Here is a 60948-nt window from a genome sequence, read left to right on the forward strand (position 1 = left end):
GTGCTCAGAGCGGGATGGACGAGGCGGGCCCTCAAACCGCCCGGAGGTTTCGAGATCAAGTGCATCGGTAAGACTGTACTCAATCAATCCTATAGGCTATCTGTGATTATCATCATAATGCCATCCAGGCAGGTTGTTGTCACTTGTTTGTTTTGTTTATTGAGTAGCCTAAAGTACGTTTCAGGTCATCTGGACACTGTGGTGGTCCACTCTGCACAATAGGATGGTGTGCCTCAACTTTAATGAATAACAGTAGGCCTTTCCCACTGGGCACACACTGGTTGAATCAACGTTGTTTTCACGTAATGTCAATGTACACATTGAACCAACGTAGAATAGGCGTCGAATTGACATCTGTGCGCATTGGGTTGTGATCAAATGGAATGTGTGAGACTCATGGCGCCCAAGAGGAGTAATGGGAGAACCCTGAGGCCAGCAGAAGAGTAAAAATACATGTTAATTTATAGCCCTACCTGTGGTTTCCTTAATTCCCACTTTCCTCACCATTGTTCTGCTAGTAAGGGAAATATGTGTGGGACTTTGGAGTTTCTCTTGAAATTAGTGGGATCTGTTTGTATTTCAGGTAAACAATCAGAGCAGTAGAGATGCATGTGTGGCTAGAGCGAGTGGTGTGTATGTGTGTGTGTGTACCACGAAGTTTGGGGACATGTGAAGATGAACTGAGGTGGTTGTCTAGTCCGGAAAACTTCAGTGTCGGTCACTCATAAATGCTTTGAAAGTCTGAACAAAATCTGCTTTTAGGGAGAGTAGGCTATTTGTGTTTTTTTTAAATGTACTGTAAGCAAGAAATCAAATACCTATTGAGAAACACCATTGCTTTGTGAAGAGACCAAGTTCAGGACCATGTAAACATCTCTCTCTCTTTCTGCCACATCAACAATTTCAAAAGGATGGGAAAGTTGCAAAACAGTCAAATATTGATTGAGAAAAAGTTTCAAACAAGGGGAGATTCTGTGCTTATTTGTCCATGAAGGGGGGTACCATGCCCTCCCTGACCCTACCACCAAAGCAGCCAGCACTGATAAGCTTTGGAATGTTTCCCTGATCGCTAATAAATAACCACAGATGAATACAGTCTCTAATCTAATGAAGGCTCTATATTAATGCTCATGCAAGCTGCTAGTGCTACTTGTCTTGCTTGGCCAGCGCAGTGCTGAACATACTACAGATGTGGAAAACTCTGTCTGCTGACCCATCTTTCATCTGACAAAACACAGTCATAGTGTATCAGGTTCATGTCTTACTGAGTGCTGGAAGTTGAATTCATATTCACAACAGTTAATAATCACATGCACATTGACTTGACTTAAAAGGTGAGGAAATAGAGCTTTTGAAATTGAAAACAATGGTTGGCTCTGGATAGCAAAGTTCAGAGTCACAAGTTGGTCTAACCTAATAAGTTTATTTGGTTGGAGTTAGCTGGTCTGCTACTCCTATGTCTAGAGAAACTAAGGTGGGGCTTAGAATCACTGGCAGATTCCAGAATTGTCCACATATTTCTAATTCCAATGTTAGGCCATTCTATTCTGTATGTGGCTCTGTTGGACATTTTCTGGTAGTGTTGTGTGGGTGGGCTGTACTTCAGCCCGCAATCCGTATCACAGTCCGTACTTTCTTCTGCATAAACCTCTCCCATAGATGTGTGGGATGGCCATGGTTACTTAGACTAGCTAGAAGTCTAGGAAAGTTGTTTCTGTTTACTTGGGATACATGTATATCTAAGGTCTGCTTGTTCCTTTTCATTCTGAACACACACAGCATGCTAGTAGATACCCACAGACTTCCAGTCACTGCGCTAACGCTAGTTAGCATTGGCTCGCAAAACTACCTCTAACTTCCTTCATACTGGACACAGAGATTTAAAAATGGTATCCACAAGATTATTGGGAAGTAGATCATTTTTATCATTGCCAAAATCCTGAAATATCCCTTTAACGAGGGTTTTCTCACTTGCCAGAGTCTGTTTTTGTTTTTGTCAGTTTTTGTTAGGTGCAATTGTGAACAATAGTCATGTCAGACATCAAATAAATCTAATAGGCCATTAATAATTCACTGCAAATCAAGGATAAATTGTCCTACCGGCGATGTGGCTAGATGTTCATGCACTCGACATTTGAAGGTCTGAAGACCAAAGGGCTTAGGTTGATCAAGCCATGTGGGGTGGGCTTTGCCATTTGTAGAAGATAGAAAATCACATAAATTATTGTTTTTACATTTTGGCTTTAACCAGACAAAACTTTAAATGTATATTTGATGCCAATTGTCAATTGTGTTTGTCATATGGTATTTGGCTGATTATAAATTGCTGTAGGGTTGGGATGTCTTCAGTCCTGAACAATGTCTTGAATTGAATTGGTAAGCTACTGATTACTGAACAACTAAATACCACCCAAGGGGATGTTGTGTTTCTTTGAATATCAAAGCTCTTGCATGTAATCTGATTTGTGAATTGCAGCATCCAGCAGCAAATGTTTTTTTTTTGCTATTAAATGTGTGCATCCGTTGACAGTAGCCCCTGCTTCCCCATCATGTCATTGTGGTAGTCACTGAGTAACAAGGGGGGTAGTGGAGGCAGCTGCTCCATGTGCATACCCACTGGGCACAGATGTCAATTCCACGTTGGTTCAACGTTATTTTATTGAAACGACTTGGAAACCACGTTGATTCAACCAGTGTGTGCCCAGTGGGTAGGTACCCTTCATTCACTGACTATTTATCTGGCCCAATTTGACAGAGGTAGTGGAAGAATGTTGTCCTTGGTTTTCTCAAGGTTAAAACCCACACACACCCTTGAATTGAGGAAGGAAAGGCACTTCCCACCTCAGCAGGAAAGCCCATAGCAGCTGTGACTGTGGGGTCTATTCGATTAAACTCTAACCGGTTAAGTCAAAAAACAACATCCAAAACAAAATGTGCATTCCTGTACTCAACAAAACAATGTTTTCGCATTGAAGCCAAAATAAAACTATTGCAATTGGATTGAAACATGCTTTTTCTCGCTGTGCTGAAAAGCCTTTTTTCTTTACTTGTCCCAGAAACCTGGTTACAAGTTTAATTGAATGAAAGCCCTTTGTTTCCATTTGCGGACTTCTAACAAAGGGGCTACTAGAAGTGTCCCATGCAGGAAGGAAAGTAGAGGGTCTGTTCAGGAAAGGAACCATGCTAAACACTGAAGCACTCTCCCCGATGGAAGGAAGAGGAGGGGCCTGGAAGAGTGAATTGGGGGAAACGATAGACGTCACAGAAATTATTCTGGCAGTATATCCCAGGTGGTAACAGGAATGACTCTGGCAGTATTTCCAAAAGGGTGAAAGGAATAACTCTGACAGTGTTTCCCAAGTGGTGGGTCGGGGCCCCACTGATGCGTTGAGAGTAATTCCTCTCTAGGGTTGCAACTTAAGACTGGGTATCGGCCAGAAACATGTTTAATTACTTGGCGGTCGTGATGGAGGAAAAAACTTTTGAAATATATATTTGAAGTAGGATACTTTATTTAGCACTGTCGTTTTCTACATATTTGTGTTTACTTGGTGGGTCACAATAATATAACAAAACCTTTGGATGGGTCACACAATGCCAAGCTTTTTGTCGCCTGCTGCTCATTACTCTATCATTTGTATTCATATTTATTAGGGATCCCCATTAGGTGCTGCGAACACATTAAAGCACTTACATTACATATAAAAAAAGAGATAAAACAGTAACATTATTACACCACTACATACATATCTACAGTACAAAATGTATAATACCACCATACAACAATATTACAATGTATGCGTGTGTCTTTACCTTTGTGTGTGTCTCTTCACAGTTCCCGCTGTTCCATATAAGGTCTTTTTTTCAGTGGTGGAAAAAGTAAGCAATTGTCATATTTGAGTAAAAATAAAGTTACCTTAATAGAAAAGGACTCAAGTAAAAGTGAAAGTCACCCAGTAAAATACTTCTTGAGTAAAAGTCTACAAGTATTTGGTTTTAATTATACTTAAGTATCAAAAGTAAATGTAATTGCTAAAATATACTTAAGTATCAAAAGTAAAAGTAAATGTTCAAGTCACTTCAAATTCCTTATATTAAGCAAACCAGATGGCACCATTTTCTTGTTTTTTATTTATTTATGGAAAGCCAGTGGCACACTCCAACTCTCAGACATAATTTACAAATTAAGCATTTGTGTTTAGTGTGTCCTCCAGATCAGAGGCACTAGAGATGACCAGGGATGTTCTCTTGATAATTGTGTGAATTGGACCCTTTTCCTGTCCTGCTAAACATTCAAAATGTAATGAGTACTTTTGGGCGTCAGGGAAAATGTATGGAATGTAGTGAAGTAAAAGTAGTCAAAAATATAAATAGTAAAGTACACATACCCCCAAAAACTACTTAAGTAGACTTTAAAGTATTTTTACTTAAGTACTTTACACCACTGGTATTTCTATCTGATTCTACTACTTGCATCAGTTACCTGATGTGGAATAGAGTTCAATGTAGTCATGGCTCTATGTAGTACTGTGCACCTCCCATAGTCTGTTCTGGACTTGGGGATTGTGAAGAGACCTCCGGTGGCATGTCTTGTGGAGTATGCATCATGGCTTTCATGGTGGTAAATACAGTAGACATCACTCCCAGGTCCCTTAGTTACCTCACAAGGGCAGCACTCATAACCACATAACTTAATTTGAAGTTACTTTGAAATTATTTGTGCATGGAATTTCTTTAAATAATATCAACAAATTGTGTTTTAAAACAGGCATTTAAAGTCAATTGAACAGTTGGGTTGATAATGGCTTTCTAATGGATCTGGAGAAAGTACTCAACAAAAAAGACAGCGATGAATACATTTTTCTCAGCTTTAATCCATTGTTATGATGAGCAGGTTCCAGGTGACTGACATTTCGATGTCAAGCTGATGTCCTCAGAGTGACCCAACACTTGCACTCAACTCCTATTTAGAGCCTAGTGCCCTATTGAGACACAACAACGTGAAAATAAACACAAGGTTTGGAGAAAGTGTGGGCAATCTTACCCTGTGAGGGGCCGATGTGGGGGCAGGCTTTTGCTCCAGCCAAGCAATAGCACCTGATTCTACTAATCTAAGTTTTAATGGAAGACGATGAGCCTTCATGGAATTCAGTGATTCATTGGATGATTCGTAGAATCAGGTGTGTTACTGCAGGGTAGACCAAAAAACTGCACCCACAGAATTGCCCACACCAAATCTATAGCGATCTATACAGTAGTGATGTGTGACATCTTGGAGCAGGCTTAGTTTCTCAGAGATGTAGTACCTTATGCTTCAAGACATGTCGGCTAGCCCCCTGAGGCCAATGTGGAAACTGTGAGAATTAGTTTTTAAATAAAGGTGTTGGAATTATGCTTTTAATTCGTAAGGCTTTCTCAATCCCCTAACCTGTTTCAACTTGAACATTCACTAGATTTTACATACAAAATTACAGACCTGTAAATAATAGTCCACATCCTGGATGTCTCTGATGTGTGATGGAAAGTGTTCTGTATTTACCCTCATTAGAACACTTCCTTCACTATGATTATGCCAGCAAATGGGGATACTCGGAAAACTAAAAGTCCTGCATTTGGAAATGTTTTTTAGTACATGTCTAAAGCGTTTTTTTTTGTGTGGATGTTTGTTTGGAATATAAACTTTGGCAAAAGTTTCTGCACTTTTCGTGGCACCAAAATGTGTTGAATTGTAATTGTTGCCTGCCCAGGCAGCCTACATTGACAAAGCCATAGAGGGAAGTTGACACTGCAGCTGCACTGACCTCATTGGCCGATATCAAGTAGCAGTAGCTCTGCAGATGTGGTTGCACATTGAATTAAGCATAATAAATAGTATTTTGTTTTCTCTCACACACGTACTTACTCTTTTCAATTTCGGCCCAAACGGGAAGTTGGTCCCTAGCCTAATGCTGACCATATTTTGACCTATAGTGCATGTTTCCTCTACACCGGTTCCATAGAAATTCTAGAATTTAGAAATTCTCCTTTGAACATGCTTCTTAGTCCAGGACAAGGCTTAATCTGTGTCTCGTCAACTGGACAGATTAAGTTTAGTCCAGAACTAAAAAGCATTCTGAATGGAGAATCTCTGTCTGGGAAACCGCATAGGCTTTTCATTTAGCTTTTCATTTAGCAGGGTGAGATTGCTAGTATTGCATTTTGTCGCTGCAGTCACCTTGCTTAAAACCTGAAGATGATTATTGATGAATTACCCCAGCCGAATGGCGAGTTTACTTGTCTTGTTACTATTTATTATACATAATTGGTTTAGCAGTATTAGGAACTGATTTGTAATTAGGCATATAATATAATTATTCATGCATGTATCTTTAACCGTCTGTCCACTTGGTTTATTAACCAAGGAGAATCATGTCTCGTTAGTGAATTTTTAGATTTTATTTTTAATTAACATGCCTCTTGCTGTGGGCTTTTGGTCTCCATTGCTGTAGAGAAAGAAAGGCGAGGAATAAAGGCCCAGTGCACAATGTTTCTTCTAAGACCTCTTCTAACACTGTACTTCTTGTTCGCCAGCTAAGCGGATGACTCATCTAAGGGGATAGCAGCCACCAGGGGGCACAACACCTGGTTGCATATGACCAGTGGCCCATCTTTTGAGTTCTGCATGACCAGAGGCACATTTAAGAGCAAATACTAAAGGCACACCTTGTAAGGTGGACCAACTATTAAAGAGTGGGCCTTTACCACCAATCAAAATATAAACATTGCAAATGCGTCACACTACATTTTCACTTGCAAATAGTGCCTGATCTGTGCTCAATTAAAGATATTAGTTTTTTTTTTAACCAGGCAAGTCAGTTAAGAACAAATTCTTATTTTACAATGACGGCCAAACCTGGACCAACTGTGCACTGCCCTATGGGACTCCCAATCACAGCCGTTTGTGATACAGCCCATGAACAAACCAGGGTCTGTAGTGACGCCTCTTGCACTGAGATGCAGTGCCTTAGACTGCTGCACCACTCAAGCCCCAGACAGTTCATAGAAATATAACTTTTTGTTGTAATTTTATAGTCATCATCTGTTTACAAACTGTCCAAGTGCCATAAGACAACAAAAACAACTTATCACCAGGTAAGAGAGCTGTACTAATTTATTAAGTCATATTCTTTAAACAACCCTAGAGGTTTACATTGTTTCCTCAATTGAAATTACTGGACATTTTACAGACTATGGCTTTAACACACACACACACACACACACACACACACACACACACACACACACACACACACACACACACACACACACACACACACACACACACACACACACACACACACATAAAAGAAATCCCAAATGCTTGCAAACTATGTATTTCATGTATTTAATAGTGTTTGAAAGTACATTCCAAATACTCAACAAATGCTGTTTCAAATGAGTAATTCAAATACAGCAGATATGTATTTGACCCATATCTGGCTCACTGGTGTGGAACTGAATTGATCTGAACTTGTCCCGGACCTGCTGTTTTCGACTCGTTCTCTCTACCACACCTGCTGTCTCTAACGCTGAATGATCGGCTATGAAAAGCCAACGGACATTTACTCCTGAGGTGCTGACCTGTTGCACCCTCTACAACCACTGTGATTATTATTATTTGACCCTGCTGGTCATTTATGAACATTTGAACATCTTGGCCATGTACTGTTATAATCTCCACCCGGCACAGCCAGAAGAGGACTGTCCACCCCTCAGAGCCTGGTTCCTCTCTAGGTTTCTTCCTAGGTTCCTGCCTTTCTAGGGAGTTTTTCCTAGCCACCGTGCTTTGACATCTGCATTGCTTGCTGTTTGGGGTTTTAGGCTGGGTTTCTGTACAGCACTCTGTGACATCGGCTGATGGAAAAGTGGCTTTATAAATACATTTGAACATTGTTGTACTCTACAATGCCTATTTCTCATACAGCAGCTTCAAAATGTCAGTCTTTTGTATTGCTTTTCCTTGCGTCTGCTGTCTGCCTGTGCCTGGCTCTGTCTGTTTGTCGGTAGTCTGTTCTGTGTCTATAGCTCCAACAACAACTCTTGGCTCTTTTAAGGGATGGCACTCAGGAGCAGCTATGAGATCATCGGACTGGGTTGTCATGGCTACGAGCGCTGTTAAAGCGCGATTGAGAAATAAGATGGCTGGTGTGTTGCGTCTCCCTCCTCCTCTCTTCCTCTCTTATTTTCTCTTTGGTATGAATGAACTTCAACAAATTTGACACTGTCCCCTCCATCCCCCTCCCTCCCTCATCTCCTCTTTCATCCCTCCCTCATTTCTCCCTCCATCTATACTTATGAGTCAGCAGGCTCTGCAGCGAGCAATGGCCGCCACGCTAGAGAGACAATGACTGGGGGCTCCATTGTGAGCTGGGGGCTGTGTTCACACTCAAAAGAGCCCTTTGAGGGTCTTCAACAAAAACAAATGTGCTTTAATTAAGGAAGGCTCAGTTTCTGGAGTGGTTGGCCAAGTTCTTTCTGGCCAATGCACAGTCGCAGTGTCAGTCTGTGGAAACTTATTGTTGCGGGCCGTACATATGTAGTATTTTACTTTGAGACTGTTTGCTACAGCAGGAAAATAATCCTGAAGCAACAGGAAATGTGAATTATTGTGTGGATTATTGTAGGGTCATTGTTCTTTATGGCAAATCAAGTCTGGAATGTCACAAAGTGGAAATTAAAAACTTTAAAAGCCTTTTAAAAACTAAAATATACTACAAGTTTGCATTTCCTACAAGAACTGGGTGTGAATAAGTATACAGTACCAGTCAAAGGTTTGGACACACCTACTCATTCAAGGGTTTTTCTTTATATATTTTTTTACTATATTCTACATTGTAGAATAATAGTGAAGACATCAAAACTATGAAATAACACATATGGAATCATGTAGTAACAAAAAAGTGTTAAACTGCCTTAATGACAGTTATGCACACTCTTGGCATTCCCTCAACCAGCTTCATGAGGTAGTCTGTAATGCAATGCACCTGTAATGCATTTCAATAACAGGGGTGCCTTGTTAAAAGTTCATTTGTCGAATTTCCTTCCTTCTTAATGTGTTTGAGCCGATCAGTTGGGTTGTGACAAGGTAGGGGTGGTATATAGAAGATAGCAGACCTATTTGGTAAAAGACCAAGTCCATATTATGGCAAGAACAAAATAAGCAAAGAGAAACAACAGTCCACCATTACTTTAAGACATAAAGGTCACTCAATCTGGAAAGTTTCTTGAAGTGCAGTCACAAAAACCATCAAGCGCTATGATGAAACTGGCTCTCATGAGGACCGCCACAGGAAAGGAAGACCTGCTGCAGAGGATAAGTTCATTAGAGTTTACCATCCTCAGAAATTGCAGCCCAAATAAATGCTTCACAGAGTTCAAGTAACAGACACATCTCAACATCAACTGTTCAGAGGAGACTGCGTGAATCAGGCCTTCATGGTCAAGTTGCTTCAAAGAAACCACTACTAAAGGACACCAATAAGAAGAAGAGACTTGCTTGGTCCAATAAACACGAGCAATGGATATTAGACCGGTGGAAATCTGTCCTTTGGTTTGATGAGTCCAAATTTGAGATTTTTGGTTCAAAAAGCAGTGTCTTTGTGAGACCCAGAGTAGGATGATGGATGATCTTTGCATGTGCGGTTCCCACCGTGAAGCATGGAGGTGTGATGGTGTAGGGGTGCTTTGCTGGTGACATGGTCTGTGATTTATTTTGAATTGAAGGCACATTTAACCACCATGGCTACCGCAGCATTCTGCAGCGATATGCAATCCCATCTGGTTTGCGCATAGTGGGACTATCATTTGTTTTTCAACAGGCACACCTCCAGGCTGGGCTATTTGACCAAGAAGGAGAGTGATGGGCTCCCGAGTGGCGCAGCAGTCTAAGGCACTGCATCTCAGTGCAAGAGGCTTCACTATAGTACCTGGTTTGAATCCAGGCTGTATCATGTCTGGCCGTGATTGGGAGTCCCATAGGGCGGCGTACAATTGGCCCAGCGTTGTCGGGGTTTGCCAGAGTAGGCTGTCAATGTAAATAAGAATTTGTTCTTAATTGACTTGCCTAGTAAAATAAAAGTTTTTAAAAAAGTGATGCATCAGATGACCTGGCCTCCACAATCACCCGACCTGAACCCAATTGAGATGGTTTGTGATGAGTTAGACCGCAGAGTGAAGGAAAAGCAGTCAACAATAACTCCTTCAAGACTGTTGGAAAAGCATTCTTGGTGAAGCTGGTGGAGAAAATTCCAAGAGTGTGCAAAGCTGTCATCAAGGCAAAGGGTGGCTGCTTTGAAGAATCTAAAATATATTTTGATTTAACACTTTTTTGGTTACTGCATGATTCCATGTGTGTTATTTAATAGTTTGATGTCTTCACTATTATTCTACAATGTAGAAATTAGTAAAAATAAAGAAGAATCCTTGAATGAGTAGGTGCGTCCAAACTTTTGATTGGTACTGTAGGTGGAAGGCTAAGCTGTGACTGATCAATTTGTCTAATCCAAAACACAATTGAAAGTGTGACAAAAGTGTCAATAGCTGTGCCTTTTAGGCATACTGTACAGTCAGTCATAGGTTTTTTTGTTGTTGACATCTGCTGTGATGGCAGGAACCACGTAAGGTCATGTACTACCATTAGATGGCAAAGTAGGGTACATTAAGCTACTGAGAGGAGGCAAAAAATAATGTAATGGAGGGCAAGGGAGTCTCGAGGTTTTGCTCACCTGAGGTACAGTATCTCATTATAAGCTGTAGACCACACTATCTACCTAGTGAGTTTTCATATGTATTTTTCTTAGCTGTCTTACAATACCACCACAGACTGATGCTGGCACTAAGACCACACTCTGTGAGCTGTATACCGCCATAAGAAAACAGGAAAAGGCTCATCCAGAGGCAACGCTCCTAGTGGCCGGGGACTTTAATGCAGTGAAACTTAAATCCGTTTTACCTCATTTCTATCAGCATGTTAAATGTGCAACCAGAGGAAAAAAACTTGCGACCACCATTACTCCACACACTGAGATGCGTACAATGCTCTCCCTCACCCTCCATTTGGCAAATCTAACCATAATTATATCCTCCTGATTCCTGCTTAAAAGCAAAAACTAAAGCAGGAAGCACCAGTGACTCGGTCAATAAAGAACTGGTCAGATGAAGCAGATGCTAAGCTACATGACTGTTTTGCTAGCACAGACTGGAATATGTTCTGATGGCATTGAGCAGTACACCACATCAGTCACTGGCTTCATCAATAAGTGCATTGATGACATCGTCCCCATAGTGACTGTACGTACATACCCCAAACAGAAGCCATGGATTACAGGCAATATCTGCACTGAGCTAAAGGGGAGAGCTGCCACTTTCAAGGAGCGGGACTCTAACCCGGAAGCTTATGAGAAATCCCGCTATGCCCTCCGACGAAACATCAAATGGGCAAAGTGTCAATACAGGACTAAGATCGAATCGTACTACACCGGTTCCGACACTCGTCGGATGTGGCAGGGCTTGCAAACTAATACAGACTACAAAGGGAAGCACAGCCACGAGCTGCCAGATGAGCTAAATTACTTCTATGCTCGCTTCGAGGCAGGTAACACTGAAACATGCATGTGAGAGCACCAGCTGTTCTGGATGACTGTGTGATCACGCTCTCCGCAGCCGATGTGAGTAAGACCTTTAAACGGGTCAACATTCTCAAGGCCGCAGGATGGATTATCAGGACGTGTACTCCGAGCATGCGCTGACCAACTGGAAAGTGTCTTCACTGACATTTTCAACCTGTCCCTGACTGAGTCTGTAATACCAACAGATCCACAGATGATGCAATCTCTATTGCACTCCACACTGCCCTTTCCCACCTGGACAAAATGAACACCTATGTGAGAATGCTATTCATTGACTACAGCTCAGTTTTCAACATCATAGTGCGCTCAAAGCTCATCACTAACACCTCCCGCTGCAATTGTGCTCAGTCCCCTCCTGTACTCCCTGCTCACTCATGACTGCACGGCCAGGCACAACTCTAACACCCTCATAAAGTTTGCCGATGACACAACACTGGTAGGTCTGATCACCGACAATGACAAGACAGCCTATAGGGAGGAAGTCAAAGACCTGGCTGTGTGGTGCAAGGACAACAACCTCTCCCTCAACGTGATCAAGACAAAGGAGATGATTGTGGACTACAGGAAAAAGAGGGCCGAGTACACCCCCATTCTCATCGACGGGGCTGTAGTGGAGCAGATTGAGAGCTTCAAGTTCCTTGGCGTCCGCATCACCAACAAACCAACATGGTCCAAGCACACCAAGACAGTCATGAAGAGGGCACGACAACGCCTATTCCCTCTCAGGAGACTAAAAAGATTTGGCATGGGTCCTCAGATCCTCAAAGTTATACAGCTGCACCATCGAGAGCATCCTGATGGGTTGCTTCACTGCCTGGTATGGCAACTGCTCGGCCTCCGACCACAAGGCACTACAGAGGGTTGTGTGTACTGCCCAGTACATCACTGGGGCCAAGTTTCCTGCCATCCAGGACCTCTATACCAGGCGGTGTCAGAGGACCCAAATACGAGGAGCCAAATACGGAAAGCTTGGCAGATACGGTTACTGTTGATATCTGTTTCGGACAGATATGGTCTTGTTATTTATAATAATAACAATATATTTTGGTTAAGGGACAGATACAATTAAAACATTAACACATTGAATCATTAACATTCAGAAGCATTGCACCATCATGCTTTAACGTGCACTAATTTAAGTCCCATCGGTCCCTAGATGGGATTTAACATAGTAGAAAGGAAAAGATAAATCATCTTGCTGAATCTACATTAAAGGCCCAATGCAGTCAAAATTCAGATTTCCTGAAACTAACACTGCACAAGTGTGGAACATTACCAGGCGGCGTACGTTAATAGACCAACAACAAAAAGATTTCCAAATCTATCTGCCAATAACAGCTAGTTTTCAGGTTACATGTCCCTTCAATTTGGCCCCTCCAATTAGGTCACTCACTATAAGGACCACTCCCAGACAGTACCAAGCTAAATTCTTGCTTGAGAAATTGTGTTTTTTTGTTTCTTTTTTACCATTTTAATGGAAAAATATTACTGTAAGGAACTTAATTGTTACCCAGAAATGATTTGATATTGAGATAAAAACGTCTGAATGCCTTATGTGCCCCTGACATTTAGACAGTTACAACCAAATTCATGCATGTAATTGAGTATGTTAATTTTTTTGTTTGTTGCATAAATAACATAATATTGTTTTTTCAAATGTGATTAAATGTACTCCATGGTGCAGAAGTAGTCAAGAATAGCCAAGAGTTCACATGTCACGCCCTGACCATAGAGAGTCTTTTTATTCTCTATGTTGGGTCGGGGTGTGACTAGGGTGGGTAATCTAGGTTGTTTTTTCTATGTTGGCCTGGTATGTTTCCCAATCGGAGGCAGCTGTTTATCGTTGTCTCTGATTGGGGGATCATATTTAGGCAGCCAGAAAAGGATTAAACACCTTTGGCTCTGTACATACTCAAGTTGTACAACTGATGTACAACACATCTGGCACAACTGTTGTGATACAAGAGTTTGTCTGCATAAAACTTATTAAACAAGTGTTATGGAGACACTGCACAATTGTTGTGTAAACATTTTGTGTGCAGACAAACTCTCCATTGTATCACAACAATATCAGTTGTATCAAAACCTTTGCATCAAGTAAGTTGTACATCAGTTGTTCAACCTGAGTGTGTATGGGGTCTGTGGGTTGGGTGAAGCTGCATATCATCATGCCTCTAATCCCTCTCATCTTCCCTGAAATTGTATTACATCTGGAAAACTCATGTAGACTTCAGGGGGACTCCTGACTTTAAGTAACACTTTAAATCCTTGCCTTTTGGTCTATGATGATTTCATCTACAGTAGAATCTCAAAGATACAAACCTCAGAGCTAAGGACTGACTGGTCTACCAAACATTGTTGTTGAAATACAACATTTATTAAATACAAAAATTGGCTTCTGTAGGCTACATAAATGTAGATGGGGTCTTACTCTATGATCGTGATGGGACACCTTTAAGTTGTCTTTAGTGGTATCACTCACAAGTGGGAAATAAGTCCGAAGCATGACATTTCAAGGAAGAATCCCTGTTTAAAATATATTTTTATTTAACTAGGAAAGTCAGTTAAGAACAAATTATTATTTACAATAATGGCTTACCCCAACGACGCTGGGCCAATTGTGCACCGCCCTATGGGACTCCCAATCACAGCCAGATGTGATGTAGCCTGGATTTGAACCAGGCACTGCAGTGACTCCTCTTGCATTGAGATGCTGTGTCTTAGACCACTGCACCACTCAGGAGCCCATTTAAAAATTGTAAGCCAAGTAAAACTATATGCGGTTTTGAATAGAAATAAGAAATGTGAAATCAATTTAAGTAGGGACTCCTGAGTGGCGCAGTGGTCTAAGGCACTGCATCTCAGTGATAGGCATCACTATAGACCCTGGTTCGATTCCAGGCTGTATCACAACCAGCTGTGATTGAGAGTCCCATATGGTGGTGTACAATTGGCCCAGCGTAGTCTGGGATTGGCTGGGGTAGACTGTCATTGTAAAATAAGAATTTGTTCTTAACTGACTTGCCTAGTTAAATGAAAATAATATTGATGAAGCAAATCCTTGGTGTTTCTGTTGTATTATTTAATACCATTCATTGTTATACAGTGGTTATATAGAGGGGCTAATCATTTTAACAATTTATCTAACAGCAGAGCTTTCATAGGCTGGGCCAGAAGCTGGGGGCGGAGCCAAGCTTTGGGGGTTGTTCAGTTGCATGAAATGCAGGACAGTTCCTCAATTAGCATGGGACATGTCTCAAGAGGGTGGCGAGGGAGATGGTCTCATGCTTATCCTGCCTCCTTTCCTGCAGTGGCACTGCACAGCTGAGAGAGGGAGAGTTTAGAGAGGGATGGAGAGCAAGAGTGAGGGGGGTGGTTAAAAAAAACACTCAGCCAGAGGCTCTCATCATTAGTACCTTAATAAATTGCTTGCAGGACACATGTGGCTGCTGCATTTTTGTGTGTGTGGATGTTATTTTCTTTCTTCTCCACTATACTTGTGTCCTCGGTCTCTCTCTCTCTCGCTCCCCCTCCCCTTGTCTCAGTCACCCAGACACAGACACACGCATGCTCACGCAGAATCTCGCACAGTGGGCAGGCACGCACACACACACCCTTTCTTGAGGTTCTGGGAGCAGTGGCAGCTGCGGTGGTTACCGTTGAAAGACATTGGCCGTTGACTGGAGTTAGCTGTAGCCCTGTCGGTTGAATGAATGGATGCTCCAACGAGCCTCTTAGGATTGGATTCTCGTATTGGATTTTCACGAGAGAGGAGGAGGATATCTATTCTGGGATTTGTTTTATTTCTATGCGCTCCATCTTTTTTTTCTCCCCACCCTTTCTCGGTGTGGTGTCGTCGAGGACGAGCGGGTCTTGCGCGGTGGATTTGGCCTCCGCTACACTCTGCAATCTATAGAGTTTTTCTGTGGAGGTCGGGGTAAAGGGCGCTATTCTTTCTCCTTTTTTCCTCAAAGGGGGGGCTCTTTTGTTTTCCGGGGCTCGGCCGAGCGAGCCCTATAGTTCCCATGGTGAATTGAGCTATTGTGGAGAAGAGCCTCGACAGCTAAACTGCCGATTCTCTACCCCTCTCTTCCCCCTCCTCCACAAAAAAAACTCCATTCACCTGAATCAACCCCCTCCAACCTTCCTTTCCCACACCTCCATCTCTCCTCGCCATCCTCTCTCCTTGCCTCCCATGCCCCATTTCCTTCATCCTTACCCCTGCCACCCCTCCCCTCCCGCAGCATAGCGGCTACGTAATGTGCCTCCCGACGCATGCGAACAGGGATGCTACAAATGGTGGTTTGGACTGATCGCTGACATAAAAAAAGGGTGATGCCTCGCGCAACCAGCACCGCCTCCGCCGCAATGGATCAGCCTGGGAAAACGCAGCAGATGCCAATCCACCGCAGTCTGGATTGAGGGGCGGCTGTAGTAGTTTGCCTGTGAATGAGAACGTGCGCGTGTGTGTATGCAAGCGTTCACGCTGGTCCTCCGTCATGTCTCTCGCCTGAACCCTTGCACCGGGCATCCCTGATGATTTTTTAAATTTATTTTTAATTTAAGGTTTATTTAACTCGGCAAGTCCGTTAAGAACAAATTCTTATTTACAATGACGGCCTACCCCGGCCTAATCCGGGCGACGCTGGGCCAATTGTGCGTCGCCCTATGGGACTCCCAATCACGGCCGGATGTGATGCAGCCTGGTGTGGGGGAGGCACTAAGCCTCTGGTCGGCCTCCCCCCGAACACAGTAGTAGCCCCGTGGCAAGCCGCTTGCCCCAGGGGTCACTATGAAAAAGACCCGCAGCACTAATTTGCGGCGGGCCTGGCCCAGTTCGGACCTGTCCGAGCGGCTGCCGGAGCGCACCCGCTCCCGGAGCGAGAAGGACTTCCGTCTCCAGCAGAAACACCACCACACTCCCCCTCCTCCACCCCACATCTCACCAGGTCCCCCCCGGGGCTACCAAATGCCAGGTGAGTCTGACAGCACCCCCCCACCACGACCACTACCATCCCTAATTCACCATCTTGTCAGATGTTGGCAAGCATGTGTAAAGTTGTACGTGAGGGTTAGTAAGGTCTTGGTTTCTTCCAAGATCATTTTTTCCAAGGCTACTATTGGGTTTCTATGGATATGGAACATGTGATGACAAAGGGTTGAGTTTGTGAGTGTCTGTTCTGTAATGCTTGTGAAATAAAAAATAAAAAAGTTTAAGTGACATAGTAAAAGGGTAAAGACAATATTGGAATTGAATGGTCCCAGGCAAGGATATTGCGTCACGGTGGTTTGGTTATTTATTAATTAAAACGATAATATTAGGATTTTAGTACAACCAAGGGCTAAAATGGTAAGAAATGGGATGTTGTTGGAGCTACAGCTTTGAAACCCTCCCATCACAGATTTTTCTTTCCCCTTGAATCATGGGTTGAGGTGTGAGTGATCTGCATATTCATATAGCATGCACATATCTGTGAGATGCTTGTCCATCTGGTATTGTTGTGTGAAGTGTCAGACCATAAAATACATTATTGATTATACCCCATTTCACAGTCCTATGTTTTTAATGACACCATGGTACGTTTTAAAGGGATATTTCACATTGGCTGTTTTTAAACAAAAACAAAACATTTTCGGATGAAAATAATCTCTCCCGTTTAGCATATTTTCAATTTAATGTAGAAGTCATCTCACAATAATTTAAAACCAAATCATTGTTGTGCAATACAATTCATTATATAGATGTTTTTGGCATGAAATATAAAAACATTCTAACCTTGGAGTTTGACTTTCATTGGCGTGACTTGTTTAAATTGTGATGTTTCATCAGACTAACTAGCTACATGATCTCCCTGCTTGACTGCTTGACAAGCTAGCTCATTTATTAGCCAACATCAGCGACCTGTACTGAACAAAAATATAAACGCAACATGTAAAGTGTTGCTCCCATGTTTCATGAGCTGAAGTAAAAGATCACAGAAATGTTCCAAAAAGCTTATTTCTTTCATATGTTGAGCACACATTTGTTTACATCCCTGTTAGTGACCATTTCTCCTTTGCCAAGATAATCCATCCAACTGACAGGTGTGGAATATCAAGAAGCTGATTAAACAGCATGATCGTTACACAGGTGAACCTTGTGCTGGGGACAATAAATGTGCAGTTTTGTCACACAACACAATGCCACAGATGTTTCAAGTTTTGAGGAAGCATGCTGAGTGCATGAATGTCCACCAGAGCTTTTGCCAGAGAACTGAATGCTAATTTCTCTACCATAAGTTGAATCCAAGGTTGTTTAAGAGAAGTTGGCCGTATGTCCAACCAGCCCCACAACCGCAGACCACATGTAACCATGCCAGCCCAAGAACTCCACAATCCGGCTTCTTCATCTGCCGGATTGTCTGAGACCAGCCACCTGGACAACTGATGAAACTGTGGGTTTGCACAACCAAATAATTTCTGCAGGGAAGCTCATCTGCATGCTCATCATCCTCACCAGGGTCTTGACCTGACTGCAGTTTGGCGTTGTAATCGACTTCAGTGGGAAAATGCTCACCTTCGATGGCCATTGGCATGCTGGAGAAGTATGTTCTTCATGGACGAATCCCGGTTTCAACTGTACTGGGGAGATGGCAGACAGCATGTATGGCATCGTGTGGGCGAGAAGTTCGCTGATGTCAGCGTTGCGAACAGAGTGCCCTGTGTTGCTGTGGGATTATGGTATGGGCAGGCATAAACTATAAACAATGAATACAATAGCATTTTATCGATGTCAAGTTGAATGCACAGAGATACCGTAACGAGATCATGAAGCCCATTGTCGTGCCATTCATCCACCGCCATCACCTCATGTTTCAGCATGATAATTTACGGCAACATGTTGCAAGGATCTGTACACAATTCCTGGAAGCTGAAAATGTCCCACTTCTTCCATGGTCTGTACAGTATACTCACCAGACATGTCACCCATTGAGCACATTTGGGATGCTCTGGATCGATTACAACTGTACCCTATATGAATACTTCGTTCTTACCTTCCTTGAAGTAATCACAGACGTGAATTGGTTGGATCTGTGAAAGTAATAGGATGGTACCTTGCCTACAGCTACATGTGTGTGTACCTCCAGAAAACAAGGAAGGGAGGATGCATTTCTAAAGTATTGAAAGAAGTTCCTGGTGGTTCCTGTCCACTAAGCAAAATATAGTTGACAATACAATAAAAAGGCATCTTTGTCTGACATTTAAGCCACGTTCATTTTCAGTTCTATGTGAAATAGTTTAAAATACAGTTGAAGTCGGAAGTTTACATACACCTTAGCTAAATTCATTTAAACTCAGTTTTTCCACAATTCCTGACATTTCCTGACATAGCATCACCACTTTTATTTTAAGAATGTGAAATATCAGAATGATAGTAGAGAAGGATTTATTTTATATTTTATTTCTTTCATCACATTCCCAGTTGGTCAGATGTTTACATACACTCATTTAGTATTTGGTAGCATTGTCTTTAGATTGTTTAACTTGGGTCAAACATTTCAGGTAGACTTCCACAAGATTCACACAATAAGTTGGGTGAATTTTGGCCCATTCCTCCTGACAGAGCTGGTGTAACTTGAGTCAGGTTTGTAGGTCTCCTTGCTCACACACACTGTTTCTGTTCTGCCCACAAATTTTCTATAGGATTGAGGTCAGGGCTTTCTGATGGCCACTCTAATACCTCGACGTTGTTGTCCTTAAACCATTTTGCCACAACTTTGGAAGTATGCTTGGGGTCATTGTCCCATTTGGAAGACCCATTTGTGACCAAGCTTTAACTTCGTGACTGATGTCTTGAGATGTTGCTTCAATATATTCACATAATTTTCATCCTCATGATGGCATCTGTTTTGTGAAGTGCACCAGTCCCTCCTGCAGCAAAGCACCCCATAACATGATGCTGCCACCCCCGTGCTTCACGGTTGGGATGGTGTTCTTCAGCTTGCAAGCATCTCCCTTTTGCCTCCAAACATAACAATGGTCATTATGGCCAAATAGTTCTATTTTTGTTTCATCAGACCAGAGGACATTTCTCCAAAAAGTACGATCTTTGTCCCCATGCGTGGTCCCATGGTGTTTATACTATTGTTTGTACAGATGAATGTGGTACCTTCAGGCGTTTGGAAATTGCTCCCAAGGATGAACCAAACTTGTGAAGGTCTACCATTTTCTTCTGAGGTCTTGGCTGGTTTCTTTTGATTTTCCCATGATGTCAAGCGTAGAGGCACTGAGTTTGATGGTAGGCCTTGAAATACATTCAACTTTAGATAGAATAACGTATGGAAAATGTATTATTGCACTTCTGTTAGCATTTTAAAAGCTTCTGAACTGGCAGTAATCATGTTCAATGGGTCAAATCAAGGCCAGTCCATTTGGGACTAAGTGGACCAAGCATTGATAACTATTTTTGGTCCAAATCAAGGCCAGCCCAAAAATCAACGGCCCAATAAAGGCCAGGGTGGACCAACTTAATTTCAACCATTTTATCAATTTACATGGACGTCCTGCGTCAGTCTGTACTCACTTGATGGGCGTAGATGGGTGATCTGTAGAAAAAGACAGCCAAACCAGCAATTAGGTTGGTGAAAATAAGTCATTTTTAGGGATCAACTTTGAATCTCATTGGATAGTACTTGAATAATTAATGACATGTAACAGGATGAATTTGAATAAGTGACATATGATAATCAGCCTTTACTCACAGAAATTCACTTACATTTTTAGAGAATCATAACTTTGAGAGGGTTTCTCCACCCGTCAACTGATTGTTAGCTGATTCAGAATTTGAAAAGTACACAAAATCATAGAGGAAATAAGAACTTTACTAGTCCCATTTTCTATGGGATCAAAGTGATTTACATTTGTAGAAAGTGATTTATTATTTGGATTGGTGATTCACATTTGCGAATACATTTGGCTTGATATTGATCCCATAATTTTCACCCACTCTATTAGTCTTATGTACAAGATGCGCATGTTATACACCGTCCAACGAAATGCTTACTAGCAGGTTCTTTCTCGTCAATGCAAAAACAATAATAAAAGATAAGAATACAAACATAAAGTAAATGGCTCAGTAGAATGGAAAACATTTTAGCAGAAGTATAGTACAGGAAGGCACAATTTATAGCACAATATTTACACGGGTTTTGGGGATTGGGGGACAAGTGCTAAAAGTTTGCAGTATTTAGCAATAATAATACGAGTCTGGTAGCAGCAGTTGTGATGTGTGTGTGTGTGTGTGTGTGTATAACATGAATGTGTCTGTGTGGGTGGGTGGGTGAGTGCGTGTGTGCTAAGGTGTGGCGAGTTAGTGCAGGTGGTCAGTCCAGTTCAAGTGTTCAGCAGTCCGATGGCTTGTAGATAGAAACTGTCTCTGAGCTTGTTGGTGTCAGACCTCATGCTCCGATACCGTTTACCCGACGGTAAGGGAGTGAACAGCTCATAGCTCGAGTGTGTGGGTTCCTTCATGCTGCAGGACTTTCTCAGGCACCGCTTCGAGTAGATGTCCTGGATGGGTGGAAGCACGGTCCCACTGATGTACTTGGACGTCTTAACCACCTGCTGGAGGGCCTTGCAGTCATAGACAAAGCAATTCCCGTACCAGAACATGATCCAACCGTTCAGGATGCTCTCGATGGTGCAGTGGTAGTATTTGGAGAGAACTGGGAGTGGCATGCCAAATTTATTCAGCCCCCTTAGGAAGTAGAGGCGCTGTTGCGCCCTCTTGACAAGAGTGGTGGTGGTGTTGGTCCATGTCAAGTCCTCTGTGATGTGGACACAGAGGAACTTAAAACTGATGACTCTATCTACTGCAGTCTCGTTGATGGGGATCGGCCCATGGTCCCTGCTTCCTGAGGTCAACAATCAACTCCTTTTTTTATGATGTTGAGGGAGAGGTTGTTGTCCTGGCACCACAATGCCAGTTCACTTACCACTTCCTTATAGGCTGACTTGTGGTTGTTGGTTATCAGGCCTCCAACCGTGGTGTCATCAGCAAACTTGATGGAGTTGGTGTCGTGCAAAGCCATGCAGTTGTGGATGAACAGGGAGTACAGCAGAGGGCTGAGGACACTCCCCTGGGGGGGCCCTGTGTCAACATGTCACACATTAAGTTGCATGAACTTACTCTGTGTGCAATAATAGTGTTTGACAAGATTTTTTTTGAATGACTACCTCATATCTGTACCCCACACATACAATTATATGTAAGGTCCCTCAGTCAACCAGTGAATTTCAAACACAGATTCAACCACAAAGACCATGAAGCTTTTCCAATGCCTCACAAAGAAGGGTACTTGTTGGTTGGTAGATGGGTAAAAAAACACATTGAATATCCCTTTGAGCACAGTGAAGTTATTAATTACACTTTGGATGGTGTATCAATATACACCCAGTCACTCAGTTGCCAGAGAGGAAGGAAACCATTCAGGGATTTCACAATGAGGCTAATGGTGACTTTAGAACAGTTAGAGTTTAATGGAGAGAACTGAGGATGGATCAACAACATTGTAGTTACTCCACAATACTAACCTAAATGACAGAGTGAAAAGAACATGCATTGTGTTTGCAATAAGGAATTAAAGTTAAACGGCTAAAACAATTGCTAAGAAAGGAACTTTAAGTTCTGAATACAAAGCGTTATGTTTGGGGCAAATCTAACACATCACTGAGTATCACTTCATTTTTCAAGCATGGTGGTGGCTGCATCATGTTATGGGTATGCTTGTCATTGGAAGGGATTCTTTAGGATAAAAAATAAATGTAATAGAGCTAAGAACAGGCAAAATCCTAAAGGAAAACCTGGTTCATTCTGCTTTCCAAAACACACTGGAAGAACAAATTCACCTTTCAGCAGGACAATAACCTAAAACACAAGGCCAAATATACACTGTAGTTGCTTACCAAGACGACATTGAATGCTCCTGAGTGGCCTAGTTACAGTTTTGACTTAAATGGTAAGGCTTGAAAATGGCTGTCTAGCAATGATCAATAACCAATTTAACACATCTTGTAAATTATAATCTGCAAATATTGTACAATCCAGGTGTGCAAAGCTCTTAGACTCACAGCTGTAATTGCTGTCAAAGGTGAATCTAACATGTATTGGATCTAACATGTAAATGAGATTATTCTGTATACATTTTTTCATACATATGCAAACATTTCTAAAGTGTATTTAAACAATTTTGAATTCAGGCTGTAACACAATTAATACATTTTGACTAAGTCAAGGGGTATGCATATTTTCTGAATGCACTGCAGAAGCAGATGTGCTTGAAATCTAGCAAACAGATTCTAAAATTTGTTTGTCTTTGTGAGGTAGAGCTGGGCCTGGTTTCCCAAAAGCATCTGAAGGCTAAATGTTATTTCTGGCTCAATTCTTGGCTAGGACCATGTGGACCTGAGCCCCAGCTGCAGTTGAGGCGTGGGTAGAGAAATCAGGCCACGGTAGTGCTGCGGTGTTAGCCAGCCCTCTATGTAGTAATACGTATAGAGGAGAGGGAGGAGGCTGCGCATGAGTAAGCCCTTGTTCCCTGCCTCCAGTCAGCTGTTTGAGTTGTAGAAAATCAGTCAGCCACTAAGATGACGCCTCTTAAGCCTCTGGAACTGGTACTGTATATCTCTTTTTCTCTCTCTCTCTCTCTCTCTCTCTCTCTCTCTCTCTCTCTCTCCGTGTCTCTCTCTGTGTGTGTGTGTGTGTTACTCACTTCGGGCCAAATCCTAATTACAGTTACGTGCAACTCGAACGTTCATTCAAATATTCAGTATACAGTATATCAATGAAGGATTTGTGTGACAGTTTGAGCTAGTCATCTCGTTGTCTCGCTCCACATTCATATACTGAACGAGGATAAAAAATAATCACCCTCATTCTGGCCATCCCAGATGCTGACATCACTGACTAACCTCTGTAGGATTTCCTCAGGATGATTGTATTAAGGGTAGCAGAGAGGAGCTTGAGAGATGGAAGCACTAATAGCTCTCTCTTCTCTGCATTCTTCAAACATGGACTGTACACAGGCAGCAGAGTTATCATTGTTGATGTTCTTATTAATGACAATGCAAAAACCCAGTTGTTACTGTACAAATTAAGTTATTTTATTTTTACGAGAAGCTGTAAATTCTAGATGGCATCAGAAAAATGAAGGAAATTTGGTAAAAATGTGACAGATGAATAATAGTAAAACTGGTGTCCTATCAGGCAAGAATAAATTAATGAATGCAAAGCTTAACTGCCCTGTTTTCGTCATTGGACCTGCGATAGCCTCAATAACCAGGTTTCCATCCAACCATTTCACGTGGATGAATTACCTGACACGTGAAAAAAGTCATGATGGGCTGATGGAAACAACAGGAAATGCCGGTACAATTTATAAATGTCGACAGAATTTATTCGTTCGACATGATGGGGTCTTTTTGGTACGTGAATGGAAGTGTAGCTAATATTTTTTTAGCTAAGATATTTTTTTGTTCCACCAGTTTTCATCACTAGCTACGTTTCCATCCACAAAAAGATATGCGCATTTACCAGCAGTGGTGGGTTTCCATCAAACTGCCTCGTTGTGAATAGTAAGCTGTGTGTAATGACTTATATACTTTGTCCTATAACGTTTAATTGATCAAATAAAAAACATAATTTCTTTGTTTTATTCTGTCAATGGTTTTGCCACAAAAAGCCTTGCGATAAATGTCAAATTTGCCCACCCTGGTCTTGGCACTTGCACTCACTGAATGAACACACTGAATGAACACTTATTTTAACTTAATATAATACATCAATAAAATCAATTTAGCCTCAAATAAATAATGAATTATGTTCAATTTGGTTTAAATAATGCAAAAACAAAGTGTTGGACAAGAAAGTAAAAGTGCAATATGTGCCATGTAAGAAAGCTAACGTTTAAGTTCCTTGCTCAGAACATGAGAACATATGAAAGCTGGTGGTTCCTTTTAACATGAGTCTTCAATATTCCCAGGTAGGAAGGGGCCTCCCGGGTGGCGCAGTGGTTAAGGGCGCTGTACTGCTGTGCCACCAGAGACCCTGGGTTCGTGCCCAGGCTCTGTCGTAACCAGCCGCGACCTGGAGGTCCATTGCATAGCGTCGTCCGGGTTAGGGAGGGTTTGGCCAGTAGGGATATCCTTGTCCCATTGTGCACCAGCGACTCTTGTGGCGGGCTGGGCACAGTGCACGCTAACCAAGGTTGCCAGGTTCACGGTGTTTCTTTCAGTGAAATACGGAACTGTTCCGTATTTTAACTTAATGGGTGGTATCCATCAGTCTAAATATTCCTATTACATTGCTCAACCTTCATGTTATAATTACGTAAAATTCTGGCAAATTAGTTCGCAATGAGCCAGGCTGCCCAAACTGTTCATTGCACTCTGCGTGTGATACAGCCTGGAATCAAACCAGATCTGTAGTGACGCCTCTAGCACTGAGATGCAGTGCCATAGACCGCTGCGCCACTCGGGAGCACACTTGGGACTGCTGCGCCACTCAGGAGCTAGCCATGTTAATGACGAGCTAACTAGCACCGTCAGTCAGTGCACTGTAATGTCACGCTAGCTATTGCTAGCAGGTGATTTATTGGTCATTAAAGACTTCCTTATTGAAATATTAAGTGAATGTTTGTTTATTTTCTTAGTACCTTAAAAGGTTTTATATAAAAAGGGTTGTACTTGTGTTCTGTATTTATGGATTTATTTCACTTCAGATTGAGGGCTTGTATCATTACTGTTGCTCCTATCTAAAATATATATTGTGTCCTACCTAACCAGTGAACATGTGGCTGTGACCAGCCTGTCATCACTGTTTGATATCTTTTACTGCAGTTATGTCTTACTGTATTTTTATTTTCTAAACACAACGCATTTATACTATGCAATCACTTTGTGCATTCAGTCTGATAGAGATATTCTGAGAGCAGTGAGCATGTGGCTGTGACTGTACTGTCAATGCCTGTCATCACTGTTTGATATATTTTACGACAGATAAAAAGTCAATCTGAAGTGTGGGTGTCTGTGTCTTCTGTGTGGCTATATGAAGTTGGTTACGCTCAGTGTGTATCAGTGGCGGTCGGTGCCGTTTAAGATGAGGGAGGGCGATAAAAAATTGTTATGAGCATGGCCTTATTTCTATTACAGGACATTGGATGACATTCATATTCCATTCACCCAGCTCAATGTAACATTGATAGGTTTAGGCTACTACAATGATACTCAAATTTTCCCTATAACCATCATGAGTTTGATACAACCTAGCCTATGAATGAAAGTTTACAATTTGAATAATCAAGGTGACAGACATCAACACATTCAACACTGCCTTGCAAACTCTTGCCTGCATCTAGCTGATCTAGGGTGTAACCATTAGTCCAACAGTTGCAAACAAGAGTTTCTATTGAACAAATTCAGCTATGTTTATCCACGTTTCGTTACGTTTGCTTCCATTTAACAAAAATACATTTAACAGAATCGGCGGAGTGAATACACCGCTGAGCAGACAGTTCACTTTCATAACCGCCACATACAAACAGCATGATCCCTTTGATCATTGGATAGTTATTTCTCACATCTACGCGCTCACCTCCTCTCACCTTTGCCCTTTGCTTCTGGACTTGAGTACACAACACATCAGCTGTCTGTGACCAGGTGAAAAAACCTTTCCAAGCCAAACCTTCATAGCATAAACACTAATTGCTACACACATCCTACATCGTTGTCACCATAATAGCTGACATCAAGTCAACATAGCTACTAAAACGAATGCCTTAGTAAACCCGCTACAATCATGCGGTACAGTGTACAGTTAGCAAGCAGTTACACCTGCGGGCCTCGTTGGCAATAAATTAATCCAACCAAAAGGTTACCTTAACTTGGAAGAGTTCCAGTGTTGAATAGTCAGCTAGGTAACATAGCATCCTTCTCAGTTTGAACCGGACGTTTGAGTAGGCTAAACTAGCTAGCTGCATTTGCTAGCTAAGTAAGTAAGTAAGTAAAAGTGGAGGACGGAAACTAGCTGTCCTCCGGCTACACCATGGTGCTACCCTACAGAGTGCTGTTGAGGCTACTGTAGACCTTCATTGCAAAATAGTGTGTTTTTAATAAATTATTTGGTATAGTTTTATCTAAAAAGGATACATTTTTTAATGTTTAACTCTTTACATTTTTCTCCCCTGAGGAGCCTCCACTGGTGTGTATAAATAATAATAATATGCCATTAATTAGACACTTTTATCCTAAGTGACTCACATCCATGCGTACATCAAATGGGTGGCGCCAGCAGGAATCGAACCCACTATCCTGGCATTGCAAGCACCATGCTCTACCAACTGAGCCCCAACTGAGTCACACAGAACTCAACTGTTGCGAGTCCCTTCCCTGATAATCACCCAGATTGAGTCCTGAAGAGTTAGCTGTCAGAACTTCCATAGCTTATGCAGCATTCAAAGATTGATCTATATTTCATCCACATGTCGTTCAAGTGCATGGATCTGTGATACACCACTTTTGAAACTGGCATGTTACAAAGGGTTACAAAAACCCACAATGAACATCACACTCTTTGTATAAGAAGGTGTATAATGTCACTTTTTTTCTTATTTTGTCTTGTTATTCTCTTTTCACTTTGTTTCCCCCTCTTTTATTTCTCAATTCTGTCCTTTTGTTTTGTCTTTTTTAACGTTGTTGCTTTTTCAAATCAAGTCTGATTTGGGTTTGACCACATTCTAAGAGTGTCAGATGAGCATTTTAAAATATTCTATTGTTATCAAATTAACACAATTTACCCTAGAGATCTTCAGAAGAATGGCAGTTGATGCAATTAATGTAATTGATATCAATGCCCGAAAATAAATAATCTTCTTAATATCTGAATGAAATGAGTAGAACCACAATAGACAAGTATTTGTTTACACTACTGCAAACCTCAATTGACGTCAGACACATTTAATCTGAGATTATGGCGATTGCCCAAAAAGCAACCAAGGCAAAAGAGCTCAATTGGGATGCATTGTCACATCAACTGCTTGAGAGAATGTGTGTGCATTACTGGTGGGGAGCTTTGAAAACTTGAATGCCGAACTTGATTGTGATTGGTTACACCTCCCTTGTCTTTGCGAGGACTAGTTAACTTGGAACCGGGCTCAGAGTATTCACGCTTGGGTTTCTGAAGGCTTCTGCTTTATAATATGGTGGGATCTGGCTAAATGTGTGGTGAGTGAAGGCAGGGATATTATATGAGGGGAGAGTAGAGCTCAATTTACCCCATTCTCCCCTATAGATGATCACCTTTGTGCCTCCTCATTTATATGGATACATTCAGAGGAAGGCAATTGGGTAACATTTATTGCATGGGACACTTTTAAATGTGCCTTTAGAGGTCACGCAATTCAATACTCATCTTTAAAACAAAAACAATTTCGGTCAAAGTAGTTCATATTAATTAACAAATGAAATAGAATAAATAACAGTACAGATGGATAGCAATAAAAACTGTAACATAAAGGCACAGAATTAATTGGAGGAAAAACACAAAAATGGAGGATCTTATTCCGGGACAATCAAGTATAATGTATTATAAAAAATAAAGTGAATTGGATGGAAAATAAATATAATATCACCAAATTATTTTGGAATCTTCGACATAGAAATGCTACCAAAAATAATTTACAGAAACAAATGATCTATGATTCACTAAATTATATTTTGAAAGCGTAAGCAAATTACTTCTCTTTTCAGTCTCCTCCATTTCCACTAACTGAAGTTAACTGTAAGGAATTTTACCATAATAATAGTGTCAAATTAACAGCTGTACAGAAAGACTTGTGTGAGGGCCAAATTGCAGAGTGGGAACTTCTTGATGCAATTACAGTCTTTAAGACCAGGGAAAACTCCAGGGCTGAATGGCATACCAGTTGAGGTATATGAAATCTTTTTTCTATCTACTCAAAGATCCACTATTGGCATGTTTAACCACTCCTAAATGGTAAACTATCAGGTACGCAGCAAGGTTTGATTTCACTATTACTGAAACAGGACCCAGGTAGTAAGTATAAAGATCCTGTTCATTTAAAAAACTGGAGGCCCCTTAGAATGGTGTTGTGATTCAGAAATCCTAGCTAAATGCATAGCACATAGAATTAAAAAGGTGTTGTCGGATGTTAGTCATCCTGATCATCCCAGCTTTTTTACATGGATGATACATTGGAGATAATGTAAGACGATTCATTGGAACAATAGAACACTATGAAAAATCTAGGAAACCAAGTCTGGTAATCAGAGAAGATTTTGAAAAGGCTTTTGATAAAGTTTGACTAGAATTTATATATACATGTCTGGACTATTTTAATTTTGGCGAATCTCTGGGTTAAAGTTTTGTATAGTTACCCCAGGTGTAAAATAACAAATAATGTCTACTTCTCAAATTATTAAACTGTCAAGAGGAGTAAAACAAGGTTGTCCGCTGTCGGTGTATCTATGTATCATGGCCATCGAAATGTTAGCTATTAAAATCAAACAATAAAATCAAGGGGCTAGAAATCCAGAGCTTAAAAACAAAGGTGTCATTCCACGCTAACAACTGAAATGTCCTCTTTTATCTGCAATCTGGATCCCTGCACAGCCTCATAAAGGATCTAGATCATTTTTCTAACATCTCTGGATTACAACTGAACTATGATAATTGTACCATTTTACGTATTGGATTGCTAAAAAATACAACTCTACCATATAGTTTACCAATAAAATGGTCTGATGGTGAAGTGGACATACCCGGTATTCATATCCCTAAAGAAATAAAGGAACTTACTACAACAAATTTGAACTAAAAGTTGGCAAAACAATATCTTTCTACCAAGGTCTATTTGTGGAAAAATCACCATGAGTAATTATTTAGTCATATCCCAGTTGACCTATTTACTTATGTGTTCAGGGGCGCATTTAAAAAAAAAAAAAATACAGTACCAGTCAAAAGTTTGTACACACCTACTCTCATTCAAGGGTTTTTCTTCATTTTTTAAAACTATTTTCTACAATGTAGAATAATAGTGAATACATCAAAACTATGAAATAACTCATATGGAATCATGTTAAACAAATGTTAAACAATGTTAAACATGTTAAACAAATCCAAATATATTTGAGATACTTTAAAGTAGCCATCCTTTGCCTTGATGACAGCTTTGCACATGTTTTGCATTCTCTCAACCAGCTTCATGAGGTAGTCACCTGGAATGCATTTACATTAACAGGTGTGCCTTGTTAATTTGTGGAATTTCTTTCCTTAATGAGTTTGAGCCAATCAGTTGTGTTGTGACATGGTAGGCATGGTATACAGAGCATAGCCCTATTTGGGAAAAGACCAAGTCCATATTATGGCAAGAACATCTCAAATAAGCAAAGAGAAACAACAGTCCACCATTACTTTTAGACATAAAGGTCACTCAATCCGGAAAGTTTCTTCAAGTGCAGTCGAAAAAAAGAAAAAGCGCTATGATGAAACTGGCTCTCATGAGGACCGCCATAGAAAAAGAAGACCCAGAGGTACCTCTGCTGCAGAGGATAAGTTTATTCTTCCGGCGCCGACAGAGATGGCCGCCTCGCTTCGCGTTCCTAGGAAACTATGCAGTTTTTTGTTTTTTTACGTGTTATTTCTTACATTAGTACCCCAGGTCATCTTAGGTTTCATTACATACAGTCGAGAAGAACTACTGAATATAAGATCAGCGTCAACTCACCATCAGTAAGACCAAGAATAAGTTTTTCGCGACGCGGATCCTGTGTTCTGCCTTACAAACAGGACAACGGAGTGGATCCCATGCAGCGACCCAAAAAAACAACTCCGAAAAAGAGGGAAACGAGGCGGTCTTCTGGTCAGACTACGGAGACGGGCACACCGTGCACCACTCCCTAGCATTCTTCTTGCCAATGTCCAGTCTCTTGACAACAAGGTTGATGAAATCCGAGCAAGGGTAGCATTCCAGAGGGACATCAGAGACTGTAACGTTCTTTGCTTCACGGAAACATGGCTCATTGGAGAGACGCTATCCGAGGCCGTGCAGCCAACGGGTTTCTCCACGCATCGCGCCGACAGAAACAAACATCTTTCTGGTAAGAAGGACGGGGCCTTATGGCCAATGAGACATGGTGTGATGAAAGAAACATACAGGAACTCAAATCCTTCTGTTCACCTGATTTAGAATTCCTCACAATCAAATGTAGACCGCATTATCTACCAAGAGAATTCTCTTCGATTATAATCACAGCCGTATATATCCCCCCAAGCAGACACATCGATGGCTCTGAACGAACTTTATTTAACTCTTTGCAAACTGGAAACCATTTATCCGGAGGCTGCATTCATTGTAGCTGGGGATTTTAACAAGGCTAATCTGAAAACAAGACTCCCTAAATTTTATCAGCATATCGATTGCGCAACCAGGGGTGGAAAGACCTTGGATCATTGTTACTCTAACTTCCGCGACGCATATAAGGCCCTGCCCCGCCCCCCTTTCGGAAAAACTGACCACGACTCCATTTTGTTGATCCCTGCCTACAGACAGAAACTAAAACAAGAGGCTCCCACGCTGAGGTCTGTCCAACGCTGGTCCGACCAAGCTGACTCCACACTCCAAGACTGCTTCCATCACGTGGACTGGGATATGTTTCGTATTGCGTCAGATAACAATATTGACGAATACGCTGATTCGGTGTGCGAGTTCATTAGAACGTGCGTTGAAGATGTCGTTCCCATAGCAATGATTAAAACATTCCCTAACCAGAAACCGTGGATTGATGGCAGCATTCGCGTGAAACTGAAAGCGCGAACCACTGCTTTTAATCAGGGCAAGGTGTCTGGTAACATGACCGAATACAAACAGTGCAGCTATTCCCTCCGCAAGGCTATCAAACAAGCTAAGCGTCAGTACAGAGACAAAGTAGAATCTCAATTCAATGGCTCAGACACAAGAGGCATGTGGCAGGGTCTACAGTCAATCACGGACTACAGGAAGAAATGAAGTGCTTTGAGAGACTAGTCAAGGACCATATCACCTCCACCCTACCTGACACCCTAGACCCACTCCAATTTGCTTACCGCCCAAATAGGTCCACAGACGATGCAATCTCAACCACACTGTACACTGCCCTAACCCATCTGGACAAGAGGAATACCTATGTGAGAATGCTGTTCATCGACTACAGCTCGGCATTCAACACCATAGTACCCTCCAAGCTCGTCATCAAGCTCGAGACCCTGGGTCTCGACCCCGCTCTCTGCAACTGGGTACTGGACTTCCTGACGGGCCGCCCCCAGGTGGTGAGGGTAGGCAACAACATCTCCTCCCCGCTGATCCTCAACACTGGGGCCCCACAAGGGTGCGTTCTGAGCCCTCTCCTGTACTCCCTGTTCACCCGCGACTGCGTGGCCACGCACGCCTCCAACTCCAACATCAAGTTTGCGGACGACACAACAGTGGTAGGCTTGATTACCAACAACGACGAGACGGCCTACAGGGAGGAGGTGAGGGCCCTCGGAGTGTGGTGTCAGGAAAATAACCTCACACTCAACGTCAACAAAACTAAGGAGATGATTGTGGACTTCAGCAAACAGCAGAGGGAACACCCCCCTATCCACATCGATGGAACAGTAGTGGAGAGGGTAGCAAGTTTTAAGTTCCTCGGCATACACATCACAGACAAACTGAATTGGTCCACTCACACAGACAGCATCGTGAAGAAGGCGCAGCAGCGCCTCTTCAACCTCAGGAGGCTGAAGAAATTTGGCTTGTCACCAAAAGCACTCACAAACTTCTACAGATGCACAATCGAGAGCATCCTGGCGGGCTGTATCACCGCCTGGTACGGCAACTGCTCCGCCCTCAACCGTAAGGCTCTCAGAGGGTAGTGAGGTCTGCACAACGCATCACCGGGGGCAAACTACCTGCCCTCCAGGACACCTACACCACCCGATGTTACAGGAAGGCCATAAAGATCATCAAGGACATCAACCATCCGAGCCACTGCCTGTTCACCCCGCTATCATCCAGAAGGCGAGGTCAGTACAGGTGCATCAAAGCTGGGACCGAGAGACTGAAAAACAGCTTCTATCTCAAGGCCATCAGACTGTTAAACAGCCACCACTAACATTGAGTGGCTGCTGCCAACACACTGACACTGACACTGACTCAACTCCAGCCACTTCAATAATGGGAATTGATGGGAAATGATGTAAATATATCACTAGCCACTTTAAACAATGCTACCTTATATAATGTTACTTACCCTACATTATTCATCTCATATGCATACGTATATACTGTACTCTATATCATCGACTGCATCCTTATGTAATACATGTATCACTAGCCACTTTAACTATGCCACTTTGTTTACATACTCATCTCATATGTATATACTGTACTCGATACCATCTACTGTATCTTGCCTATGCTGCTCTGTACCATCACTCATTCATATATCCTTATGTACATATTCTTTATCCCCTTACACTGTGTATAAGACAGTAGTTTGGGAATTGTTAGTTAGATTACTTGTTGGTTATTACTGCATTGTCGGAACTAGAAGCACAAGCATTTCGCTACACTCGCATTAACATTTGCTAACCATGTGTATGTGACAAATACAATTTGATTTGATTTATTAGAGTTACCAGCCTCAGAAATTGCAGCCCAAATAAATGCTTCACAGAGTTCAAGTAACAGACACATCTCAACATCAACTGTTCAGAGGAGACTGCGTGAATCAGGCTTTCATGGTCAAATTGCTGCAAATTAACCACTACTAAAGGACACCAATAAGAAGAAGAGACTTGCTTGGGCCAATAAACACGAGACGCAGAGTAGGTGAATGGATGACCTCTGCATGTCTGGTTCCCACTGAAGTATGGAGGAGGTGGTGTGGGGGTGCTTTGCTGGTGACACTGTCAGTGATTCATTTAGAATTCAAGGCACACTTAACCAGCGTGGCTACCACAGCATTCTGCAGCGATACGCCATCCCTTCTGGTTTGCACTTAGTGGGAATATAATTTGTTTTTCAACAGGACAGTGATCCAACACACCTCCTTTCTGTGTAAGGGCTATTTGACCAAGAAGGAGAGTGATGGAGTGCTGCATCAGATGACCTGGCCTCCACAATCACCCGGCCTCAATCCAATTGAGATGGTTTGGGATGAGTTGGACAGCAGAGTGAAGGAAAAGCAGCCAACAAGTGCTCAGCATATGTGGGAACTCCTTCAAGACATTTGTAAAAGCATTCCTCAAGAAGCTGGTTGAGAGAATGCCAAGAGTGTGCAAAGCTGTCATCAAGGCAAAGGGTGTTTGCTTTGAGGAATCTGAAATCTAAAATATATTTAGATTTTTCTACACTTTTTTGGTTACCATATGATTCCATATGTGTTATTTCATAGTTTTAATATCTTCACTATTATTCTACAATGTAGAAAATAGTAAAAATAAAGAAAAACCCTTGAATGAGAAGGTGTGTCCAAACTTTTAACTGGGAGTGTATATTAAAGCATTAATTAAACCTCCCACTAGAATCATCAGCCATACAAAAGTCATACTTAAACCTTAACTAGTTCTCCAGTAGGTTAGTAAGAATGACTCACCCCTTTTTACCTTTATCCAGATTACAGATTATTTGAAAATGGAACCTTTTTCAAAATACCGCCCTTTCTAAAAACAAGCCATGCACAGCCAGTTCTAATTCCAGTTTCATCCTCCAAAAAAGACTGAACAAATATTACAACAAATAATATTTTTAAATTCAAATAATGCTATATTTAAATAATGCTATATTTATATATAAAAAAACGAATTATCTTGTCAATTATATTATAAGAAAGGTGGAGTTACAGTGGGGCAAAAAAGTATTTAGTCAGCCACAAGTTCTCCAAATTAAAAAGATGAGGCCTGTAATTTTCATCATAGGTACATTTTCAACTATGACAGACAAAATTAGAAAAACAATCCAGAAAATCACATTGTAGGATTTTTAATGAATTTTTTGCAAATTATGGTGGAAAACAAGTATTTGGTCAATAACAAAAGTTTATCTCAATACTTTGTTATATACCCTTTGTTGGCAATGACAGAGGTCAAACGTTTTCTGTAAGTCTTCACAAGGTTTTCACACACTGTTGCTGGTATTTTGGCCCTTTCCTCCATGCAGATCTCCTCTAGAGCAGTGATGTTTTGGGGCTGTTGCTGGGCAACACGGACTTTCAACTCCCTCAAGATTTTCTATGGGGTTGAGATCTGGAGACTGGCTAGGCCACTCCAGGACCTTGAAATGCTTCTTACGAAGCCACTCCTTCGTTGCCCGGGCGGTGTGTTTGGGATCATTGTCATGCTGAAAGACCCAGCCACGTTTCATCTTCAATGCCCTTGCTGATGGAAGGAGGTTTTTACTCAAAATCTCACGATACATGGCCCCATTCTTTCCTTTACACGGATCAGTCGTCCTGGTCCCTTTGCAGAAAAACAGCCCCAAAGCATGAGGTTTCCACCCCATGCTTCACAGTAGGTATGGTGTTCTTTGGATGCAACTCAGCATTCTTTGTCCTCCAAACACAACGAGTTGAGTTTTTACCAAAAAGTTATATTTTGGTTTCATCTGACCATATGACATTCTCCCAATCTTCTTCTGGATCATCCAAATGCTCTCTAGCCAACTTCAGACGGACCTGGACATGTACTGACTTAAGCAGGGGGACACATCTGGCACTGCAGGATTTGAGTCCCTGGCGGTGTAGTGTGTTACTGATGGTAGGTTTTGTTACTTTGGTCCCAGCTCTTTGCAGGTCATTGACTAGGTCCCCCCGTGTGGTTCTGGGATTTTTGCTCACCATTCTTGTGATCATTTTGACCCCACGGGGTGAGATCTTGCGTGGAGCCCCAGATCAAGGGAGATTATCAGTGGTCTTGTATGTCTTCCATTTCCTAATAATTGCTCCCACAGTTGATTTCTTCAAACCAAGCTGCTTACCTATTGCAGATTCAGTCTTCCCAACCTGGTGCAGGTCTACAATTTTGTTTCTGGTGTCCTTTGACAGCTCTTTGGTCTTGGCTATAGTGGAGTTTGGAGTGTGACTGAGGTTGTGGACAGGTGTCTTTTATACTGATAACAAGTTCAAACAGCTGCCATTAATACAGGTAATGAGTGGAGGACAGAGGAGCCTCTTAAAGAAGAAGTTACAGGTCTGTGAGAGCCAGAAATCTTGCTTGTTTGTAGGTGACCAAATACTTATTTTCCACCATAATTTGCAAATACATTAATTAAAAATCCTACAATGTGATTTTCTGTTTTTTTTTGTGTGATTTTGTCTGTCATAGTTGAAGTGTACCTATGATGAAAATTACAGGCCTCTCATCTTTTTAAGTTTGATCAGTTACTGAGTCCCGGGGCTGTATTATGTAGGAGTGCTGATCTAGGATCAGTTTTGCCTTTTAGATCATAGTAATTATAAGATTATTATCGGCAGGAGGGACCTGATTTCTAGATCAGCACTCCTACTCTGAGACTCTTGATAGATATGTGCCCAGGTTCTTCTCTTCTCTCCTACAGTTCATTCGCTGACTGTTGTCTATTTCTCCCTGCTGTAGGTGATGTGTCTCCCATCAGCATGTCTCCTATCAGCCAGTCCCAGTTCATCCCACTGGGGGAGATCCTGTGTCTGGCTATCTCAGCCATGAACTCTGCTCGCAAGCCCGTCAACCAGGAGGCCCTGATGGAACACCTCGCCACATGCTTCCCAGGTACAGTAGCTACAGGATCAAATTTATAGCATTAGCTCAATGACTGTGGGTATCTCCTAGTATCTGCAGTCAGTGGGAGAAATTCAAAATGAACAAAAGAACAATGTCTAAGGGCAGCTTCTTCACCCTATACAGTTGGCCTATAATACAACCCAAGACGGTGTTCATCAGGCACTAAAAATTAAAGAAACAGACTGAAATAAGGAGGAACTACCTTGCCCTCTCCAATAAAAAACATTATTTTTCATTTTCCATTGTGAAACATTTTTTAACACTTCCGTTGCGTGCCCTAATTGACACAACCCCTGTTACCCCCTAAACACACACACACACACAATGACCTTATGGTAATGTATGCATTCATGACCCATTGATGGTTGTATAGAGGCAGTTTGTTTAAGGCATTCAAAATCCCTGACCCTTCACTCATTCCAGGGTTCTGAAAACAGACCATAATACCACACTGCAGCAGCATGTTTTATATGCTGAACAAAAAAAAATGTAAAAAATCTATTTCGGATTGTTCTTATTTTCCTCAATTAAGTTGAAAAAATAGGATGATCGAGCAGCAGTAAGGGCTCTTCGATACTGCACGGTACTGTCTTTCCAAGCTAGTCGGAAGACTTCCAGTTTGGTGTGGCGTCATTTCCATTCCAATTTTCTGGAAGCTTGCTTCAGTGCTCGAGTATTTTCTGTATACCAGGGAGCTAGTTTCTTATGAGAAATGTTTGTTGGCTTTTCATAGCCGATCATTGAGAGTATCTCTACCGCGCCTGCTGTCTCTAGAGAGTTGAAAACAGCAGGTCTGGGACAAGGTAGCACGTCCGGTGAACAGGTCAGGGTTCCATAGCCGCAGGCAGAACAGTTGAAACTGGAGCAGCAGCACGGCTAGGTGGACTGGGGACAGCAAGGAGTCATCATGCCAGATAGTCCTGAGGCATGGTCCTAGGGCTCAGGTCCTCCGAGAGAGAAATAAAGAAAGAGAGAAAGCGTTAGAGAGAGCATACTTAAATTCACACAGGACACCGGATAAGACAGGTGAAATACTCCAGATATAACAGACTGACCATATTCCCCCGACACGTAAACTACTGCAGCATAAATACTGGAGGCTGAGACAGGAGGGGTCAGGAGACAATGTGGCCCCATCCAATGATACCCATGGACAGGGCCAAACATGCAGGATATAATCCCACCCACTTTGCCAAAGCACAGCCCCCCATACCACTAGAGGGATATCTTCAACCACCATCTTACCATCCTGAGACAAGGCCGAGTATAGCCCACAAAGATCTCCACCACGGCACAACCCAAGGGGGGGGCGCCAACCCAGACAGAAAGACCACGTCAGCGACTCAACCCACTCAAGTGACGCACCCCTCCTAGGGACGGCATGGAAGAAGAGAAGCTTGAGGCATGGAAGTCTCAAAGCTTGAGACAGCTGTGGCGTTGTGTTGTGACACAACTGCACATTTTAGAGTGGCCTTTCATTGTCCCCAGCACAAGGTGCATCTGTGTAATGATTATGCTGTTTAATCATCTTCTTGATATGCCACACCTGTCAGGTGGATGGATTATCTTGGCAGATGAGAAATGTTCACTAACAGACACAGCCTATTGCACAGCCTATTGCGGACAGTCTGAGCACTGATGGAGGGATTGTGCCTTCCTGGTGTAACTCGGGCAGTTGTTTTTGCCATTCTGTACCGTTCCCGCATGTGTGAGGTTCGGATGTACCATGTTGTTATACATGGTCTGCCACTGCGAGGATGATCAGCTGTCCGTCCTGTCTCCCTGTAGTGCTGACTTAGGTGTCTCACAGTACGGACATTGCAATTTATTGCCCTGGCCACATCTGCAGTCCTCATGTCTCCTTGCAGCATGCCTAAGGCTAAGGTTCACGCAGATAAGCAGGGACCCTGGACATCTTTCTTTTGATGTTTTCCAGAGTCAGTAGAAAGGCCTCTTTTAGTGTCCTAAGTTTTCATAACCGTGACCTTAATTGCCTACCGTCTGTAAGCTGTTAGTGTCTTAACGACCATTCCACAGGTGCATGTTCATGAATTGTTTATGGTTCATTGAACAAGCATGGGAAACAGTGTTTAAACCCAAGATCTGTGAAGTTATTTGGATTTTTACAAATTATCTTTGAAAGACAGGGTCCTGAAAAGGGGACTTTATATTAGTTTATATCAACCATATTAATTTGTGGGGCATTTAGATCACAATTTTAATTTTACTAGGCAAGTCAGTTAAGAACAAATTCTTATTTTCAATGACGGCTTAGGAACAGTGGGTTAACTGCCTTGTTCAGGGGCAGAACGACAGATTTGTGCCTTGTCAGCTTGGGGAATCGGTCTTGCAACCTTTCGGGTTACTAGTCCAACGCTCTAATCACTAGGCTACGCTGCCGCCGCAAAATGTCAAAACTACAGTTGTTGCATGTGAAAACTAAAAGAATAAGTCAATCACATTTATTTATATTGCCCTTTTTATGTCAGCAGATTTCACAAAGTGCTTATACAGAAACCCAGCCTAAAACCCTAAACAAGCAATTCAGATGTAGAAGAAAGGCAGGAACCTATGAAGAAACCTAGTGAGGAACCAGGCTCTGAGGGGTGGCCAGTGCTCTTCTGGCTGTGCCGGATGGAGATTATAAGAGTACATGGCCATTAAGGCCAGATTGTTCTTCAAGATGTTCAACTGTTCATAGATGACCAGTATGGTAAAATAAGAAAGACATAGGACAAAGTGATCTTCTGTCAGAAGATGGGAATAAAAAGCAGGATCATCTTAGAAAAGCAAAGCAACTCTGACTCAATCATGCTGTGGGTTTCAGGTAAATAGATACACGATTTACATTGAAAGTTTTACTAGTGTGAATGATTTGAGTTGAATGATGATGTAATGATGAGAAGGTTGTTGGCTATTATTTGGGTAGAGAAATATGCCAGCTCTAGTGATGATAGCTCTTTAAAAATATTTTAGGAATTATGTAGAATACAGTGCATTCGGAAAGTTTTCAGACCTCTTGATTTATTCTAAAATGGATTCGATTGTTATTTCACCTCATCAATCTACACACAATAAACCATACTTTTGGGGCGGCAGTGTAGCCTAGTGGTTAGAGCATTGGACTAGTAACCGAAAGGTTGCAAGTTCAAATCCCCGAGCTGACAAGGTACAAATCTGTTGTTCTGCCCTTGAACAGGCAGTTAACCCACTGTTCCTAGGCTGTCATTGAAAATAAGAATTTGTTCTTAACTGACTTGCCTAGTAAAAAAAATACTGAAAAAGCAAAAACAGGTTTTCAGAAATGTTTGCCATTGTAAAAAAACAGAAATGTCACATTTAGATAAGTATTCAGACCTTTTACTCAGTACTTTGTTGAAGCACCTTTGGCAGTGATTGCAGGTATGATGCTACAAGCTTGGAACACCTGTATTTGGGGAGTTTCTACAATTCTTCTTTGCAGATCCTCTCAAGCTCTGTCAGGTAGGATGGGGAGGGTCGCTGCACAGCTATTTCCAGGTCTCTCCAGAGATGTTTGATCGGGTTCATGTCCAGGCGATGGATGGTCCACTCAAGGACATTCAGAGACTTGTCCCAAAGCCACTCCTGTGTTGTCTTGACTTGCATTTACCACAGATGGACTCCAATCAAGTTCTAGAAACATCTCAAGGATGATCAATGGAAACAGGGTGCACATGAGCTCAATTTCAAGTCTCATAGCAAAGGGTCTGAATACTTATGTAAATGAGGTATGTTTCTTACATTGTACATTTGCAAAAATGTCAACCTGTTTTTGCTTTAATTATGGGATATATGTCGATTGATGATAAAATATTTAATACATTTTAGAATAATGCTATAAAGTAAAAGAATGTGGAAAAGGTCTAGGGGTTTGAATACTTTCTGAATTAACTGTATGTTGACCTACTGATAGCTAGCTTTAGGCTAAAAGTACATTTCCTGAAGAAAATGTGGTGTGTAGTGCTAGCTTGTTTTAACTTCTTATGGTTGCAGGGGCAGTATTGAGTAGCTTGGATGAGAGGTGCCCAGAGTAAACAGGCATATTTATTATTAGTATTGGATAGAAAACACTCTGAAGTTTTTAAAACTGTTTGAATGATTTCTGTGAGTATAACAGGCACCTGAGAAGAAATCCAAACAGGAAGTGAGAAATCTGAGGTTGGTCGATTTTCAACCCAGGCCCTATTGAATTCACAGTGGGATATGGATGGAGTTGCACTTCCTAGGGCTTCCACTAGATGTCAACCATCTTTAGAAACTTGAATGCGGCTTCTACTGTGTTGTGGGGCTGAATAAGACCTGAATGAGTCAGGTTCCTGGCAGAGAGCCATTTCCTGGTCACGGGCATTTCACATGATATCTACCTGCGTTCCATGACTTCTCTAGACACAAAGGAATTTTCCAGTTGGAACTTTATTGAACATTTATGATAACAACACCCTAAAGATTGATTCTATACTTAGTTTGAAATGTTTCTTTGACCTGTAATATAACGTTTTGAAGTTTTTGTCCGAAGTTATGCTGGACCTGCATGAGCGTTTGGATATGTGTACCTAAACGCCCTAACAAAAGTAGCTACTTGGATATAAATAATGGACATTATCGAACAAATCAAGCATTTATTGTGGAACTAGGATTCCTGGGAGTGCATTCTGAGGAAGATCATCAAAGGTAAGGGAATATTTATAATGTGATTTCTGGTTTCTGTTGACTCCAACATGGCGGATTGTTTTATTTATTTTCTGAGCGCCTTCTCAAATTATTGCATGGTTTGCTTTTTCTGTAAAGTAAAAAAAAAAAAAAATCTGACACAGCGGTTGCATTAAGGAGAGGTATATCTATAATTCCATGTGTATCACTTGTATTATCATCTACATTTATGATGAGTATTTCTGTTGAATCGATGTGGCTATGCAAAATCACTGGATGTTTTTGGAACTAGTGAACGTAACGCAACAATGTAAACTCTGATTTTTTTTATATAAATATGAACTTTATCAAACATACATGTATTGTGTAACATGAAGTCCTATGAGTGTCATCTGATGAAGATCATCAAAGGTTAGTGATTAATTTTATCTCTATTTGTGCTTTTTGTGACTCTCTTTAGCTGGAAAAATGGCTGTGTTTTTCTGTGGCTTGGTGGTGACCTAACATAATCGTTTGTGGTGCTTTCGCTGTAAAGCCTATTTGAAATCAGACACTGTGGTGGGATTAACAACAAGATCACCTTAAAATGGTATAAGATACATGTGTGTTTTGAGGAATTTTAATTATGAGATTTCTGTTGTTTTGAATTTGGTGCCCTGCACTTTCACTGGCCGTTGTCATATCGATCCCGCTAACGGGATTGCAGCCATAAGAAGTTTAAAGTATGTATGGTTTTGAAATATGTTATAGTAGTGGTAGTGTCTGCAGTAGTAATGACGGTGACTGATTATAGTTGGAAAAAGTAGGTAGATGAAAAGATAGAATAGCCTGAATATATGAATGTTGGTTTGGTTTATCTAGCTCGAACGGTTCAAGAGTTACTGTTGGTGAATAATTTTTTTGAAATGTATGCAAATGTATATATTTGTACATTTTATTTAACTAGGAAAGTCAGATATTAAGAACAAATACTTATTTATAATGACGGCCTACACCGGCCAAACCCTAACCCAGACAACTCTGGGCCAATTGTGCGCCGGCCTATGGGACTCCCAATCAGGGCCGGTTGTGATACAGCCTGAAATTTAACCAGGGTCTGTAGTGATGCCTCTAGCACTGAACATTGGGTTTGTGTCTCTAGCTTGAACGGTTCAAGAGTTACCCAACAACAATTGTATTATATTATTAATTGTATTATATGCTAATGTATTCACCTTCAAGTAGTTATAATTTATAGTGGAGCCCATTGCTAGACCAGAGTTAGTGAGAACCAGAGCTAGCTAGCTATGCCCAGGACCAGAGCTGGGGTCAGAGGAAGTGCAGACCAGACTGGTAGTTGTGGTCAGTAGGTCTATAGTTGTGGTCAGTAGTTGTGTTGCAGGATCATTGGGCCCTACAGTATAGATGTGGTCAGTACTTGTAGTCTATATGTGGTCAGCAGTTGTGTGGTTGTAGTCAGCAGTTGTGTGGTTCAGTTGTTTTGTGATCAGTGGTTGTGGTCAGTAGTTTTGATCAGTAGTTTGGTAAGTAGCTGTATATTCAGTAGTCGTGTGGTTGTGGTCAGTAGTTTTGTAGTTGTGTTCATTAGTTGTGTGGTCATTAGTTTAGGTCAGTAGTTGTGGGGTTGTGGTCAGTAGTTTTGGTCAGTGGTTTAGTAAGTAGTTGTTTATTCAGTAGTTGTGTGGTTGTGCCAGTGGTTGTGGTTCAGTAATTGTGTGGTTGTGGTCATTAATTTAGGTCAGTGGTTGTGGTTTGGTAAGTAGTTTTGCGGTTATGGTCAGTAGTTTTTTGGTTGTGGTCAGTAGTTGTGTGGTCAGGAGTTATAGTCTGTAGTTGTGTTGTGGTAAGTAGTTGTGCGGTTGTGGTCAGTAGTTCAGGTCAGTAGTTGTGGGGTTATGGTCAGTTGTTGTGTGGTCAGTAGTTTTGTGCTTGTGGTCAGTATTTGTGTGGTCAGGACTCCTGACCACAAAACTACTGACCACAACTACTGAATACACAACTACTGACAAACTATTGACCACAACCACACAACTACTGACCACACATCTACTGAACCACAACCACACTACAGACCACAACACAACTACAGACATAACTCCTGAGTTATGGTCTGTAGTTGTGTTGGGGTCAGTAGTTATGCGGTTCTGGTCAGTAGTTATTTGGTTCAGTGGTTGTGGTCAGTAGTTATTTGGTTCAGTAGTTGAGGTCGGGAGTTATGGTCTGTAGTTGTGTTGTGGTCAGTAGTTGTGGGCATTAGTTGTGGTAATTAGTTGTGTGGTTGTGATCAGTAGTTATTGTCCGTGGTTGTGGTCAGTGGTTGTGGTTAGTAGTTTTGTGGTTGTGGTCCGTCATTTTGTGGTTGTGTGGTTCAGTAGTTGTGTGGTTAGTAGTTGAGATCAGTGGTTGTGGGCATTAGTCGTGGTCTGCAGCTGTGTTGTTGTGGTGTGTAGTGGTTGTGGTATGTTATGGTTGTGGGTAGTAGTTGGTTGTGGTCAGTAGTGGTCAGTAGCTGTGGGCAATAGTTGTGTGGTTGTGGTCAATAGTTTTATGGTTGGGGTCAGTGTCTAAACTACAATTGTTGTGTTCGAAAACTGAAAGAAGTGCAATAAGAAGTGATCGGGTGAAATATCTAGAGTGAACTTGGCAATTGTTGTCCAAGGCAGTTTTTGCTAGGCAACAGTTGCCTTGGCTAAAGCCAGTATGAGAAACATGCAAACAAACGTGTGCTTTGAAACTAAGTAAATTACTGCACTCTGACCCACAAAACGTATTTGCTAGATTCATGGTAGTGTTAGACAAAGCAAGGAAAGTGAACTTTAAAATGCTATGTATTGTTATTGGAATTTGCAGCTGTTGTTGGTAAGCAATGAATCTGCTAGCTTTTGACATTACTTACTGTATCTATAAAGAGAGAGAGCTGTAACCTATCTATTGATCGGTAGAAGCTATTCCTTATCCGCTTTCAGATTTGAATAGCAGGGAAGTAGACAAAAGTCTTACCCTTTGCCAAGTGGTCAAAGTAGAGAATGTGTTTCAAAAGTTACATTGTTGCATTTACAGTGAATGGAATGTTTGAAGTGATGATGTCACAATGGGGCCTTTAGAATTATGAGGAAATGCCATGAAAGTGGTTGGAGGACTTAAAGTATAAAATATATCAAGAAGTTGTAGGTCAGCACACTGGTCCTGAACAGTCTACTCATTTTAAAGTTTGAACAGCATTTCTAGCTTAAACGGTGTAAGTAAGAGGAGTAGCGACCTAAATAATAATAATAATAAAAAGTCAGAAGTATGACAAAGATTTAAAGTTTGGACTTTTGCTTTGCAAGTCCCACCTAAAAATACTTTACTCTTAAAATGTAAGTTCTAGAACTCTGGTTTTGAACTGCTGAATGTAAAACTAGTCTTTCCCCCGTCTGTGTTTCTCTCAGGTGTTCCAACACCGAGCTCGGAGATTCTGCGACACACCCTAAACATGCTGGTGCGAGAGAGGAAAATCTACCCAACACCTGAGGGCTACTTCATTGTTACTCCCCAGACCTACTTTATCACCCCCAACCTCATCCGATCAAACAGCAAGTGGTACCACCTGGACGACTGGCAGCAGCAACAGCAGTGTACCTCCCCACAGTCGGGCACCATCACGCCCTCCACCCCGGGCTGCGTGAGGGAGAGGCCCAACCAGAAGAACCACGGGGACTCCTACAACACGTACCGCGATGATACGCCCATCCCTCAAGCCCCCACTTACCAGAGGAAGTCTCCCAAGGAGCCTCGGGGAGACCCCCCCTCCTACCCTCAGCCCCCTCCGACTCCCATTCAGATACCGACGTCACAGTTGCAAGATCCTTTGACGGACAAGAGCAAGAGTAATGCCCCCTTCCCCTACAAGACCGACACACTGACCAAAAAAAAGGAGGGTGGTGGCGGCAGCAGTGCCGAGAAGCAGTCAAAGAAGTTTGGGCTGAAGCTGTTCAGGTTGAGCTTCAAGAAGGACAAGCTGAGGCAGCTGGCCACGTTCTCGGCCCAGTTCCCTCCCGAGGAATGGCCCCTCCGCGATGAAGATGCGCCTGCCATCACCATCCCCCGCACTGTGGAGATGGAGATCATCCGGCGGATCAACCCGGACCTGACGGTGGAGAATGTGGCGCGCCACACGGCCGTGATGAAGAGGCTGGAGGAGGAGCGTGCCCAGAGGAGAAAAGCAGGCAGCTCGGCTGAGCACAGTGCACGCAGCCGGAGGAGTCGTGGTCACCGTCGGGTGCCGCACGGCAAGTCCCGTTCACACAGCAAGACGCGCGCTTCCCGGGGCGACCCTTCCGATAGTTCCAACCTGGACATGGCCATGGTAGACAGGGATTACAGCCGCTTCTTCAGCCACTCGCTGGTGCGCTCCCCGCGTGAGGCCATGTACACCTTGGAGCGCAAAAGAAGTGGTGGGACTTACGTAGTTCACAGCAACCCCAACATCACAGAGTCCCACTTCCCCATCACCCCGGAGTGGGACGTGTCCGGGGAGTTGGCGAAAAGGAGGACAGAGATGCCTTTCCCCGAGCCCTCGCGCGGGACGTCCAGCGGGAGAGTGCACCGAAGCCACAGTCACACTCAAGAAGGAAGGAAGTCACGCGACGAGCTGACCGACCAGGCTAAGGAAAGGTCCCGCTCCATGGATAACGCTTTGAGCCCTCTGGACGGAATGGGCCCCTCCTCTTTGGGGATGTCAGAGGACTATGAGCGTAGTCCCGATGAACGAAGTCGTTACTACACAGACGATGGGACTTTGCGGGCCTCCCAGAAGTCACCCCACTACTCAAGGATCATGTTCTCGGCTGCTAAGTTCAATTCTGAAATGTGTGTGCCTGATGTGGGGAAGGGGAGCCTGGGGAAGGGGAGCCTGGGGAAGGGGAGCCTGGGGAAGGGGAGCCTGGGGAAGGGGAGCCTGGGGAAGGGGAGCCTGGGGAAGGGGAGCCTGGGGAAGGGGAGCTTGGACGAGTCTAGGATCCGAAGCCCACTGGAAAGGAATAAGAGCAGAGACAGCTTGCCGGCCTACAGTGATCTGAAGGGACTCTCGCCCAAGTCCTCGGCGGACGACTACTTCCAGTGCAATACGTCAAACGAAACAATCCTTACCGCCCCTTCACCTCTGTCAAAAGCAGACCACGACACGTTAACCTCGTCTGAGGGAATCCGGAAGGGCACTCCAGCTGATCGCCACACACCTCACCTTACCTCTCCCCTCACGATGGAATACAAAGAGGACTCTTTGGCAAAGGGGCAAAACGGCTCAAACCGATCAACACCAAGCCAGACCCCAGAGCCCATGACTAACGGACGTTTGACACAACACCAACACAACGTAGACCCTGGAGGGGGAGGCGGTGGTGGCGTGGCAGACAAGAGGAAGGAGATCTTCAGCAAGGACACTTTGTTCAAGCCTCCACACAACACATTGACTGCAGGCTACGTGGAGGGCACCTACACCAAGTCGGGCACCCTGCGAAAGACCCCACACATCAAATCAGCCGAGGTCCTTGACAATCTAGAGGCCCAGCAGCCTTCGAATTCAGCAGCTTCCCCCGCTTCCGCCTTGGTCCCCCAGGGCTCCGAGCCAGTGGTCCCGTCAGCCTCCGAGGCCGCCTTTGACTACTACAATGTGTCGGATGATGACGAGGAGGTGATGGCAGAGGACACCGCGCGGAAGGAGTTAGTGGTGGCAGAGGGCAAAGGGCACGGGGAGGGTGGAGGTGGAGTTGGAACCATGCAGTGGCTTCTGGAGCGGGAGAAGGAGCATGATCTGCAGCGCAAGTTTGAGACTAACCTCACGCTGCTCAGCCCCAAGGAGACAGAAAACAGTAGCAGCCAGAAGTCAGCGCATTCAGCACGTCTGGATAGCATGGACAGCAGCAGCGTGACTGTAGACAGTGGATTCAACTCCCCAAGGTAAGCTGAACCTAGTCTGTCCACTACAGCAACCAGAGGGTTATGACCAAAGAATACATATAGAACGTGGATATCATCACAATCTGTAAAATGTAAACACAACTGGAGACAACTTTTGGATGTATGTTTTGTACACTCCACTACGTATTTATTTACACAGTGACACTAAATATTTGAATTTGGCTCTTTACACCAGCATTTTGGATTTGAGATCAAATATTTTATATGTGGCGACAGTACAAAATGTCACCTTTTATCTGAGGGTATTTTCATGCCTGTTTTACTGTTTAGATAATGAATGCAATTTATGTAACTAGTCCCTCCATTTGAAGGTGTCATTTGGACAAATTCATTTATGTTCAATTTAGTCAAAAGTTTAGTATTTAGTCCCATATTCCTAGCATGCAATGACTACATTAAGCTTGCAACTCTACAAACGTATTGGACGCATTTGCAGTTTGTTGATCTCAAATCCAAAATGCTGGAGGATAGAGACAAATTAAAAGTTTTAGCATCACTGTCCAAATAAATACCTATGTTTTTGGCACAACATTGTTACGGTATCTTACAAAAAAAATGTATTTAACCTTTAAGGCAAGTCAGTTAAGAACAAATTAATATTTACCTTGATGGCCTTTTGCCTATCTAGCAAAACAGTGTAGGAGCAGTTGCTAACTAACTGTAAAGAACTCGCTAACTGTGGGGGAAAACATTTCACTTACTTAGTTAGCCAGGTAGTGTACCTCTATTTTCTAGCAAACATAATGTTGCCTCCCAAAGGGATAAGGTGGCTCCACTAAGGTTTTATTTGGATGTTTGTGATGTGTCCGCTTTCCAAGCGTATTAGCATTAGTAGAACAGACCCATTCTAAGCAATGTACACAGTAGTAGCATGCCAGTGGCTTGGCCATCCTATCCATGCATCATGTTACCACACACACTTGCTCAGAGCAGCTGTCTTTAGAATGGTATTAAAGTGATACTTCAAGATTTTTCCAATGAGGTCCTTTATCTACTTCCCTGGAGTCAGATGAACTCGTGGATACCATGTTTATGTCTGTAAGTCCAGTATGAAGTAAGCTAACTAGCATTAGCATAATGACTGGAGGTCTATAGGTATCTCGCTAGCACACAGAGAGACGTAAAAATTATGATTTTCTTTGTCACTGGCCTACACACAATATACCATAATGTGAAAGTGGAATTGTTTTTCGACATTTTTACAAATTACAAAAAAATTATAAAAGCTGACATGTCTTGAGTCAATAAGTATTCAACCCCTTTGGTATAGCAAGTCTAAATAAGTTCAGGAGTAAAAATGTGCTTGATTTTTGAATGACTACCTCATCTACATTATGTACCCCACACATACAATTATCTGTAAGATCCCTGAATTTCAAACACAGATTCAACCAGAAAGACCAGGGAGGGCACCTGGTAGATGGGTAAATAAAATAAGACATTGAAAATCCCTTACATTTTGGATGGTTTATCAATACACCCAGTCACTACAAAGATACAGGTGACCTGTATCTTTGAGAGGAAGGAAGGAAACCGCTCAGGTATTTCATCATGAGGCCAATGGTGACTTTAAAACAGTTAAAGTTTAATGGCTGTGATAAGAGAAACTGACGATGGAACAACAATATTGTAGTTACTCCACAATACTAACCTAATTGACAGAGTGAAAAGAAGGAAGCCTGTACAGAATAAAAAAATATTCCAATATATGCATCCACTGTTTGCAATAAGTCACTAAAGTTATACTGCAAACAATGTGGCAAAGCAATTACATTTTTGTCCTGAATACAAAGTGTGATGTTTGGGGGAAATCCAATACAATACATTTCTGAGTTCCACTCTCCATATTTTCAAGCATAGTGGTGGCATCATGTTATGGGTATGCTTGTAATTGTTAAGGACTGGGGAGTTTTTCAGGATAAAAAAGAAACGGAATGCCACTAATCACATTCAAAATCCTAGAGAAAAACCTGGCTCAGTCTGCTTTCCACCAGACACTGGCAGATTAATTCACCTTTCAGGAGGACAATAACCTAAAATACAAGGCCAAATTTCCACTGGAGTTTCTTACCAAGAAGACAGTGAATGTTCCTGAGTTGTCGAGTTACAGTTTTGACTTAGATCTGCTTGAGAATCTATGGCAAGACCTAAAAATGGTTGAATAGTAATGATCAATTTGACAGAGCCTGAAGAATTTTGAAAGTAATTAGTGGCTAAATGCTGCGCAATCCAGGTATTCAAAGTTTTTAGAGACTAACCCAGAATGACTCATTACAAAAAATTAATTACAACTGTAATTGCTGCCAAAGGTGACTCTAACATGTATGTTACAGTTGTATCTTTAATGAATTTTTTACAAATGTCAGAATTTTTCTTTCACTTTGACATTAGAGTATTTGGTATAGATCGTTGACAAAAAAGGACAATTAAATCCATTTTAATCCCACTTTGTAACACAATGTGGACAAAGTCAAGCGGTGTTAATACTTTATGATAGCACTGTACAGTGGGGCAAAAAAGTATTTTGTCAGCCACCAATTGTGCAAGTTCTCCCACTTAAAAATATGAGAGAGGCCTGTAATTTTCATCATAGGTACACTTAAACTATGACAGACAAAATCCAGAAAATCACATTGTAGGATTTTTAATGAATTTATTTGCAAATGATGGTGGAAAATAAGTATTTGGTCAATAACAAAAGTTTATCTCAATACATATATACCCTTTGTTGGCAATGACAGAGGTCAAATGTTTTCTGTAAGTCTTCACAAGGTTTTCACACACTGTTGCTGGTATTTTGGCCCATTCCTCCATGCAGATCTCCTCTAGAGCAGTGATGTTTGGGGTCTGTTGCTGGGCAACACGGACTTTCAACTCCCTCCAAAGATTTTCTATGGGGTTGAGATCTGGAGACTGGCTAGGCCACTCCAGGACCTTGAAATGCTTCTTACGAAGTCACTCCTTCATTGCCCGGGTGGTGTGTTTGGGATCATTGTCATGCTGAAAGACCCAGCCACGTTTCATCTTCAATGCCCTTGCTGATGGAAGGAGGTTTTCATTCAAAATCTCATGATACATGGCCCCATTCATTCTTTCCTTTACATGGATCAGTCGTCCTGGTCCCTTTGCAGAAAAACAGCCCCAAAGCATGATGTTTCCACCCCCATGCTTCACAGTAGGTATGGTGTTTTTTGGATGCAACTCAGCATTCTTTGTCCTCCAAACACGACGAGTTGAGTTTTTACCAAAAAGTTCTATTTTGGTTTCATCTGTACATATGACATTCTCCCAATCTTCTTCTGGATCATCCAAATGCTCTCTAGCAAACTTCAGACGGGCCTGGACATGTACTGGCTTAAGCAGGGGGACACGTCTGGCAGTGCAGCATTTGAGTCCCTGGCGGCGTAGTGTGTTACTGATGGTAGGCTTTGTTACTTTGGTCCCAGCTCTCTGCAGGTCATTGACTAGGTCCCCTCGTGTGGTTCTGGGATTTTTGCTCACCATTCTTGTGATCATTTTGACCCCACGGGGTGAGATCTTGCGTGGAGCCCCAGATCGAGGGAGATTCAGTGGTCTTGTATATCTTCCATTTCCTAATAATTGTTGATTTCTTCAAACCAAGCTGCTTACCTATTGCAGATTCAGTCTTCCCAACCTGGTGCAGGTCTACAATTTTGTTTCTGGTGTCCTTTGACAGCTCTTTGGTCTTGGCTATAGTGGAGTTTGGAGTGTGACTGAGGTTGTGGACAGGTGTCTTTTATACTGATAACAAGTTCAAACAGCTGCCATTAATACAGGTAATGAGTGGAGGACAGAGGAGCCTCTTTTTAAAGAAGTTACAGGTCTGTGAGAGCCAGAAATCTTGCTTGTTTGTAGGTGACCAAATACTTATTTTCCACCATAATTTGCAAATAAATTAATTTATGAATCCTACAATGTGATTTTCTGGACTTTTTTCCCCTAATTTTGTCTGTCATAGTTGAAGTGTACCTATGATGAAAATTACAGGCCTCATCTTTTTAAGTGGGAGAACTTGCACAATTGGCGGCTGACTAAATTATTTTTTGCACCACTGTATATGTCACATTTTAGCTATATTCGATTTAGTAATGTTTTTTTGAAGGACGCATAAAATGGCTTAGTAGTGTTTCTTACTTTGTCATAAACCCAAAAACTTCAGTTGCAAGGATGTTTAGATTTTTTTTTGCTATTGTTGTCAACCTTGTGAACACAAACTAATCGTAATTAAGCCGAACCTTTTAGTTGCGGTGACCATGCTAATTAGCGGTACAAATGCTCACTAGCAGTGTTGAGCAGCTGCTAGAAGCAAAGGAATCAAATTCTGTCTAAATGTAGCGAGTACTTTTGGGTGTCAGGGAAAATGTATGGACTAAAAATTACATTTTTTTTTAGGAATGTAGTGAAGTAAAAGTGAAAGTTGCCAAAAATGTAAATAGTAAAGTAGTGCAGATACCCCAAAAAACTACTTAAGTAGGACTTTAAAGTATTTTTACTTAAGTACTTCACACCACTGCTGTATGGTGCCCTGGAAATGTATTGTAGTTGAGTAGCCAGCCTAGGCTACTGCTCAAATGTTGCCTTAATAGGCCTACGTTTACCCTTTGTATGGTGTTTTGTTACAGGTTTCGTTTTTTGGTTATTCATTGTCAAGCTTTAAATACCGAAGCCAGACTGCAACATTTTAATAGACTAGGATGTGGCATGTGTCTGTGCGCGTTTCCTCCGCTGCACTCTATAAATGGGAAACACTTACAGTTGAAGTCGGAAATGTACATACAGCTTAGCCAAATACATATCAATTAAGTTTTCACAATTCCTGACATTTAATTCTAGTAAAATTTCCCCGTCTTAGGTCAGTTAAGATCACCACTGTATTTTAAGAATGTGAAATGTCAGAACAATAATAGTGAATGATTTATTTAAACTTTTATTTCTTTCATAACATTCCCAGTCGGGCAGAAGTTTACATACGTTTACATACACTCAATTAGTATTTGGTAGCATTGCCTTTAAATTGTTTAACTTGGGTCAAATGTTTCAGGTAGCCTTCCATAAGCTTCCCACCATAAATTGGGTGAATTTTGGCCCATTCCTCCTGACACAGCTGGTGTAACTGAGTCCGGTTTGTAGGCCTCCTTGCTCGCACACACTTTTTCAGTTCTGCCCACAAATGTTCTATGGGATTGAGGTCAGGGATTTGTGATGGCCACTCCAATACCTTGACTTTGTTGTCCTTAACTTCTTGCGGATCAGTGGATCAGTTTACCGTCCCACCTGGCCAACATCCGGTGAAATTGCAGAGCGCCAATTCAAATTAAATTATGATAATTATTAAACGTTTATGAAATCACAAGTGCAATACATCAAAATAAAGCTTAAATTGTTGTTAATCCAGCCACCGTGTCAGATTTCAAAAAGCCTTCACAGTGAAAGCAAACCATGCGATTATCTGAGGACAGCGCCCAGTACACAAATGCATAACAAATCATTTTCAACCAGGGAGTTGCCAGATATAATATAATATATATGCCTTACCTTTGAAGATCTTCTTCTGTTGGCACTCCAAAATGTCCCAGTTACATTACAAATGGTCCTTTTGTTCGATAAACTCCTTTATATCCATAAAAGTTTAGCTGGCGCACTTCAGTCAATAATCCACTCGTTTTCCCTCCTTCATCATGCATACAAAATGAATCCCAAACGTTACCAATAAACTCCAAACAAGTCAATCAACGTTTATAATCAACCCTTAGGTACCCTAATACGCAAATAAACAATCAAATTTAAGACGGAGAATCATTATTGTCTTTACTGGAGAAAAATACCAAAGAATGCGCTCTCATTCATGCGCTTGGACCCACTACAGCCAAAATGGGAGCCACCTAGAAAAACTACAATTTCTGGGCCATTTTTACAAAAACCAGTCTGACAGTCTTTCTAAAGACTGTTGACATCTAATGGAAGCCCTAGGAACTGCAATCGTGCACGATTTTGCCCTATTATAAAAGTGCCAGCCATTGAAATCAGTGGTAGGATGAACATTTTTTTGGGGGGGATGGTTTGTCCTCTGGGTTTTGCCTGCCATTTCATTTCTGTTATACTCACAGACATTATTGTAACAGTTTTAGAAACTTTAGAGTGTTTTCTATCCACATCTACCTATTATATGCATATCCTAGCTTCTGGGCCTGAGTAGCAGGCAGTTTACTTTGGGAACACTTATCATCTGGATGTAAAAATACCGCCCCCTATCCCAAGAGAAATTAAGCCATTTTGCCACAACTTTGGAAGTATTCTTGGGGTCATTGTCCATTTGGAAGACCCATTTGCGATCGAGCTTTAACTTCCTGACTGATGTCCTCATAATTTTCCTCCCTCATTTTGTGAAATGCACCAGTCCCGTGCTTCACACGGTTGGGATGGTGTTCTTTGGCTTGCAAGCCTCCCCCTCTTTCCTCCAAACATAACAATTGTCATTATGGCCAAACAGTTCTATTTTTGTTTCATCGGACCAGAGAACATTTCTTAAAAAATTACCATCTTTGTCCCCATGTACAGTTGCAAACTGTAGTCTGGCTTTTTTTATGGTGGTTTTGGAGCAGTAGCTTCTTCCTTGCTGAGCGGCCTGTCAGGTTATGTCGATATAGGACTCGTTTTACTGTGGATATAGATATGTTTGTACCTGTTTCCTCCAGCATCTTCACAAGGTCCTTTGCTATTGTTCTGGGATTGATTTGCACTTTTCGCACAAGTACGTTCATCTCTAGGAGACAGAACGGGTCTCCTTCCTGAGCGGTATGACAGCTGCGTGGTCCCATGGTTATTTGTACGTGCGTACTATTGATTGTACAGATGATCGTGGTACCTTCAGACGTTTGGGAATTGCTCCCAAGGATGACGTTTTTGTCTGATTTCTTTTGATTTTCCTATGATGTCAAGCAAAGAAGCACTGAGTTTGAAGGTAGGCCTTGAAATACATCCACAGGTACATCTCCAATTGGCTCAAATGATGTCAATTAGCCCATCAGAAGCTTCTACAGTCATGACATAATTTTCTGGAATTTTCCAAGCTTTTTAAAGGCACAGTGAACCTAGTGTATGTAAACTTCAGACTGGAATTGTGATAAGTGAAATAATATTTTGTTTATTGTTGGAAAAATGACTTGTCATGCACAAAGTCCTAACCAACTTGCCAAAACTATAGTTTGTTGACAAGAAATTTGTGGAGTGGTTGAAAAATTAGTTTTAATGAATCCAACCTAAGTGTATGTAAACTTCTGACTTCAACTGTAACCAGCACAATTTGGGAGCGTATCAGGTTGTAATTTCTGTTGATATAAACGGTTGACTCATTATACTTGCGTGTGTCCTGATTTATACTCATGTATTCAACTTTTTGACAACACTTTCTGTAGTACAGCAATAACGTAGTTTCAACAACACAATCAGTGCCATTAAGGAGAACAATTGGGGATGCTGCAAATGTTTAGTAATGATATGATACAGTGCGCTGGCTGGCTCGTGGGTGTCTGTGGGTCTGGGAGGAGCTGTGTGTGTGTGTGTGTCTAGGAAGAGAAATGTGTGGCAATGCACTGCCTTTGGAGCACAGCATGTTGGCTGTGCATGCTTCACGGCAAAATGATTTGACAACCCAAATCATTGCCCAGGCCAGATAGAAATGTGTCACAGGCTGGATCCGGCCCACGGTCCTTGTGTTTGACACATGAGGTTTGGGATAGCCAAATTACAATTTTACACATTACCTTGAAAGAAGTCTTTGGACAAGCCTTTGCACCCAACCGCTAATATTATTCTAACCAAAACACAATGTCCCCAAGTTAGTATGGTGTAAATTGCATGCCCAAATCCTCCCAAAGTAACTCTCAACTAAGTCATAGAGCTACACAATCCCATTTTTGGTTAGAAAATGAAGCTGTTGGTGGCAGTGGCTAGTTTGCTTCCCACTTATTGCAAGTCTCTGTTGTCCGCATCCTCTAATTTTCTTTCTCTCCTCTCCTTCTCTTTACTACACGGACGTGTCTCCCTATTACTGTCGTGGCAGGACACGTGAAAGCCTGGCTTCCAACACGTCGAGCATCATGGAGAGCAATAGACGACAGAATCCAGCATTGAGTCCGGGCCACATGGGCACCACCAGCAACGGTCCACCGTTCAGCTTTCGCGCCATTCCTGAACCCCCCCGTACTGCACAGCCTGAGAAACTGCAGAAGTCTTCAACCTGCCTGGCGTCCATCACCAGCGTCTGACCTGATATACAGACTGACAGACATCAAGGCCTGAGATGGAGGAGGTGGATTATTAAGGTTATGGTAGGGACTGTTGGGGGTAATGGGCGGGGGGGTGGAGAAGGCAGAAGTTGGGTCACGTTGTGCCCCCACCTTCTCCTCACCCATCCACACACACATGTCCACCCTCCCACACCCAACCCCCAGAAAATCCAACTACTACTGGGACTGTTAACCTCACAGGCATGGCTTCCAGAGACTGTTCCCACAGCTTCAAAAACTTCACTGCAAAAAACAAACAAATAAAATGACAACCACGAAATAACAAAAACTAGATTCACCAGATTCATTTTGTCTCCCATTGCAAGAGAGCCGATCAGGAATTATCTTGATTTGGATTATATCAACTTTCATTTTTTGGGGGGGATTTCCAGATTCCTCAGTGTTGGTATTAGAGAAATGTTGATACATTTAGGATTGGAGTCACATTTGGGAAAATCTATACTTTTACATGTTATTTCCAATCCATGTCCAATGAAATGTTTTCTATCAAGAATTAGAAATAATTTATCAGGAGAATTATCATATTTGTATGTTGATGCACAGTATTAAAAATAATGAAGGAAGAGATGAGAAGGTGGAAAGGCAAAATGTCAGAGGTTTCGATTTGTGTAGCGCAAAGCAAAATAGGCTATTGTAGTTCTATCCATACAGTATAATTTATTCATAAGTACAATAATGTATACTCAAATCTTTTTTTTAATATTTAAATGACCAAAATGAAATCGTTAAAACGAATATTGACAATTTAGTAAAGGAAAACAGTTGTTTTACATTGTTAGTTGAATTATTAAGTTTCCATCCTGAAGCACTAATGTGCCTTTTCTGTGGTATTTATGACTAAATTTAAAAAAAAATAATAATAATCTTTATCCAACATATAATCTCAGGTCATAAGAATATTTTCTTGAACACATGCACACACACTCTGTCTGTAATCTTGTTGGAGGTGTGTGAGGAGATGGCCTCGCTAATTAGTGGCTTGCTGAGTGTTGTAATTGGTTTGACAGGACTTTACTTTTATGTTTGTTTCAGATGCGTTTGCCTTTTCACAACATGTTTGCCAGAGTATGCATAGATAGACCATAAAATAAATGGTTGCAGCGGGTGCAAATTGTAACTATATATCCCAGGGGTATAGGACAGACAAACACCTTGTTTCCCTTAACATGTTTATCACTATCATTGCCAGAGCCATCAAGGCATTTATACAACTTATGTCTGCGGTGTTTATCTGAAATTAAATGTTTTATGAAATTGATCAGCTCCTAAATTGTTTTGCAAATTGCAAAATCTCTCCAAATATTAGAGCATGCGGACTAGTGATGGCTACCTTGCAAGAGAATAGTGAAGAGTTATTGCAGTCTTGCCTCTTTATTCACAATATTGTTTGTATCACAATACTGTAAGTATTGTGTATTGGAAATTTGTTTATCTTGTACAGATGCTAAGATTTCTATAATGAAACGCTCTATTCAATCCGTAACGCTGAAGATCTGCTTTATAGCGTGACTGACAATTAAAGGCAATGTTTTGAAAGGACTTTACTTTATTGTAAATTGTCCTGAAACAAGTCCATGCATCAAAGCTACATTAGGGGTTAAGTTAATGACCTCCCACATGCAGAATTGCAATGTGCATTATTGAAGGAATTGATATATTGATTTTATGATGCCCATAAAACACAGTAAGTTTATCAATCTTGCATGATCGTGATCAATTAATGAACTACACATCCAATTGTATTCACTTCTACTTTGAAACTCTTTAAAAAAAAAGTTATCAACAGTCTCCTCCCAGTGGGCAAAAATGTTGGTTGAAATGTGATTAAAGTTATGTCATATAACCTGACTACAACCAGTTAAAGATACCTTTTTCATAACAACATCAAGATGCCTGGGAAAGACTGCATAACCTGAATACAACGAGGTAAAGGCGTCTTTTTATGGTAGTTAAAAAAATATAAAAACATTTATTTTACAGTCATTAGCTAATGACCTAACAAAATATGACCATGACATCACAAAATGTGAACCTGACGACACTACAACCGGTTTTGCCCGCTGGGATGATTGTAAGGCAAGAAGATTCAATTTTTGTCATGACACAAACAGTGGTGTTCATTATAAAACAAGTGACATATCAACATGCTTGTGAATGTCATATATCACAAAGGCTATGTCAATCACTTAATCAATGTCTGGTAACTATAGGCCAAAGGATGATCATGATCACACTTGATAAAAGATTCTGTGAAATCCTAGATTATTATCAAGTTAGTAACAGTGAGACAGAGTGGAGACAAAGGGAAAGATTAAATAATGGATAATGTAGATTAATCAATATAAGCATAGATTTTGTTTGCAGCCTCCATACAAAACTAGCTTGCTTATTCAAGCCAGTTGCTGAGGCCGTAGTTAGTTTTGTTTTCCTAACGTGTCTTTAGCATGATGTCTGCTATCAGAGATGGTGCGGGAATAATTTCTGGCCTTTTGGTAGCCTATTTGATTGGCAGGAATCTTCCTTAGTCTATACTCATTTATTGATAGTCTTGCTCACCAAAGGCAGGATGCAACATTTAGAAAGTTATAGATAATGAGGGTTGTTTGTAAAAGTTGTTTCTAACTGCTTACAGATAAATGTTGTGAGGGGAGCAACAATCATCAGAAAATCCAGTGTTTAAACGTTACCGACATAGTTTAGGATGATTAGCCCTGAAGGTCTAGTGGGCATCTTATCTAATTAAAACATTAAGGTGTAACTGCTGGTAACTTGTTTAAAGATATTTATTTCATGGCTAATAAGCTATACTAGCCAAAGTCCATGAAAGAAATATACTGTATGTCCTTTTATTTAAATTATTTTTAAAGAAGGGAATGCAATGCCACGTTCAAAGTTAGACATTTTAGCAATGAAAATACATTTACAATAGCCTATACTAGAGAACATCTACAAGCGATACTTTTGGATTGTTGAAAATCTTTGAAGTCAGTAAGAACCAGATCTGAGTTCAAATACCATTTGAAATCTCTCAAATACTTTGAGGTTTTGCGTTAGCCTGCCTGGTGTACCCGGAGGGTGCCGTTTGCACTTTTGGGACTTTTGCAACAGGCAAACTCAATCAAGCACAACTAAGGTATTTGAAATTATTTTAAACCTAGGTTTGAAGAACCTGGACCTCATGATTATTGGGTTATTTATTTCAGTGAATGTGTGCCTCGAGTGATTTGACTATAGTCAATTGACAAAGGTTCCGGAAAATGTTACTATACTCCATTTTGGGGTAAGCTATGTTTTTTGCCAAGGAATATTAGAGAGCTACAGTCATGGCCAAAAGTTTTGAGAATGACACAAATATTAATTTCCACAAAGTTTGCTGCTTCAGTGTCTTTAGATATCTTTGTCAGGTTTTACTATGGAATACTGAAGTATAATTACTAGCATTTCATAAGTGTCAAAGGCTTTTATCGACAATTACATGAAGTTGATGCAAAGAGTCAATATTTGCAGTGTTGACACTTCTTTTTCAAGACCTCTGCAATCTGCCCTGGCATGCTGTCAATTAACTTCTGGGCCACATCCTGACTGATGGCAGCCCATTCTTGCATAATCAATGCTTGGAATTTATCAGAATTTGTGTGTTTTTGTTTGTCCACCCGCCTCTTGAGGATTGACCACAAATTCTCAATGAGATTAAGGTCTGGGGAGTTTCCTGGCCATGGACCCAAAATATCTGTTTTGTCCTATATATGTTTTGTTCCCCGAGCCACTTAGTTGGTTGGCACTTTTGCCCTATTCCATCATACTGGAAAGGCATTGTTCATCACCAAACTGTTCCTGGATGGTTGGGAGAAGTTGCTCTCGGAGAATGTGTTGGTACCATTCTTTATTCATGGCTGTGTTCTTAGGCAAAATTGTGAGTGAGCCCACTCCCTTGGCTGAGAAGCAACCCCACACATGAATGGTCTCAGGATGCTGTACTGTTGGCATGACACAGGACTGATGGTAGCGCTCACCTTGTCTTCTCCGGACAAGCTTTTTTCCAGATGCCCCAAACAATCGGAAAGGGGATTCATCAGAGAAAATGACTTTACCCCAGTCCTCAGCAGTCCAATCCCTGTACCTTTTGCAGAATATCAGTGTGTCCCTGATGTTTTTCCTGGAGAGAAGTAGCTTCTTTGCTGCTCTTCTTGACACCGGGCCATCCTCCAAAAGTCCTTCGCCTCACTGTGTGTGCAGATGCACTCACACCTGCCTGCTGCCATTCCTGAGCAAGCTCTGTACTGGCGGTGCCCCGATCCCACAGCTGAATCAACTTTAGGAGACGGTCCTGGTGCTTGCTGGACTTTTCTTTGGCGCCCTGAAGCCTTCTTCACAACAATTGATCCGCTCTCCTTGAAGTTCTTGATGATCCGATAAATGGTTGATTTGGGTGCAATCTCTCTAGCAGCAATATCCTTGCCTGTGAAGCCCTTTTTGTGCAAAGCAATGATGACGGCACGTGTTTCCTTGCAGGTAACCATGATTGAGAGAGGAAGAACAATGATTCCAAGCACCACCCTCCTTTTGAAGTTTCCAGTCTGTTATTCTAACTCAATCAGCATGACAGATTGATCTCCAGCCTTGTCCTCGTCAACACTCACACCTGTTTAACAAGAGAATCACTGACATGTCAGCTGGTCCTTTTGTGGCAGGGCGGAAATATAGTGGAAATGTTTTTTGTGAGTCAGTTCATTTGCATGGCAAAGAGGGACTTTGCAATTAATCTGATCACTCTTCATAACATGCTGGAGTATATGAAAATTGCCATTATACAAACCGAGGCAGCAGACTTTGTGAAAATGTATATTTGTGTCATTCTCAGAACGTTTGGCTACGACTGTATACTGTATGTCTGGCAAGCAAAGCTTCTAAAGTATCTGCTAAAGGAAAGTCATGGGAGAAAGAGGATGACTGGATCCAGATTCCCACATTATTTTAATGTTGTAAGAAAAGGCTTAAGTTAAATTTAAACCACATGGCACTTTAAAGCACATTTAAAGGCAACCCTCCTGGAAAATGTATAATATTGACCGACAACAACTCATTAGTGGCGCATTACCAAATAGTTCACTGACGGCGCCGTTGGATTCATATAAAAAGTGAATTGTAATGAACCTTTACTTACTCAACAGTAGAGTTGAAGGTGGTAAGAGGGACAAAGGAGTTAGGCTACATGGTAGGCTTGTTACACGAGAGCTCATTTACATGAGTAAATTGGGAAATCAAATGCATTTAATTACACTGAAACCACTTACAACAGTAATTTTTTCATAGTTAGTGGACCATTTGTTAATCCAGCTATAATGTAGCTACTACATTATTATGGTCAAACATTCTTCTGCAGTGTGACCTAATCCTTCATCAGTGATAAATAAACAAGTTTTAGTGCTCCTCTGCTTTACCGTCTCCATTTGTAGACCTGGACTTTTGTGCACTGCCACTAAACTAT

The 60948-nt window shown here is 41.7% G+C and overlaps 1 protein-coding gene across 1 annotated transcript; it reads left to right on the forward strand.

The window, feature by feature from the left end:
• The first annotated feature begins 15107 nt into the window (after positions 1 to 15107).
• On the forward strand, positions 15108 to 56999 carry LOC112231664 (storkhead-box protein 2). Its single transcript, XM_024398364.2, has 5 exons — positions 15108 to 16642; positions 36334 to 36486; positions 44601 to 46033; positions 46133 to 47109; positions 55214 to 56999. The coding sequence occupies exons 1-5, from the start codon at positions 16459 to 16461 to the stop codon at positions 55416 to 55418; spliced, it is 2952 nt and encodes a 983-aa protein (XP_024254132.1). The 5' UTR covers positions 15108 to 16458; the 3' UTR covers positions 55419 to 56999.
• The last annotated feature ends 3949 nt before the right edge of the window (positions 57000 to 60948 follow it).

Source organism: Oncorhynchus tshawytscha, linkage group LG34 (assembly GCF_018296145.1).
Source record: "Oncorhynchus tshawytscha isolate Ot180627B linkage group LG34, Otsh_v2.0, whole genome shotgun sequence".
Classification (NCBI taxonomy): domain Eukaryota; kingdom Metazoa; phylum Chordata; class Actinopteri; order Salmoniformes; family Salmonidae; genus Oncorhynchus; species Oncorhynchus tshawytscha.

Coding starts and splice junctions, on each gene's coding strand:
- LOC112231664 (XM_024398364.2), top strand. CDS start 16,459: ATGAAAAAGACCCGCAGCACTAATTTGCGGCGGGCCTGGCCCAGTTCG. Junction 46,034..46,132: donor CTGAAATGTGTGTGCCTGAT/GTGGGGAAGGGG, acceptor AGCCTGGGGAAG/GGGAGCCTGGGGAAGGGGAG. Junction 47,110..55,213: donor AGTGGATTCAACTCCCCAAG/GTAAGCTGAACC, acceptor CTGTCGTGGCAG/GACACGTGAAAGCCTGGCTT.